Source organism: Hemiscyllium ocellatum, chromosome 14 (genome assembly GCF_020745735.1).
Source record: "Hemiscyllium ocellatum isolate sHemOce1 chromosome 14, sHemOce1.pat.X.cur, whole genome shotgun sequence".
In the NCBI taxonomy this organism is placed as follows: Eukaryota; Metazoa; Chordata; class Chondrichthyes; order Orectolobiformes; family Hemiscylliidae; genus Hemiscyllium; species Hemiscyllium ocellatum.
This window is the reverse complement of record NC_083414.1, coordinates 19,902,475-19,954,655: the sequence shown is the minus strand read 5'-3', so window position 1 is coordinate 19,954,655 and position 52,181 is coordinate 19,902,475. Positions and strand designations below refer to the sequence as shown.

The following is a 52,181-nucleotide window of genomic DNA, read 5'->3' as shown; positions in this document are numbered from 1 at the left end:
ATATTTACCCATGTAAACAAAAAGTTCTCGAGTTAGATACAATCTGGAATCTACTTGTCTCCCTTCTTCTGACTAATGGTAACCCATTTCTTCCCTGGTTGCTCTTCGTTCAGCTGCCGGGTGACCACATCTCAGCAAAACAACCCGTGTGAATATTTAACAGTTTTTAGACCTTGCTGACCCAGTTGCTCAAGGAAGGGAGTCTTAATTTCCCCTGGGTTTCCATCAGTTACACAACACGGGTTCAAGTCCCACCTGCTCCAGAATTGTGTAATAACATCTCTGAACAGGTTGATTAAAAATATCCAGACCGCTGTGTTTAATGATGGAACTGCTCAGCGGGAAGACCGGAGACTCCCCTGGTTTATCTGCTGTCTGAGATGCAGAGCTCCCGTCGCCTCGCTGGAATTTGCATTTGCTCTGAAGGAGCTGGGACACCCTTGGTCTTTCGAAAGTGAATCTGATTTAAATGAAACAGGACACTGAAAACAACATCTGCAGTAATTTGCTCCTACTAAATGAAACAGGCAGGCAGCTGGGTGAATCAGGGGAAATTGTTTTTTTGTTGATGTAAGGATTTCAAGGGGGTTTAACCTCTCGACAGGAAGTCCTGTTAGTAGTTTAAGATGGTGCTAAGTTAATTACAGTCAGTCAGTGTGTAAGACCTGTTTCATTTCAGACCTTTTTAGTTTGAATGAAATGTTGCAATTTGCAGCCGGACGCCCCCTGTTGGAATATGCGGTGCATTACCGGGTGAGACTGAGTCTCCCTGAGAGCTGCATTTACTGGGACTGCAGCCACCAGGCTCATCCCTCAGGGCATGGACTCACTCCTCTGCCTGTCCTTTACTTTTGTCATTACACGCTTCACTTTAGTGAACTGCGGCCTTTGTTCTTTTTTAAAAAAAACACCATTTCTGGTTCTAATTAACGGGGGAGTCAGCAAAATGATGTTTGAAGTGAATGTCAGGCGAGATTTCCAGATAATCAGTGGCAGCGCGGTCGGTTCAGGGGCTAGCGAGTACGCGGACTGGCAAAAATCCGAAAGTAAAAAAGTTACTAATTCAGAATTGACTTTATATAAACACTTACAGAGTTTCTGCATATGGCGGCTCGTTGGTCTAGGGGTATGATTCTCGCTTTGGGTGCGAGAGGTCCCGGGTTCAAATCCCGGACGAGCCCTGTTTTAGTTTCCTGTGATTGGCCCTATTCTCAATGGTGTGGGGGGAGGGGAGAGACTTTTAATATTTTTGCTGTTCTTTCGCGTAAATTCGGCTGAGATATGAGAATGAGTGTTCAGAATCTTCGCGTCACTGCTAACATCCGCACTGATAGAAGGAAAAGAAAGTATGTCTGAACTAAATTTCCCAGATATACGGGAAAAAAGAGCAGGGCTCGTCCGGGATTTGAACCCGGGACCTCTCGCACCCAAAGCGAGAATCATACCCCTAGACCAACGAGCCACTCTGACGGCAGTTGTGCAAAAGTATTATTTTATATGAAGTCAATTTCACGATTTGGGAAAGGATTCGCTTTCTTCTAGCTCCTGTGGTCTTTGAGGGTGATTTCCCGATCCCTCTATTCTGGCTGGGACACAGTTACCGACATTCCTGTATTTTCCCCAGAATAAAAATAGGGCTCGTCCGGGATTTGAACCCGGGACCTCTCGCACCCAAAGCGAGAATCATACCCCTAGACCAACGAGCCGTTCCTGATTACGTTTTGGAGAAATGGGATGATCTGTATGGAGGTTGCAAATGTTTTTTCAATATTCTATTTTGTTTTTTATTCTTATTTCACTACACTGCTGCCATCCCCCAACTGCATTTTAATGACAACAGTCTCAAGATTTATTGAAGCATAGAGAATGCCAACGATAATTTTTTTTCTAGCTCCCTATTCTCAACTGTGGATGAATGATGCAAAAATAAGGGAGTAAAGGAATAATTAAAAATTAAATACTCCTGGAATAAATATTATCATAGAATGGCTGCAGCACATAAGGAGACCATTCAGTCTATATGTTAGTGCTTGCATGCATGATGCAAGAACACCTGTCTTTTCCTGCAGACTTCTTCACCAATATTATTTTTCTCTTCAGGTAATGGTCCAAGCCTCTTTTGAAGGCTTCCACAAAATCTTCCTTCAACACATTCTTCGGCAGTGTGCTTCATATTGTATCGAGTTGCTGTGCAGATGGTAGTGAGCTTTTTGAGCAATCTTCAGATCAGCCAAGCAGAGTACCCCATCACACTTCCAACCTATGTCTCATAGATGGTTTGATAGGTAATAGGGAGTCATAAGCTGTGTTACTTGCTGCAGAATTCCCAGCCTCTGACTTGATCTTGTAGCCACAGTATTTATATTAGTGGTCCAGTACAGTTTCTGGTACTGTAAATGATGACCCTAGAGTGTTGACAATGAGGTACTTTGTAATGAGAATACCGTTAGATTGGAGTAAAAAGTGAGGTCTGCAGATGCTGGAGATCAGAGTTGAAAATGTGTTGCTGGTTAAAGCGCAGCAGGTCAGGCAGCATCCAAGGAACAGGAAATTCGACGTTTTGGGCAAAAGCCCTTCATCAGGAGGGCTTTTGCCCGAAACGTCAAATTTCCTGTTCCTTGGATGCTGCCTGACCTGCTGCGCTTTAACCAGCAACACATTTTCAGTACCGTTAGATTGGATTGGATTTAGATTTATTGTCATGCATATGTAGAAATACTGTGAAAAGTGGTTCTTTGCATGTTATACACAAAGCATCACCATGCTTTTGTGCCATCTTAAAGTACTGAATATGAACCAAAATTTTACAGCAATTGAGTTCATCTTTCTCTCTTATTCATCCTGCACTTCTCCTCTGGTCGCTGCTGACATTGGCTGGGGTCTGTGAACCGGGCTGTGGGTTCTCGGTTATGGACATCTGCTACCCCAACTCCTGTGATCTCAGTGTCCGAACTGAAGCCATGAGCCTGGGGACGCATATGCCCCCTCCAACCCGTCTAATGCTCCTCCTGCCAGTCCACCGTCTGTCCCTATCGCCAAGGCTTCTGCTCCTTCAGATACCCGGGTGCACATTTGGACCTGGAGCCTTGGATCAGCCTGCGAGTCTGAGCCAAGGGAATCAGCCTGGGACCTGCTCTTCGCTCAGTGGAGAGCCCGGGCTGTGGGGTAGCCATGTCTGGCTCATCCTGGTGTTGTGCTGCCAGACGCCGCCTCCTCCTCCAGGCTTTAAAGAAAACAAAGAAAAAAGGAACAAAAGAGAAAAAATGTCATTACATATCAAAGGGAGGCAGTTAGATTCTACAGATCCAGATCCATCTAGGCCTGTATCCTTGTTGAACCTAAAACATGCAAATGTAAGGAGTTATCCTGTATACACAAGTTATTGGATGAAAATGTGAGGATTGCAGATGCTGGAGATCAGAGTCGGTAGTGTAATGAAGGGCTTATGCCCGAAACACCGATTCTCCTGCTTCTCAGATGCTGCCTGACCTGCCATGCTTTTCCAGCACTACACTCTCGACTACACAAATTATTTTCCAAATCTGCCTTTACATTATTACAATCCTATTCTATACTAAGACAATTTAAATCCAAAATTACAACTACTCCAATTTTTTCTGCAATTCTATTCCCCTATATCTCTCCCACTAACTGGTGGCTGTTGGAATACATACAGCAAAGTAATATAATGTCAATTATTTCTTAGCATTAATCAAATAAGGAGACTTATTCTCAAAGGAACATGGATAATAAAGACTAATGTCCATTTAATTTGTCTTTCACCACCCCAGTAAAATCCTCATCAGTTGTTCACTAATCATAGCATCTCTAACAATTAGCTCACAACAGAACCAGAAATTACAAATAAAATATGGTGGTGGAATTTTCTAGGGGGCTGTAAGTCCAAGGAAAAAATTCTTTCTCCTTTGGTGCTGCAATTTGCACATCTTGATAAAGATAGCTTATAATTTACATCCCACAGGGTAGTTTCCTGAAAATAGTTGATCTAATTTGTATGTAAGAGTGGTGATACAGCTTAGCGTGCTGAAAATGATTATCATCCTTGTTTAGAGCCAAATAGCAAAACTTGCACACAATTACTGCCAAGTTAGTATACAAAGATCTTTAATATCAATGCACTACTCACTGGAGTGAGCTACCAGGGCTTCCACTACATCCAGAACAATGCCACTGCCCAAAACAACATGATTTCATGTGCCTTTTAGCATTCTGTTTCCTCCATCTCATCCAGCTTCTCTCTTGAATAAATCCCAAAACACACTCTCCTACTTATACACCTTGCGTGCAAGCCCAACAGATAAAAGACATACTCTTTTATCTTTTTCCCTTCTCACCATCTAACACTTCAAACATTCCTTCCAGTCAAAAATTAATTGTACTTTCTGCAAATTTGCTTACTTAACACACTGGGGACACCAAAGTCAAGTCAGGTGGTCACTTTGAGGAACACCACAATTCAACCCATAAGTTTGACCCCAAGTTTCCCGCCACTTGTCACTTTAAATGTCTACATCACTCTCTGGCTGACCTCTAACTCTACACTCTTCCCATATAAGCTCAAGGAACAGCATCCCAACTATCAATAAGTTACTTCATAATTCCAAACTTGATATTGAGTTCAACAGTTAAGGATTATCACCATAGACCACTATACATCCAGGCAACACCTGCTGTTGCCATTTACACATTTTGATTTATTACATGTCCCATTACCATCTTTTTGTTGCCTTGCACCATTATTGCTTTTCATATCAGCTTGCATCCCTACGTTTCTTCTTCACTTTCCTTTTGACTTCCCATGTACTTGCTTAGAACCTGCCATATCTCTAAGATTTTTTCCAGTACTAACGATACGTCATAAGTCTGAAACACTAACTTTGTCTCTCCAAAAAACGCTGCCTGACCAGCTATCTCCACTATTTTCTGTTTCCTTTCCACACTTTTCTCGTTCCCATCTGAGTTACTGTACTGTTGGACCAAGTACAGCAACTGCTCGGCTACTGGAGCTTTATCACATGACATTGCTGATGGTGTTGTCCTCAGTAATGAACAGTCTTTGGGGATCAATTCAGCAACTATAACTTGAAACTCTTGTCCCAAGCACATTTCGGTTTGACAGAGGAAGGTGGGATTGAATCTGTATACAGGATATTTTTAATCAATACATTACATATTACATTTAAAGTCATAATGAAGGATGGGAGAGCATGAGGTTAGTGGTGTATGTTATTAAAATTCTGATTGGAGTTCTTGGATTATGTGCTATGTAGAAGATTTAGTGAATCCCTTGTGACATTGATATTTGTACTAGGAGACTTGGGGTTCAAAACTAAAATAGAATTTAGCCTTTTTCCATTCTAAGTGATGTGGCTGAGTTGAAAGTCTTCCTGCAGCACAGGTGATTTCTAATGTGGGTGTAGGAGTTCCTAAATTCAAAACCTAGAAATGGCTTTAAATCAAATTTAACTAATCAGAATGGCAGAGCCTTCCCTTTGTAAAGTGCATTGTAATAGTAGGGCTGGACTATTAATCCAGAAACCCAGATATTGATCAAGCAGGGGGGCGGGGGTCTAGGTTGGAATTCAACATTGGCAGATGGTGAAATTTGAATTCAATAAAAATTTGGAATTAAGAGACTGAGGATGACGATGAAATAATTGTCATTAAAAAAAGTACCTGCTTCATTAATGCACTTTAGGGAAGCAAATGTTGTCCTTACCAGGTCTGGCCTACATGTGACTCCAGACCCACAATGGTTTACTCTTAATTGTCCCATTGGTCAATTAGGGATGGGAAAAAATGCTGGCCTACTTCTTCTAAAATAAAAAAACATTTGATTGCCTATTTAAAGCATACTTTACACTGAGAAAGTAATCAAGTCGACATTTATTGAAAATTCATTACAGGAGCAGCTAATCATCAGTACACTATTGAGGAATAAATGTCACAAATGATACAATTTACACTTGTTTCACCTTTACTCCATAAATTAGCATGAGTAGAGCTGATGTAGAGACATGCATGTGAGTGGGGGTTCAGAACTAGATGATTCCCATTCTGATTTATCGCTGTTTAGGTCTGGAGAGTGTATCTACTGAAGATTGGGAGAGGAGATCTGAGCTCTAATATTGTAATATGCAACTGAAATTATCAAAAGGATCTTCAATCATAGCCAAGCTGCAAAAGGATAACCTAAAACAACGTGAAAAAAACTTGGTGAGTCTAGGAGTGTAATTCTTTTTGTTCTTTTCACTTTACATTTAAAACAGTAGATATCAATACAGTAAAGTGAATGAATTTTTCATGTTAATTTTTCCTCCCCACCCAAAACTTCTTTATTTCTTTTGTATAGATAACGATTCATGCTGTGGTATGATTCAATGGGCATTTGCAGTCCACTGTTACCTTCTCCAGGTAAAAATGTTTCACTCATGAGTCCAGATCATGGATTTTATTAGATTTATTTTTAATCGCCCTGCTCAGATGTATTATGACACATCTCTGAAGCAGGTAGGATTGAATTCGGTCCTCCCGTCTCAAGAGGTTGTGACGCTGCCATTGTGCTGCAAAAACCCTTTCTCTTTTTATCACTATTTAGCAAAGGAGTAGAGACATTGCAGCTGACAATATCTTCATTCACTAACTGGGAGGGAAAATGGCTATCACTGTTTTGAACCTGAACCTAACCCCTACTACCCACTTTTCAGTTAATCTCCCAAAGGCCGGTGGATATAGCAGAGCAGAGGAGCACATAATCAGACAGTTCCCCTTAGTATGAACAAAGGAACTGTGGAATGGTCATACCACACAAAATGAAAACAAATGGAAAAAATGCATTTAATGATCATGGAAGACATCTAAGTTTGTCAGGTGACACCAACTGCATAGAAAAATCTCTCGTTGATACCTGCATTACCAGCTGGGACAATCAACTCAAATAAGCATTGTTACCATTGCTAAACTGAACGACCAGCAAACACTGGAGTATTCGCCTGCAGTCATCTGGATCTCTGAACCTACAAGCCTACAGAGTATTTACCCAATGGTGAACAACAAAACATCTGGAACTTCTGTAACTGGCATGATCCCTTAAGGTCAGTGACATAAACCGTACCTTCTACCCCACAATTGTATAAATCTGAAATGGATTTTCTCTTCTGTAAAAAGGATTTCTTTTGATTAAAAGTTTATTTTGGCATCAGGAATTGGCAGTATTTTAATACTTCTTCACATTGTATCATATGGCCCAGAGGCAAGTACAGAAAGATTTGAAATGAGATTAAACAGCAATTTGGCATGGCTGGACTGGGAATAAGAAGAACAAGAGTAGTACAGGAGAACAGGGAAAAAATAGACTACAGGTACCCCCACATTTATTTCTAAAAAATATTGTTGGGGTGGGGATGAAAGTGAAGAAAAATCTTTCTGGAAAGCTATAAAGTGTCACTTTTAACATCACATTTAGGAGGACTGGCAATGGCACAGCTGCCCAGGAATGCTACACTCTATCTGAACACTTGGCCAAAACACATTACTCTCACATACAGCAAAAACCCAAACTAGCAAAGCACAACATCCAGATTTCTGAAAGACAGACTTCCACCTTTTACAAACAAGATTAATTGGCTGTAACAGAGACAGCCTGCTGGAATGCAATGTCACCAGTTCAAAACAGGCAGGGTTCAATATTACTCCTTTTGTCAGTTCAGAAGCACACCGCTCAGGAAAAGATGAACATTAAGCCAATTTTTCAAAAGTAACAATGTCCAGTGTGTTTGCGTGGTTGAGTTTAACTGTCCAACAGCTTTAGGATGCTCTCTCTCTCCTTCAGTGCCTTCCACGCTTGATCCTTTTCTTTCTTTGTAGGTGTGCGTTTCTTCTGACGTGCTGCCATGATCTTTCGGAAAGCATCCATTACTTCATTGTCCGCTATTCTCACTCGCTGCCGTAGCTCCTGTTTTTTTAACTCCTCTTTGGCAAGCCTGTATTTTTTTTTTAAAAGTCAGTCAGTAAGATTAGAAAGAAAGCTGAGGATGTATGGATCAATACGCATGACTGCTTCTCTCATAACATGAGTTTAGTTATTTTCTAGGGGTGGGAGGAGGTGAAGGAGAATATTACCCTAGGCCTTCCACTGGCACCACTGCTCCCTGACTCAGTGAAGAACACAACAGCTAATAGTTAAGCAGGCATGAAATATTCAATCAAACCAAAATACTGTGGATGCTGTAAATCTAAACTAATAACAAAAATCAAAATCCAGGGAATACTAAGCAAATCAAACTGCATTTGTGAAGAGAGAAAGAAATTGTGTTCTTATTTCAGGTCAATAAGCTTACACCAAAAGGTTCTGATTAAACTAAAAATCAACGTGTGAGATGGTAACTCGGTTTCTTTCTCTATGTGTGTAGCTTGATCTGCTGAATATTTATACCATTTTCTCTTTTATTATGGAATACTTAATGACAGATGTGATGGAAGGAGATGTTAGATGTGTTAAATAAGTGCCTGGTTCTGTCCTAGATATCCCACAGTCCATGTCAGCGTTTACATTCCACCTGAGCGTCCTCTCACTTATTCTAATCTAATTCTATCATCAAAACACACTATTCTTTTCTCCCTTATATGCAAAGAATATTGTTTCTTTTTATTTTTAGTAGAGGGGATTGGCTCTAGAGTGGCAGCACCTTTAAATGCTTTTCTGTATCTCCGTAGCAGAAGTGCAGGTAATGTGTGCTTTCAGCCAATCAGAATCCATGCACTCAAATTCTCATCTTAAACCTCTCCATCTCACAACCTCCTTTTCCTCTTTCAAAATCTTTCTTAAACTCTCTTTGACCGATCTGTTATTAAATTCTTCTATCTCCTTCTTTATCCAGAGTCCACGTTTTTAACCCTCATGTTTCTATATGTGACGATTATTGATGTTGAAGGAACAATATGAATGCAACTTGTTGAAGGCTGCAGCAGCAACAGGAAATCAGTTTTCTTACAAAACCAACGTTCTTTAATCAAACTGATTCACCTGAAAGAGTAGTGTCTAAATAAAGAACCCATCACGTTAGATTGAAGGAACTGCCACCAGCCGGTTCTTTGAAGCAGATTTTCTTTTTCAATATTTCAACCCACTTGCATTCCAAATCAGAACCAGTGCATTCACCCCACCTGAGAAGTTCCTGTTTCTTTGCTCGATTGTGTGTACTGATGGCTTTCAACTCAGCCTGCCGCTTGCGGAGTTCTGCCAGAACTTCATCTTCAGAGTCTTCAGTAGGTCGGTCCTCAGAGTCTAGCAGACCTTGAGCAATTAGTTCCTCCTTAATTCGTGCTTCTAGAGACTTTGTGTGAGGTACACTGCAGCAGACACATTGAATATTTAATCCACCTTATTTAATAGATTATCAGAACAGGTGAACAATACATAGAAAGGACAAAACTGAAAATCTACATCAAGAAATTGGACAATTGGAATGATATTAAGCTCAAAGGAACAATCTCAGCTGAACAGCCAGCATACAACATAACTGCCTGTCTGAAATTCTTTCATTTAGCAGCAAGATCTGCTGAGGATCAAACCCTTATGATTAGAGTAGATTATCAGTTAAAAGTAGAAGTAAAAAAGTTGACAGAACTAAATGTTTCAGTGATATTTCTCCCTCCAAATGATTTTGTAGGTGAGTGAAATGAGTCTTGTGGCACGACAAGAGGTCAGAAGTGGATTGCTTGCCGATGCTTGAACAATGATCAGCATCGTTTTCGACTCCTCAGGTACTAAAACAGTCTGTGCCCATGTGCACTAAGATCTGGAAAAGATTCAGTTTAGGATAGATAAGTAGCAAATAGCATTCACATCTTACCAAGCCAGCCAATGACCATCTCCAATGAGAGAGAATCTAACTATCATTCCATTGACATTCAATAGCAGTAACATTGCTTAATATATGACTCTCAAAATCCGAAGTGTTACAATTGACTGGAAAATGATTTGGACCGGCCATATGAACACTATGACTGCAAGAGTAGGTAAGAAGCTAAGGACTCTGTGGTGAATGGCTCATCTCTTGACTCCCAAAGCCTGTCCACCATCTACAAGGCATAAGCGTGATAGAGCATTCTCCACTTGCCTAGAAGAGTAAAGCTCCAACATGCTTTGAGAAGCTCAACACTTTGTAGAGCAAAGCAGTCACTTGATTGGCACCACCTTAGCAGTCACTTCCTCCACACAGTGGCAGCAGAATGTGCTTTTCACATGATGCATTACAGCAACTCCCCAATGTTCCTTTGACAGCACCTTCCAAACATACCACCTCTACTGCCTAGAAGGGAAAGGTCTGCAGATGCATTGGGATGCTACCACTTGCAAACCACACAACTTCCTGACACGGAGTGGAGTCAAAATCCTAGAACACGCTTCCAAACAGCACTGTGGATGCAGCTACATCAAACAGATTATATGTGATTCAAGAAGTTAACTCACTAGCACAATTAGTCCTGGCCAGCGATGTGTTGATCTTGTGAATGAATACATTTTAAAAAGCTACAAATAGGGAATCTGTCTTTATCCTCAATTGTTCATTACATTACAGTTAAATAGTGACTAGCTTCCTATAATGAATTATTTTATACGACATAATATAATGTGAATGATATTTGTTTCTCCCAACCTGTAATATTTCCTCCCATGGCATCAAAGAGCAAAGAATGCATTTCTGTAGATATTCTTAAATAGTTAAGAGCAACATTACTGTCCATAGAGCTCACCTGAAGGCCTTATTCTGACTTCGAGGGGAGGTGCTCGCTCCATCAGTACCAACATCTTTCCCAGTCATCTCTGGTATGGGAGAATCTTCCATTGGTGAAATGATGTTCTCCTGAGAAAGAAGAAAAAGCAGAATAGGTCAGAAATGAAGATGATATAGGTCATGAAATTAATCCCTGAGGAAGTCAGAAGTCCTTTAAAAATAGTGGAACAAAATCAAAGAAAATCCTTTCACCTTGTATTACATTTGAAAATTCACAAATTAAGAACATGAGGGTGACACAAATCATGAAGGATCAATTTCTTATAATAAAATATCACTATGGTACAGCTTTCTCATTTCTTCAATGTTAAAACCAGGAAGAAGATTAAAAAGATTCAAATTATAACTTAGCCACTAGATGGTAGGGATGTTATAATTGACCTGAGCACTTCAAAGTTGACAAGATCTAAATTAGGCCTTTGGGTGCTGCAGGTTTGGATTTGACAGTGATTCTCTGCATTCTCAGTTGAATATTTCACCAAGAATTATCTTTTTGTTTATATTTGATTACTTTTATGAGACATTAGGAGGAAATTTACCATCTTTTGAACTTTACTCCAACAAAAAAAACAATATTTTCAGAACAGAATGGAGGACAAAAAATTGGTTGATAAAAAGAAATAAAAAGCAAATCTTTCTAACTCCAACTGAGGTCTTTGTCCCTCTTCACCACACCAGGATCAGTTCTGACAAAGGGTTGCAGAAGATACATTAATTAACATTGCTTTTGTCAATTGCTGAACAACCTGCAGTGTGTTGCTAGCATAACTTCTTTGGCTATTTTAAAAATAAGTCATGCTTCTAATGATCTTTTGTCTAGTCCTGAGAGTGTATTGTTTAATCAACCACATTTCACACTGCAGAGCTAGCACAGCATGACCCCTACTCAAAAAATGGTTTTACTTTTGGATTCATAACCAATTCTTCAGTCTCATGGGGTGTGGACAGCTCTCCTTCTACCTCAGTGGACTCTCAAACAACTCAAGACCAATGAAGCAAAAGTAACAAACCACACCAAACCTTGAACTACTCTAGCCGTTCAGTAGGTGAAAGTAGTGTGGAACTGAGGTGTGAAAAATTTAAGTTCAGTCATAGGTGGGGCAGGATGCATCTTAAATGAATCGTTGCAAATTTACTTTTCTTCAACAGGAAAGATTTTTCAGATTCTAAATAAATCCATATTAAAGCCACTACAAATGCCGGAGGAAACATCAGAGAAGCACTTCACAGGAGGCTCCCAAGCACTGAGGATGTCACCTAGAAAGGGGACAAAACCTTTGCAACAAAAACTCCCAGCTCGGCGAACAGAACCACAACAACGAGCACCCGAGATACAAATCTTCTCCCAAACTTTGAAATCCATATTTGCTGAACCACATCTCACCTCCACCAAAGCCTGGAGTAATCTCTGAGTGAGGGGCCCAAAAGGCGATCCATCTTCAGGCTGATCGTGCTGCTCTTTCTTCAGCAAAGCATCCACATCTAACAGCAGTGATAACAAACAAAAAACATGATCTCTGTTACAACAAAAGTCAGCATTTATGGAGTAGCTTTAAAGTTAAGAAACCATGCACAGAGTCTTCCTCAAAGAGGTGCAAAGTAACAGATAGTAAGAGATTAAAAGGGGAGGGCAATGTTCTAGAGGTATTATCACTGGATTGTTCATCCAGAGACCCAGATAATGGTCGGGGAACCCAGTTCAAATTTGAATTTGAATTCAATTCTTAAAAATCTGGAATTAATGGTCTAATGATTATCATGAATCAAAATCAGAAAAAAATCAGCAGGTCTGGCAGCCCTGCAGACAGAAATCAGAGTTAACTTTTCAGATCCAGAGGCCCTTCTTCAGAACTATTGTTAGCTAAGACAAGTACCTCATTTTCCCCTGGAGAATTCTAGTATTTTGGACTCGATATAGATTTCAACGATTTTAGGGTTTTAGGCACCTTCTCCCATGTCCTTACCCCAAGCCCCAAACACCAGGCCTTATCTGCTATTACACACAATTCATTGTTAGCCACAAATAGTTCCCATTAAGTTCAAATAGCTCTATGAAATTCTTGGTGCCTGGCAGACAGCTGCACGTTTATTTCTTTGAAAAACTTATTTATCAAGATACTACCAAATTAAATCATATCCACACTTGGACATGAGAGATTACATAACACTGGCTCGGTCAGCAGCAGTCTTGTGTCTCAAATGGAAGATAATTTGTGCAGGGTCTGATCATAAAACACAAAACACTGTCATTCCACTGTACTACTGAGGCAAATCTGAGGTTCTGCCATTCAGATAAGGTATTAAATATAGTCCCATCTGTCCTCTGGACATAAAAGACTTTATAAAAACATAAAAGACTGCAGATGCTTTAAATAAGAAACAAAACCAGAAATTCCTGGCAAAGCTCAGCAGGTCTGGTGGCACCTGTGAAAAGAAATCAGAGTTAAGTGGGTTTGGGTTTGGTGGAAGGGTCACATTAACTCAAATGTCTCTTCATAGGTGGTGCCAGACCTGCTGAGCTTTTCCAGCAACTTCTGTTTTTGGGTATAAAAGAACTCTATGGCAACTAATTCAAAGAACAGCTGTAGAATTAATCCAGCCTCCTGGCTAACGTTTATCCTTCAAACAGCGTCATAAAAAGGTTTCCCAGTCAATGTTTGTGGGTCTTTACTGTCTGCAAACGGGCAGACTACACCAGTACAGTGCATCCTACACTACAACAATGACCGGTTGTTAACACTGACCATAGCGTGTTTCAGGATGTCTGGGAGTTATGAAAGAGAATATGTAAATACAAGGGCCACATATCAAGAGCAGGGAAGGAGAGATTCAATTGGATAGCTCTTTTTTGGTCAGGACAGACACACTGACTCTTCTTCAGTCCATTAAGATTTCTGACTTCTATGCTGAAAACCTCCATCAAATCTTCACTGCTCCCTGGAAACCTAGGAAAATCTCTTCCATACCTTTTCTGAAACTTTCCTTCCCTTCTAATGTGTAGGTCCCAGACTAGATTTAATACTCCAACATGTGCCAATTAATGTTTTATATAAATTTAGAAAATTTCCAGACTTTTGTACCAAGTACCTCGACCTATAAACCCATGCTTTATTAGATGCTTTGTCACCCTCAATGATTTGTGCACAACCAACCCCCAATAGCTGCAAAGTTGCCACAGAAGGATAGGGGTGGTGAGGTTATAAAAGAATTTTTAGATGCGAGCAAGAAATTAACTATTGGAGTTAAGGGACTCAGTGCAGATTCATAACAATGGGAGATGATGGGTGAATGGGACACATTGCAGGACAGGATATGATTAGAATTTTAATCCAACTGTCCAGATACGTCGTGACTCATAAAGCGGATGGAACTTTGTAGTTTTAGAAACGTAGCATTGAGTCAGCAATAACTAGATGTTATGTGTTTTATTAAACTGTTTTCTCATCAGGAAGTCAGGGGAAAGCAGAAGGAACCATAGATAGCAAGCTTTGAAGGTTGAGCCTGATTGCCAGGAATTGGGATGGGAATTATGTCAATCCCTGCTCAGCCTGATGCAGATCAGATGCAGATCTTGTTCACAGGCTTGACGCAGCAATTTTCCAAAAGGCCAGGAGCTTGCTCACAAAACGAAACAAGATAGAAGAGACATTTAACATCATCAACAACACCCTCACAGGCATAAAGTTCACCAAGGAGGAAGAAACCGACAATAAACTCGCATTCCTGGACATCACAGTCGAAAGAAAGGACAACGGAGAACTACAAACCCGCATACACAGAAAACCGACAAACACTGACCAAATACTTAACCACACCAGCAACCATCCCAACACACACAAACAAAGCTGTATCAGAACACTATTCCAATGAGCCACCACACACTGCAGCACAGACAAACTTTGGAAAACAGAGGAGAACCACCTACACAATGTATTCAAGAAGAATGGATACTCAAAAAAAAACAGTGCGCAGATTCCTCAAGAACAAACCACGACAATCAGACCAAACACAGCCAGAAACCCTAACCACCTTACCATACATCAAAGAAGTTTCAGAAATGACAGCCAGACTACTAAGACCCCTCGGAATCCTAGCAGCACACAAACCCAACAACACTCTCAAACAAAAACTAACAAACTTAAAAGACCCAGTACAACCCATGGACAAAACCAAAGTAATTTACAAAATTCCATGCAAGGACTGCCACAAACACTACGTAGGACAAACAGGAAGAAAGTTAGCCACCACGATACACGAATACCAGCTAGCCACAAAAAGACACGACCCTCTCTCCCTCGAAGCCCTACGCACGGATGAAAACAACACCATTTTGACTGGGCCAACACATCTATCCTGGGACAGGCTAAGCAAAGACATGCCAGAGAATTCCTAGAGGCCTGGCACTCCAACCACAACGCCATAAACAAACACATAGATCTAGATGCCATCTATCAACCCCTAAGAAAACGAACAGGAAATGACATCACCACAAACCCCAGGAACCCCATCCAGGAGAAAGATATAAATAGAAAGCAGGAGACTACAGCTTCGCTTCACTTGGAGGTCGCCACTGATGATGTTACCTAGCCAGGTAATGAAACATCTGGATATCAAACCTACAGCTCAGTGAGCAAACCTACACCCTAAACCCAGAGCCTTTTAAATGTTGTAATTGTATCGGCCTCCACCACTTCCTCTGACAGCTCATTCTATACACGCACCACCCTTTGCGTGAAAACGCACCCCTTAAATTTTACATCTTTCCCTCTCACCTTAAACATATGCCCTCTAGTTTTGAACTCCCCTACCTGGGAAAAAGACTTGGCTATTCACCTTAGCCGTGTCCCACATGGTTTTACAAATTGGCACAGTGGTTAGCACTGCTGCCTCACAGCGCCTGTAGACCCGGGTTCAATTCCCGACTCAGGCGACTGTGTGGAGTTTGCACGTTCTCCCCGTGTCTGCGTGGGTTTCCTCCGGGTGCTCCGGTTTCCTCCCACAGTCACAAAGATGTGCGGGTCAGGTGAATTGGCCAAGCTAAATTGCCCGTAGTGTTAGGTAAGGGGTAAATGTAGGGGTATGGGTGGGTTGCGCTTCGGCGGGTCGGTGTGGACTTGTTAGGCCGAAGGGCCTGTTTCCACACTGTAAGTCTAATCTAATCTAGATTATGGAATTACACTCCAATGGAATGTGCACAGAGTTGAATTGTTCCTCCTCAATCAATGTCATTCGCCTACGGTCTTGTTAGGAGGTATAGTTGTGTTAGGAGGAATGGTAATGTTAGGAGAGCTGGGTGATTTGATCATTGCACTTTATTTTTAAAAAAAGAGCAGGGTTCTTCCCTCATGGGGGGTTAGCTTCTGGACAGAGAGAAGGTGCAGAAAGGGAAGGTGGAAACTGGTGTTTGAGCTAAACAATAGATGTACAATAAAGCCCTTGAAGATCTCTGAAAATCTTTTGCTGCCTAATCTGCAACATGGATGTTGGTTTATTAAACAGACAGTAGCTCATTGCAAGTTCACTTCACCTTTTGAGTCAAGTTCAGTCAAAGCTCCGAGCATGCCTTTCTTCTTCTCTGCTGCAGCTGCAGCACGGGCACCTTCCTTCTGCTCCTCTAGAAGGTCCTCCTGTGCCCAACGCTGGGAATAATGTTTCCCCAGAGGGGGGATCTGTGCAAACAGGAATGCAAGGCAAAACGTTAAGAGTTTAATATAAAGTAGTTATAGAGTTGTACAGCACAGAAACAGATTCTGTGGGCCAACTCATCCATGCTGACCAGATATCCTAAGGTAATCTAGTCCCATTTGCCATCATTTGGTCCATATACCTCAAAATCCATCTTATTCATGTATCTATCCAGATGCCTTGTAAATGTTGTAATTGTATCAGCCCCCACCACTTCCTCTGACAGCTCATTCATACACGCACCACCCTCTGCGTGAAAATGTGCCACTTAAATTTTATATCTTTTCCCTCTTGCCTTAAATCTATGCCCTCTAGTTTTGAACTCCCCTATCCTGGTAAAAAGCCTTGGCTATTCACCCTATTCATGCCCCACATGATTTTACAAATCTCTACAGGTACAGAATTACACCTCTATAGAAAGTGCAGAGTTGAACCGTTCCTCCTCAATCAGTGTCATTCGTCTATTGATCAGAGCTGTTAATATATAACATTCACAAGCTCATACTCCTGAACATATGTTGTGTGTTCAGCTGTGTTGCTTCACTATTCCTGTTTTTCTAATGAGTACTCAATTGCCTCATTTCCTGTCCTGCTTTGGCAAACGTAACTGAAAAATCATTCAAATTCACCTTTCAGCTCATTGTACATAATAGATTCAAGAAGGCCTGTCAGCAGGATCCCAGCCTGCACACTCAGTTGGGAATAGTGTCCGAAAGAGAGACAGATATCTCATTAAAGTACTTCATATGTGGTTTTGATGGGAGCTGATAACTGGGAACACCACTGGTTGCGAAGGATATCAAACCACATTACTAATGAATACTAAATTCAGTTCCCTTATTTTTTGAGCTGATTATTGATTACACAATCAGCAAACAAAACAAAAAGAAAGAAATGGAAATGAAAGAAAGAATCGCAATATTGATTTGTAATCACTTTTAAGCCAAGTCAGGATTTGTTGGTAAAACCTTTACATCTGGAATATCCTAATTCCTATTATGGAATGCTTGAAAACATTACTAATCCCCTGTCTAGGAACAGTTATCCCCACATGAATAATAAAGTATACAAACACACCATACTCCCTCAAACAATATCTTTAAAGCTCCCCTCAAAATATTTCATCACCTTCAATCTGTTTCTGAAAATTTCTTTCAGTAGTGCTTTGGCCAACAACCCACTCTTTCCTGACTCTCTCTGTCTCTCTCACTTCATCTATATTGGTCTTTCACCTTGTAATACTCTGCCTCATCTTCAGGGGGTTTCAGTAGATCCTCAAGGACACGGATCTCCTCATTGGTGATGTCAGCGCAGTATGGTTCCACTGATGCCCAGAACCTGCAGAAGGTATGAGAAGATGTGAAGTTACTCATTATTACCACAGAAAACTCATTGCTGGCATCCAGTAAATGTGAAGCTGTTGTCAACAAAGTTACTCAAAAATCAGTTTGCAGCAACTCATGTCTTTAGATTCTGAACAAAAGGAGCTATAGAGTTTTGTCACTCTTCAATATATCTATGTTTACTTGATAAAAGGTATCAAAAAACAGTGTCAAGAACAGAGAGAGAGAGACAGAGCACAGAGGCTCGTGGAATTTAATTAATTCCCGTTAAAGTAAAACAAATTGTGATGGTGCATGTGTGTGAGTGCGAGAGAGAAACAATTTCAGACTTTTACTTTTCCTTGCATTAATTTCTCTCCCTACAGGTAACTTGGAAAATAGTTTGCGGAGAGAGCGAGAGAGACAGAACACAAGCAGGAAATAATGTGAAGATGGGCAGACGTACCAGTGCCTATTCCTGCAACTTGTTCCTAAAGGAAATTAAATTCAAACAGGTCATACCTAGCCTGCAGTTCCAATCTGACAAAGATACAGAATGGAATATGTGTTAAGTTCTGAGAGATCCTACCTGTTGGGGGCATCATTCTTTGGAATTCTGGGAACATCCAAGGGATCATCTGTAAATTCATATTCTTGAATTTTAGGCTGTAGGTTTTTTGACTTCGGGCGTCCAGGACCAGGTCCAGTTCCATGACTGCCTTTTCCATCGATTTTCTGCTTTTTGGGTTTTCCGTGTTTCTGTGGTGTTCCATGCTCATGTTCCTTCCCAAATTTTAACAACCTCTTATCTCCTTTCTTATCTTGCCAGTCTGTGAGGATCTAAAATCAACAGTTTAAATGCTTTTTGAAAGAGTGAAAACCATGTAACAGCTGGTGACATGGATTCAAATGAATTACCAATTTATCTACCTCAGTCAGAGATCACAAGTGGGTGGAAACTACAACAATCACAGTAGTACATTTAAGGATCTTTTTCTAAAACTGGCGACAGGGCAAGTGATAATACCAACTTCAAAAGGTGAATGAGGGACAGACATAGACCATTTAGCCCTTTAAACCTTCAGTAACATCATGGTTTCCGTTTCAAATTCCACATTCCCATCTAAACCCAATAATTTTTGGTTGCCTTGGCTCATAAGAATCTATTGACCTCTACCTTAAAAACAATTAATGAACCCACCTCCATCCCTAATTTTACAATAGTGTCCCCTAGTTCTGGATTCACCAATGAGAGGAAACATCCTTGTCAAGACCATTCAGCATCTTATAAACTTCAGGCAAATTGGCTCTCACTCTTCCAAACTCCAGTGGAAATAAACCCAACCTGTCCGATTTTTCCTTATAGGACAATGAATTTATTTGAGATATCAGCCTCCTCTGAACCATCTTTAGTGCAATCACATCCTTTCTTAAATAAAGGGACCAACTGCTCACAATATTCAAGTTGCAGCCTCACCTTGTATAATTGAAGTATAATATTCTTACTTTTATGTTCAATTGCTCTCATATGGAAGGATGGCATTCCTTCAGTCTTCTTAATCACTTGCTGTACCAGCATTCTAATTTTCTGTGACTTATGCACAGGACCATCTAGAATACCCACTAGGGAGGCTGTGGCATTCTGGTGATGTAATTGGATTAGTAATCCAAAGTCCAGGCAAATGAACATGAACTCAATTCGCACCATGGCAGATGTTGAAATTTTAATTCGAAACAAAGCTAACCTAATGGCAACCAGTGTCGATTGCTGTAAAACCCATCTGGTTCACAAGTGTCTTTCCGGAAAGAAATTCTGCCATCCTTACCCAGTCTGGCCTACACCTGACTCCAGACACACTAATGTAATTGTTTCTTAACTGTCCTCTGGGCAATAAATGACAGCCAAGGCAGTGGGGCCTATGTCCCATGGATAAGTAGAAAGAAAAGATCCTCTGCACTTTGGAATTCTGTGGTTGTTTTCCCTTTAAATAATACATGTTTCATTCTTCTTGTCAAATTGTTATATTTTCCAACATTATACTCCATCTGCCATATTTTTGAGTATTCACTTAACTTGTATTCTTCATTCTTTTACTTCATTCTTGTTATGTCATCTTTACATCATACATTGCTACCTTTGAGTTATCTGAAAATTTAGCCTTTGGTCTCCAAATCTAATAAATCTAATCTAATCTAATAAAGTATAAAAGGCTGAGGGCCCAACACATTGTGGGACCCCATTCACCACATTCTGCTAATCAAAAAAAAGACCCATTTATGTGCATTATCTGTTTTCTGTTAGCCAGCCAATTTTCTATTCACACCAGTATCTAACAGTCTACATTATAAGCTCCTACATTTACACGTTAACTGTTAGTGTGACACCTTGTCAAATGCTTTCTGGATATCCAAGCATAGTACATGAACAGGCTCCCCTTTATCCACAGCACATGTTCATCCTCCAAAGAATTCCAATGAATTGGTTACACGAGATTTCCCTTCCACTAAAATGTACTGGCTTTGCACAGTAAACTTGAGTTTTTCCAAGTGCCCAGTTATAATGTCCTTACCAGTCAATTTTAAAATGATACCCCAGACAGAAATTATGCTAACTGGCCTATAGTTTCCGATTTTCTCTCTCCCTCTCTTCTTGACATGATGTTTTGTTTTGCTTTTGTTCAGTTTGCTGGAAGTTTTCTAGATCTAATTATTTTTGGAAACTACTACTTTTAAGACCTTAGGATGAAGTCCATCAGGACCCAGAGACTTATCAACCTGCAGCTCCATCCATTTGCTCAGTACTGCATTCTTAGCATTGTATTTCCATCAAAGTACTCACTTACTTCAACCTTGTGATTTACTGGGGTATGCTTTTGTGTCCTCTACAGAGAAGACAGAAACAAAACAATTATTCATTACATCTGATATTTCTTTCTTATCAACCATTAACTGCAAATTCTCACCCTCTAGAAAAGTAACGCTTACTTTACTTTCTTTTTGTTTTCAATAGCTAGTGAAACTCCTGCTGTCTGTTTTACATGTCTAGCTAGCTTCTTCTTATATTCTAATTTATTTGTCCCGATTAACCTCTGACTGTTTTAATATTCTGACCTGCTACTCATTTCATATACCTTTTCCTTATGTTTGAGGGCTTTCCTTAACTTTTTATTTAACCCCAAATGTTGGGTCTTCCCATTACAACTTTTCTTTACAGTAGAAATACTCTGAGTATTCGTAAATACTCTTACGTTTTTGCCATTGCTTCTTGACTGATTTATCCCCAACCTAAATCCCAGTTCACTTCCACAATCTCAGATGTTCATGCCTTAATGACTCCATGCCTTCGAGACTTAGAGGAAAGTAGTGAATATACTGAAGATAAGTTGCAGATGGCACATTAATACTCGAAAAGTTGTGAGGAGGATACAAATACTTTACAGCGAGAAATTGATAGGTTATGCATGTGGCAAAAAGTTAGCAAATGGAGTATAATGTAGGAAAATGTGAAGTTATTCTTTTTGGAAGGAAGAATAAAAGAACAGAGTATAATTTAAGTAAGACCATAAGAGGAAAACTGCAAAAAGCTGAAACACAAAAGGACTTGGCAGTACTTATGGACAAAACACAACATGTTAGCACACAGATGCAGCAAGTAATCAGGAATGCTAATGGAATGATGGCCCTTATTTTAAGGGCTTAGAGTAAGGAAGCCTTACTGCAACTGTGCAAGGTACTGGTGAAAGCACTTATGGATTACTGTGAACTGTTTTGGTCCTCTTATTTAAGGAAAAATATTATTTCATTGGAAGCAGCTGAGAGAGGGTTCAACAGCATGTTCCTTAGTATTTAGGGTCTGTCTTTTGATCAAAGGTTAAACAGGTTGGGACTCTATTCACTAGAGTTTGGAAGAATGAGTGTGATTTCATTGAGACATGTAGGACTCTTAAAGGGCTTGACAGGGTCAATGTTGAGAAGCCACTTCCCTTTATGGGTGATTCTAGGATCAGAGGGCAGGATCTCAGAGTGAAGGGGCACCAGTTTAAGATTGAGATGAGGAGGAACTTCTTCCCTCAGAGGGTTATAAGTCTTTGGAACACTTTCTCACAGACTGCTGTGGAGGCAGAGTCCTTGTACATATTTAAGGCTGAGAAAGATAGATTGTCGATCAGTGGGAGACTCAAGGATTACAGGAAAAGGACAAAAAAAAGAGAATTGTCATATAATCCTATTGAATGGCAGCGCAGGCTCAAGTAGCTGAACAGCTTATTTCTGTTCCTTTTTTTAATGGTCTTATACCGAAACGATTGCCCTTACTTAGGTTTTAAATACGAGCCTTAAATCCATTCTTCTCTCTTTCATATTGGATGTGATATTCAATCATATTTGATCACTGCTGCCCATAGGAGCCATTATTCACATTACACAATACCCATTCTTGATGAAGGGCTCTTGCCCGAAACGTCGATTCTCCTGCTCCTCAGATGCTGCCTGACCTGCTGTGCTTTTCCAGCACCACACTCTCGACTCTGATCTCCAGAATCTGCAGTCCTCACTTTCTCCTTACAGAATATCCAGTCTGGTATATTTGGCTCTCTTAGTTGGTTCCAAAACATGCTGCTCTCAAAAGTATTCTATGAACTCATCATTGAGGGGGTACTATTGTCAATACCTTTTTCCAGATTATATGTAGATTAAAATTACTCAATTATCGTTGTCCCTTTTTCACAAGGTGCCAACATTTTTTCTGGTATATTTTGTTCTACATCAAAATTAATGGGTTTTTTTGGTGGGGGTTGTTTTGGATTATTCCCACTAGTGATTTATTCCCCTTTACTGTTCCTCCATTAGAAGAACTATGGTGAGTTACCACTCCAGTCAATGCAGCCAAATAGCTTCATGCATCATTCTTACCTGTGTTTCTGCCTCTAGTATGCGCAGTCGCCGACTCGCTGAGCTCAAGAGTGTTTCCAGCTCCAGCTGTAATGTGTCCAGCTCCTCGATTCCAATTCCATCATCCTCAGAGCGTGAGAGCACAGCTGCATAGCGGGGACACATCTTCACGTGATCTACTGGCTTAAAATCATGGAACTGCAGTGGGCAGTCTTTTAGTTCACTCATCTTGAGCACGTAGAAAGTTTGTCTAATATCTGTAAAGAAAACTAACCTGATTCAAATTGTACATAGTATTTCTGATTAATAAGTAACATAGCAAGTGCAAGGCTTATTACATGGGTGCAAGAAATGAAGACTGTGGAAACTTCTCTAGTCTATCAGCAGACTGATGGCTTTCAAACAGATTTAAAAAGCAAGGACTATAATAGAAGCATCTATAATTCAAAATCATCCAGAAAAATCAGAGGGTCAACAAGTATCCCTTGGCGCAGGGCCACGATTTTTTTAAGTGATAGCATCATTAATGTGAAGTGCCATTAAAATTGTATTCAATATACCACTAATTTGTTTTTGTTTATTCCAGTGACACCATTTATTTCCTGAGCATTTTGTCACTTCTTCCAGCTGAGTTTTCTAGTCTATGAGTCACTTGAAATTATAAATACTAAACCAGTTTAACCATTTTTCTTTATTGACTCAAGATCTGCCGCTTGTTACCTCAGGTTGGTAGTGGCTGCAGATTCAGCTGCTTTCTGTTTATAAACCAACTTGGAGAACTGCTCCAGTTTCTTCGATCTAACCAACCATTATTTCAACTTTGGTATGTATAGTAAAATGCCTTTTATACAGAGCCACAAAATTGTTACCATTTAGGAGGCTGCCATTTGGCTCAGCATGTCTGTACTAGGTCTTCAAATTGAGCACCTCACTTAGTGCCCTTCTACTGTCTTTTTTCCAAACTCCTGCACATTCATCCTTTTCAAATAACCATCTAATTCCATTTTTTAATGCTTTAATTGAATCTTCTCCAAAACACTCACAGGTAGTGTTTTCTAGACCCTAAACACTCACTGTGTGAAAAATGACTTCCTCATATCACATTTGTTTTTTTAAATTAATGATTTTTTACCTGTACCCTTTCATTCTTGATCCGTTCACAAGTGGAAACATTCCTCCCTATTTACTTTTTCCAAGTCTCAAATGATTTTGAATATTTCAATCTGATCTCCTTTTACTCCTCTCTTCTCCAAGAACTGCTCCAGTTTCTTCGATCTAACTTTCAAACTGAATGTGCTCATCGTCCTCATTCCCAAAAACATTCTTTTTTGCAATCTCCCCTATAAGACAATCATTTCCATTTTTGTTGTTTGATCTTTTTTGTGCTCATCAGGGTAAAGGATGTAAACTGGAGCACTTTTTAATTATAATGAGAGACTTGAAGTGTCACTCCCTTATATATACAGTTTCAGAGTAACACAGTCAATAACAGAACCAAGATCCCCTTACTCTAACACTATGTTCTACTCTGAATTCACACGTACAGTTTATGAACTCTGCTCAACAAGTGCAATTTTGTATTTCTGCTACAGTATTAAGAATTGGGATTGGCCAATTAATTTCATATTATGTCCTTACAGTTAGCTTTTAATTCATTGTTCTTGGCTTGGATTTCAAACAGGTGGAAGGATAGTGACTTCACACCCAAGAGTACCTATTATTTAAAAATTAGCAGAACAATGTAAACGTCCGCAGAACAATGTAAACGTCTGAAACTCTCATAAAAGCATTTGATCAAAAAAAAAGTGTTAATCGTTAATATGAAAGCGGACTTTTCAGGCGATAGTATCAAATTGCGCATATGGTGTAACGCAAATAATTTGGAAACAAGACTACACTGTAACAAAGAGCAATGATGAGATTGTTGGATGATAATTGTATCATGGACTAAAATGACATTCGGTTTTCATCTTCTGTCATCTACTGAGAGCAGTAAGAAACTATTTTCTCTGTCCCACTATCTATCTGCCTGACTTGCTATCAGGCACAGGAAGGCCAGGGCATTAGTGAAGATGTAAGATCAGTTTGTGTCAAGACCACAATTTGCAAGTCTAGCTGCCAGTTCACCTTTTGCTAGTCTTGAAGTCAGCAATGGACCTGCTCCTCTTGCTTTAACCACTAGATTCCAACTGTGAAATAAAAGGTCTTTTTTTTTGTTCAGGTGCCCAGTGACCAAGACACAAACTACCTGTGTTTTCAGTCTACAATGCAATAAGGAGTAGTGCCTGTAGGTAGTTACGGTAACAATCATTTGTTGCTAGATGCCAGCTCCCTTATATTTTCATCAGGACTTTGTTACATTTTACCTGGGAACAGGCTCCATCTGCGGCTTTGCCACTACTGGGAAGGAGGGGATGTCGAACATACAGTTGGTCACTCTTGTCGCATATACCCGAACAATCGTTTCAATCTCACATCATCTAAATTACCATATGAATTACGGAGCAAAGGGACAGCTACAGCATGCACATTCTCCACAGTAGTGCCATCTTTTGCCGTTAATCAACCCCAACTCTCCCCACACTTTCTGTTACAGTGGCTCAGCCCACGTCCTTTTCCGGCGCTTTTGGACCAGACCAATGCCACAAGCAGAGGAGGGGGGGAAGGATATATAATACAACATTCGTTATGTGCTTCTGCTGGGAAAGACCAGCTGTTTTGATCAATAATGTTTCAAATATTTCATTTTATTTGTTTTGCAGCTGCATGTAAATAATATGAAAATAAAGTTCATGCTTACGGCAAAGTAAATGTTAAAAGTTCACCTATTCCAGGGTGTGAGAAGTTGATACGACTTTGGGGTGTGTGAAATTAACAACTATGTTCATTTGGGCTGCTTCAAAAGCTTAAGGAACAGAAAATAAAGTTTTATTTGGTTAAACAAAGTTGAGCAACTTCTGTCAATGATATCTGGTTGCAACTGCAACAAAGAAACGACGATGAAATATTAGAGCGAGCCCCTATCGCCTCCTCCTCCACTTCGCAGTGTGGTACATCCTGCAGCGGGGTGAGCAGAGGCACGGCTGCGCATGCGCCGAGAACGTTTCCGCCTTCCGGGGAGACGATGGTAAGTGAATGGGGGGTCAGCGCGGAGAGGGTCCCTGAATGGGATGCGGGCAGACAAGGGCGGTGGGCTCACTCCGGCTGGGAGTGCGGACAGGGGTGGCGGGGTTCGGGGTAAATAATTGGGAGCTCCGGAGTTAGCCGGAGTAACGGCTTCAAGCGGTACTGAGGCCCCACCCGTTCCCCGAGGACAGGGGAGAGCTCCACACCCAGCGCTTCCTGTCACTGGGCCAGGGCTGGGTCGGCTGCTGCACCGCGCTCTCTCTACTGAATAGTCAACTGTGGTACTCTTCCTCTGCATTCCGTTAGGCATGCCTTACATTCGGCATTCATTGACCCAGTCGCGTTCCCGCATCCTCCTCAGTGGAGATGAGGAAGGGAAGACATTGATTGTGGGCCTCTTTCTCGTTTTTGCTACCTGCCAAGTTGCTGATTCCTGATTGCAGCCAGTGTTTCTTATCCGAGAACTTTTCAGTTGGCTACCTTATTCCATATTCTGACTTACGGCTGTCAGTGGGGCTGCATACCTGGTCAAGGTTGTTTGCGGTTTAGTGTTTGACTCTGCTTCTTTTACAGGACTGTATATGGATGTAAAGTCTGTACTTTCCATGAAACTTGTACGAGGTTGGGGGAGCACACAAAATAGAAGTAGCATGTTCTGTGACTTTTCAGTTATTACTGTATTCACATAACATGATGCTGCTTTTGGCAAAAATATCCTATTAAAGTTGAATTATAATGAGTTAATTTTCTATTTCAAGTTTTAGGTGTGAATTTGAGTAATCAGACATGTTTCCCATGTGAAGTGCATACTTCACTTGTGTGGTAGCATGTTCAATTACTAGTGTAGCAATTAGAAGCCATGGCGGGGGAAAAAGTTCCTTTAAATTTTGTTATAGAAGTTTGAGAAGTTGAATTTGATTTTCTTTTAAAAAATGGTAATAATGTTTATACTGATTTAAAAAATACTGACTCCATTAGTTCATTAAAGGCCTTTGGGGAAGAAAACCTGTCACCCAAATTAACATAAAGGAGTTAAAATCCTATATGGTCAACAAATGGTAGGATTCAATTTACTTTTGGGTTTTCTTCCATGGTGCTCAGTGTATACCACCATACATGTGTTGACTCTTGCTGGTCAGTGCTTTGTGACAGATGAGTTTAAAGTGGAGTGGGTGTGGTATATTTTGCAATTGTGTCTGAGCCTAGTTTACAAATAGGTGCTTGCTGTAGATTAACTAGAGCTACTAAAACCACTATTATTTATTTTTCTGTGCTTTAACTATGATTAGCTGGCTGTCCAGTATTGCTGTCTAGTTTGGTTTACTTAATTTTATTTTTGTTCACCACCTACTGATAGTATATACTGAGTATGGTGCTGGAAAAGCACAGCCAGTCAGGCAGCATCCGAGGAGCAGGAGAATTGATGTTTCAGGCATAAGCCCTTCATCAGGAGTGGCCTTAATGAATGGCTTATGCCCAAAATGCCAATTTTTCCTTCAGATGCTGCCTGACTGGCTATACTTTTCCAGCACCACACTCTGACTCTGATCTCCAGCATCTACAGTTCTCACTTTCTCCTGATAGTAGACATTATCCATTAGTTAAAGGGAGATAATAAAATGATATAGTCCACTATCCTGAGAGCTGTCATCCATGACACTATACTTGTCCTAACAAGTGTATTGTAATGAAATAAATTTTAATGTACAATTTAAAATGGGATATTTCCAACATGGATGTCAACCTTGCAGTTGCCCAGATGGTCTTCTAAGCTTTATTACTTTATTTCTCTTTTCAATAGGCAACACTCCGTCCGTACCTGAATGCAGTCCGTGCCACACTTCAAGCTGCACTCTGCTTGGAAAACTTCTCATCACAAGTTGTGGAGCGCCATAATAAACCTGAAGTGGAAGTGAGGTAGGGCATACTTGGTAGCTAAATATTTGGGTTAATTTTCAGTTTTCACGAAGCACCATCTGGGGAGTTGAGGGGGGGGGCAAAAAAAAATTCGGTATAATTTTCTGTTTCTAGGGATAAATTTGAATATGTTTAGTTTTGGACTTTCTGTGGAAAGTGCAACAGAAAGCATATAATCTGTATATAACTTTTAAGATGATTGCTAGCAATGCACTTATACGCAAAACAAATTTAGTGCTGGGGCACTAAATAATTGAAAAGCCCTCTAAGTATGGGATAGTAATGCATGTTTTCTTGACCCATGATAGGAGCAGTAAAGAGCTGCTGTTGCAGCCCTTGATCATCAGCAGGAATGAGAAGGAGAAAGTCCTCATTGAGGGTTCAATAAATTCTGTACGAGTCAGCATTGCAATCAAACAGGTCAGTATCTCATTTGGCTTTTAGACTGTACTTGTTACTAAGATTTGGAATTGGGTATGGGGAAAAGGGAGGAGTATGGTAGATGCTCAGCTAATGATCCAGTGCAGGTACAATGGACTGATTGGCCCCCTTCTGCAACATAACACCTAATCAGTGGAATAACATTTTCCATTCATTTCCTGGAGCAGAATTTTACGTCAGCTCGTTAGATTAACACAGATGGGGTACTGGCAAGTAATTCAGAAGAGTGGGTGGGAGTTAAGGTGGAATTATAAATTTAAAACAGAGCTTGGAAAGCAGAGGAAACATAGGTTTGTTAAGAAAGAAATTAGTCCAGCAAGGCCAAATGGAATATATTATTAATGTTAGGATTCTTGGAAGTACAGAAGATCTGCGGGATCTTGGTGTGCAATTCTACAGATCCCTGAAGGTAGTAGGGCTGGTGGATAAGGCAGTCAAGAAGGCATATGCAATACTTTTTAATTAGTGAAGGGATAGAATACAAGTGCAGGGAAATTATGCTAGAACTCTTTAAAAAATGCTGGTTAGGCTACAACTAGAGTATGGTGTACAGTTCTGGTGATTAAATTACAGAAAGATATGATTGCACTAAAGATATCACGGAAGAGATTTACTAGGATGCTCAGTTTTAGCAATAAGGAAAGATTAAACAGACTAGAATTGGTTTCCTTTTGGAGCAGCAAAGGTTGAAATGGGACCTGAGAAACACAAGATTAAGGGTTGATAGGAAGGCACTTTATTAGTAGATTGGTCAATAACCACAGGAATGTAGATTTTAAGACAAGAGGATGAGAATGTACAAGTTATGGTTAGTAATTTGCAGGTGGCACTAAAATAAGCAGTATTATGGACAATGAGGAGGGTTATTGGAAACTGCGGCAGAACCAAAATCAGCTGGGGAAGTAGGCCAAGAAATGGCAAATGGAATTTACTATTGATAAGTGTGCGCTCTTGCATTTTGGAAAATCAAATCAAGGTAGGAGTTTCATGGTGAATGGCAGGGCTTTAAGGAGTGTAGTTGAACAGAGAGACCTTGGAGTTCAGGTGCATGGTTCTTTGAAAATGGAGTCACAGGTAGACAGGACAATGAACAAGGCTTTTAGCACATTGGCCTTCATCAGTCAGGGCATCAAGTATAGAAGTTGGGAGGATATGTTGCAGTTGTACAGGATGTTGAGCCTGCACTTGGAGGATTGTGTTCAGTTTTGATCACTTTGCTATGAGAAAAATGTTATTAAACTGCAGTGAGTGCAGAAGAAATTTACAAGGATGTAGTTATAGGGAGGTTGGACAAACTAAGCTTTTTTTTCTTTGAGTGCAGGAGACTGAGGTGGAATCTTTTAAAAGTGTATAAGATCATGAAAGGCATCAATAGGGTGAATGCAGTTAGTCTTTTTCCCAGGGTTGAGGATTCAAGGACTAGAGGGGAACGAATAGAAGGGAACCTGAGCGGCAAATTTGTTTTTACAGAGGTGGTACACATATGGAATGAGCTGTCAGCAGAAGTGGTTAAGGTGGGTACATGAACAAGGAATTTGTACAAATACATGGATAGGAAAGCTTGAGAAGGATATGGACCAAGTGCAGGGAAATTGGGTGAGTGTAAGTGGACACTTTGGATGGCATTGACCAGTTTGGGCCAAAAGCCTATCTCCATGCTGTAGGACACTAACTGAGGCAGAATGCTGAGAGGAGAGTTCAGGTTAACGTTTTTTTCATTCAGAACTGTTTCAGGAATCTAAAACTTACTGCCTAAAATAACATGGAGTCAGAACCTTTCAATATTTTTAGTAGTTAGATACTCTCTCTTGCATTGCCATTACCTCTAGGGCTGTGAGGCAAAAGATGGAAAATGGGTTTGGTGTAGTCAGATCTTTGGTGTGTACACAATGGGCCAAATGGCATCCTGTTATGGTTAACATCTGAGCTGTGGTGTTCAGCGAAAATTGACTTAATGGAGACAAGGTGTTAATTTTCCAGCCTTTTACGAATGCTTCCTTTTATTTTTTTGGAGCAAAATATGTCTTTATAAACATGTGGCATATTATTCCTATTTATTTTAATGTATCAGATTTGAACTAGAATTTTGTCCCTTCTGCAGCATCCTACAAAACGTTTTCAGTGGGTATTTTGGCACTACCCTCAAAAACATCACTACTTTAAAAGTGTACCTTTTGGCGAAAGAAAGGTTAGAAATTGTACCTGTTCAAGTTTTATTTTCATTTACAGGCAGATGAGATTGAAAAGATCCTTTGTCATAAGTTCATGAGATTTATGATGATGAGAGCAGAGAATTTCTTCATTCTCCGGAGGAAAGCTGTTGAGGTAATACCAATATATAGTTAAATGCAATTAATTGTTTTAAGACTGACTTTTGCTGTACTTGTCTTTGATAGTGTTGAGGACCTGAGGGCACTTGGAGTCCACTGGTCTATAGATACCCTGTGTTTGTCTTGTTCTCCATCTGTTCTCAGTGCCTCCCCTGTAGAATATAGTAATATTTTGGGTTGTAAGTTTGCTTGCTGAGCTGGTAGATTTGTTCTCAAATGTTTTGTCACCATGCTAGGTAACATCATCAGTGAGCCTCTGATGAAGTGCTGGCATTCTGACCCACTTGTTGTTTATTTGTCTTGGTCTGTTGTGGTGAGTGATATCGCTTCCAATTCTTTTTGAGAGGTTGGTAAATGGGGTCCAAATCTATGTTTGTTAATGGAGTTCCAGTTTGAATGCCGGGCCTCTAGAAATTCCTGTGTGTGTCTTTGTTTAGCCTGTCCCAGGATGGATGTATTGTCCCTGTCAAACTGGTCTCCCTGTTCATCTGTGCGTATGGATACTAATGATAGTTGGTCATGTCTTTTAGTGGCTAGTTGGTGCTCATGTATCCCGGTGGCTAATTTCCTGTCCATTTGTCCAAAGTAATGTTTCTTGCCATCTTTGCAGGGTATTTTTGATTATGACATTTGTTTTGCTGGTTGTTGGTATGAGGGTCCTTTAAATTCATCAGGAGCCGTTTACATGGTGATAGGTTTGTGTGGGCTACCATGATGCCGAGGAGCTGGAGTAGTCTGGTCATCATCTCTGAGACATCTTTAATGTATGGCAGGGTGGCTAGAGACTCTGGGTGTGTTGTCGTCTTGTTTAATCTGTTGTGAAGGAATGAGCGGACTCCGCTCATCAGGTACCTGTTGTTCCTGAATACTTTTGTATAAGTGTTTTTCCTCAGCTTCTCATAATCCCCGGGTGCTGCAATGTGTTGGCCCTCATTTACCAACCTCTCAGAAAAAGAACCGGAAGCGATATCACCCACCACAACAGACCGAGACAAATTAATAGCAAGTAGGACAGAACATGAGTGCTTCATTGGAGGCTTGCTGATGATGTTACCTAGCATGGTGACAATGTCAGAGAACAAATCTACCAGCTTAGCAAGCAAACTTAGAACCTAACTACAAATCTTCACCAAAATCTTTTCCATGCTTCATTTGGGAGGTCCATGCATGCATCATACTATTTTACTCCATTTAGCATGATTATTTGGTCAAAAATCTAAACTCTAGTTTAATCAAAACATTGTGTGTATTATTGCGAGCAGATCCTCTTTCTTTCAGCCCCTGTTTGAAACTTAAAGAAATTCTATTGTCTTCCCTTGGACAATCCAGGACCCCATCGGTGATGTGTTAAGGTACTGAGAGAAAGGGTGGGCAGGTATGTTTCAACAGATTTCAACCAGTCCGCTGGTTTGAGACAGACTTGGGCACCATTCTCTGCCTAGCTCATGTCCAATACACTGTCAAAGCTTATAATTGGGACATTAAACTTCAATACTTTTATGTTAGATTGTGAATGTTGCTGACAAGTGACATTTATAGCCCATGCCTAACTAACCTCAAAGGTGATGAACAGTGTTCTGCTGCTACGTTGCAGGTCCTGAAGGTAGGTACACCTTTTATCATATCTAAGGAGTTCATGGATTTTATGTAATGTATTTCCAAGTCACTGTGACTTAGACAAGAACTTGTGGCTAGTAGTGTACCCTTGCACCTGCTATCCATGGTTATGCATGAATGGGTTTGTGAATGCTCTTGATGGCCATGATAAGTTACCATGTTACATCTTGTAGACAATGTCACGTGCAACTGCAGCACATCGTTTGTGGAGGTAACAAATATTTGAGGTAAAAGTCTGCTTTGTCCTGGCCCGTGTTGAGTTTGACTATATCTGAAGCTGTGCAGACAGTGAGTAGAAAGTATTCTGTCATTTTCCTGAGTTGTGCCTTGTAAATGGTGAAAGGACTTGAGTCAGAATACAAGTAACTCACCTTAGAATTTAGCAGAAGTGCTGAACTTTTAAATTACTTGTGGGATTGGCTGGATCTCTGTAGCATACTGCCTTCAATTTAATATTCATTAGTCCTGTGTTGTAGTTTCACCATTATATTTAGGTGTATGTAATGCTCCTGTCAAGCTCCCTTAGACTACTTATTGAACTATCATTGGTTTTTTGTCTTCATTTTATTGGTTGAGCAAAAGATCTGCAAGGCTACAAGGTGACTGATTTTTTTTAGTGGAATTCTGCTGATGGCACCTCATGGATACCCTTGAAATTCAAAATCTGATCAACACAGCAGAATTGATGCTTGGAATAGTGATTCTGTGCTGGGAAAAGGAACATACTATGGGGATTTAACTGTGCCTGACCACTATTCTAGCAAGTTGTATAATTAGGGCAGTAGCTTTAAACGAAACAGTGCGGGTAAGGAATCAGGTGATGAAAGATGTGATAAAGAGAAAGGGCAAGGAGCAAGATAGCAATAAGGGACTTAATATATATGGTAGTATATAGTCGGTGCCTTTCAAACAAAGTGCACCAGCAGATAAATTTATGCTCCATTCTTAGAGTCATAGAGATGTACAGCATAGAAACAGACCCTTCAGTCCAACCCGTCCATGCCGACCAGATATCCTGACACAATCTAGTCCCACCTGCCAGCACCCAGCCCATATCCCCTCAAACCCTTCCTATTCACATACCCATCCAAATGCCTCTTAAATGTTGCAATTGTACCAGCCTCCACGGGTCTTTTTTTTATATATATCTTTCCCCTCTCATCCTAAACCTATGCCCTCTAGTTTTGGACTCCCCAATCCCAGGGAAAAGACTTTGCCTATTTATCCTATCCATGCCCCTCATAGTTTTGTAAACCGCTATAGGGTCATCCCTCAGGTTCCAACGCAAAACAGCCCCAGCCTGTTCAGCCTCTCCCTAAGCTCAAATCCTCCAACCCTGGTAACATCCTTGTAAATCTTTTCTGAACTCTTTCAAATTTCACTATATTTCCGATAGGAAGGAAACCAGAATTTCCCGCAATATTCCAACAGTGGCCTAACCAAGGTCCTGTACAGCCGCAACATGACCTCCCAACTCCTGTACTCAGTACTCCGACCAATAAAGGAAAGCATAGCAAACGCCTTCTTCACTATCCTATCTACCTGCAACTCCACTTTCAAGGAGCTATGAACCTGCACTCCAAGGTCTCTTTGTTCAGCAACACATCCGAGGACCTTACCATTAAGTGCATAAGCCCTGCTAAGATTTGCTTTCCCAAAATACAGCACTTCCATTTATCTGAAATAAACTCCATCTGCCACTTCTCAGCCCATTGGCCCATCTGGTCCAGATCCTGTTGTAATCTTAGGTAACCCTCTTCGCTGTCCACAACACCTCCAAGTTTGGTGTCATCCGCAAACTTACTAACTGCACCTCTTATGCTCTCATCCGAATCATTTATGTAAATGACAAAAGTAGAGGACCCAGCACTGATCCTTTGGCACTCCACTGGTCATAGGCCTCCAGTCTGAAAAACAACCGTCCGCCACTACGCTCTGTTTTCTACCTTTGAGCCAGTTCTGTATCCAAATGGCTATTTCTCCCTGTATTCCATGAGATCTAACCTTGCTAATCGGTCTCCCACGGGCAACCTTGTTGAATGCCTTACTGAAGTCCATATAGATCACATCGACTGCTCTGCCCTCATCAATCCTCTTTGTTACTTCAAAAAACTCAATCAAGTTTGTGAGACATAATTTCCCATGCACAAAGCCTGATCTTAGAGTAGGATAAAAGTCTGGCACAACATCAAGGGCTGAAGGGCCTGTGCTGTGATGTACTGGACTGTTCTACATTTATAAACGATAGAGTTAAACATTATCTTAATGCACACAACATTCATTGTATGGTAGATGAATTAATAGTACAAACAGGTATGATCCCTCCTTTCTACTTTAAATATAGTACTGGGCAATGACAAAAGGTTAACTAATCTTATAAAGAAGCTTCTGGGGAAGAGTGGCTATCGCCTGACAATTTTATGTTGAGTTCAAAAGTAGTACAGTTCAATCTGAAACTAGAGTCTTGGTGAGGAAAGCTATGAGGGACAATAGATTGTTTTCACTCCTTTTAATATAGTTTCCCAATGATGGGAATCAACCAGCATTTAGGAATTAATAGAGTTGACTACAAATATACATTCTTTTTGAGATGCAGAAAAACTCAGCAGCAAAAGTGATCCAACCATGGCTGACAAGTTAAAGATTTTATTAAATCAAAGGAAGGGACATACAATTTTTTTTTTGGAAACTTTAAGCCTGAAGATTCAGAGCATTTTTAGATATTAACAAAGGAGGTCCTAGGAACTAAAGTAGAAAATAGAATATGAAAGTAAACTAGCAAGAAATAAAAATTGGCTATAATATCTTCTGTAGGTATGTAAAAAAAGTTTAGCAAAGACTTCGGTGCGACCATTATAGGGCAGAAACAAAGTTTGTAATGGTGGAGAAGCAAAACAACGTCATCATGGAGGAAGATACAAAAAACTTCATGGAAATACTAGAGAAGCAGGAAGCAAGCTACGAGTGAGATTGGGGAACTGACAAGTTAATGTCGGTATATTTTAAAAACAAAAGGTACTACAAGAAAGTGGGACTGAAATTTGATTAATCCCCTTGATCTGATGTGCTGCATCCCAATGTGTTGAATGAAGTTGCTGTAGAAGTGGTGGATATGTTGGTCATCTTGCAATATTCTGCAAATTGGAAAGTAGCAAACATAGGAAGTGGGCAGGAGAAGAGAAAACTAGGATCAATGGACCTGTTAGTCTGACATCAGTAGTAAGGCTAGAATCTATTACAAGGATGTGATAACTAGGCACTTAAACCAAAAATAAAAGGTCAGACTGGACAAAATCAATATGGATATGTGTTGGGAGTTTTTGAGGATGTAACTGAAGAATGGGTAATGTGAAACCAGTGTATGGGGTGTACTTTTTATTTTCAAGGCTTTCAATGACTTACCATACTAGAGGTTAAGCAAAATAAACCAAATGATTTATTAAAATGAGTCATTTTTAGCTTAGCAGACTATGACTTGCAGCATACTGCAATAATGAATGCTTAGGCTCAAGCTCTTTACAATCCATATCAGTGATTTGAATGTGGGGAACAAATGTAATATTTCTAGTTCATTTGTGTTTTTAAAAAAAAATCAAGATGAAAATGTAAATTGAGGATTCAAGAGTTTAGACAAATTGAGTGAGCAAGACCTAGCAAATGGAATATAACGTGGATAAGTGGTAAGTGCAGAACATTTCTGCAGTGGTGAGAGATTGGAAAATATATCCAGAGACTTGGCTCGTGAGTTACAGAGCTGATATACAAATACAGTAAGCAATTAGGAAAGTATTTTGGCCTCTTAATACAAATTAATTTGAGCATAAGAATAGAGATATGTTGCTGTAGTTATGTAGTACCTGGTTGAGACTGCACCTGGTCTATAGTATAGATTTATCTTGTGTTTTTGTCTCCTTACCTAATGAAGGACCTATTTTCCATTGAACTGTGACACTTTCACCAATTGAGATCCTAGGATGGTGGGATTATCTAGTAATGATCGTTTGTAGAGTCTGTGCCTGCATTGTCTAGAATTTAGATGGATGAGGGATGATCTCAAAGGCTGTAGCAGTGCTTGACAAGGTAACTGCAGGATGCATGTTTCTCTTGGTTGGGGGGGGTGGGGGGGGGGGGGGGGGGGGGGGGGGGGCGGTGTGGGAATGGAATTTGCAGGTTCAAGAACTGTGGTGCAGTCTCAGAATAAAAGCTAGGCTATTTAGGCCTGAGCTGGGAAGTAAATTATTCCTTTGGTGGTGAAGCTTGGGAATTCTCTAACCATAGAGGTGTGGGAGCTCAGTCACTGAGTATGTTCAAGGCAGTGATTGATAAATTTCCAAATATTAAATCCATTCAGGGAAATAGACATACTACGGGGAAAATGGCTTACAGATAGAAGATAAGCCAGGATTTAGGTGAATAATATAGCAAACTATTTCAGTCCTATTTCATATGATCCCATCCTCCAGGTGAAGGCAGGTTTTTTTGACTCCACAAAGGTTGTACAGTAGTCACTCGTGGACAGATGTCTCTAAAATAGTCAAGGTCACTTCCCTAAGGCTCAGTTATATCCTTTGAAGAAACAAGTTCACTCAGTTGTCGCAAAGCTATTCTTCATGATGGACATTGAAGTTCCCCACCCAGAATATATTCTGTGCTCTTGTTACTGTCTCGTGTTTCTTTCAAGTAGCATTCAACATTATGCCTATGATGTACTGCTCCTCTAACAATGGCAGACATCTAAGGAGACATTCAATTCCTCCCAACTAAACTACATTCTACTGAGGGGACAAGATTGTAAGGGAGGAAAAAAAACATCCAGGGCTAAGCAAGGAAGTTAATCATAGTGTAAAGGTAAAAACTAAGGTATACCATATCTGCAAGCATCAGTGACAGGCTGGAGGATTGGGAAACTTTTAAAGGCCAACAAAAGGTTGCTAAAAGAAACTAATGAAAAGAGCACAGGTTAATTATGAAAGAAGGCTAGCACAAAGTATAAAATTAAAATATAATAGCAAAAGCTTCTGTAAGTATATAAAAAAAGAGTGGCTAAAATGAATGTTGGTTCCTTGGAGGGTGAGGCTGGGAAGTTCAAAATTGGAAATATAGAAACAGAGACACAATTGATATTTTGCCTTACTTTTCATGCTGGAGGATGCTGAAATAATTTCACTAGTGACGGGTAATGCAGAGTTTATATAAAAGGGGGAATACAAAATACACCACCGGGGGGAAAAAATACTGAATAAGCCTGATGGTCTAAGTTTCCTAGGCTCTAAGGATGTACAGCATGTATTTTGGATGCATTGGTTTATAATATAAAATTTTTTGGAAAGGTTTCACTGGATTGAATAAATGCTAATATTTACTTATTCAATGGGAGGGAAGCAGAAAGTAGGAAACTATAGACCAAATTGTTTAATGTATATCATTTGGGAAATTGGTAAAATCAACGAGGATGTAGTAATGGGACACTTGAAAAGCCAAAATGCAATTCTGCCAAGTCAGCATATTTTTTGTGAAGGGTACACATTTTGCTAATTTGTTGGAGTTCGAAGAATTACCAAACAAAGTGGATAATGGGGTTCCTACAGGCGTAGCATATATAGATTTCTAGAATGCATTTGATAAAGTACCAAACCAGGCTTAATACACAAAGTAAGATCTGAGGGTTGGGGTAATATATTATCTTGGATAGAAGATTGGCTCATCAGTAGAAAGCAGAGAGTTGGCATAAATAAGGAATCTATAATTCTATGAAATGGGTCTTTTTCTGGCTATAAATGACTTCAGTGATATAATGTATTCTACTCAAGTTTACAGTTGACACTAAAATAGGTGAAACGTAAGTTGCAATGAAGAAGTAAAACTTAACAAATGGATATATTAGAATGGACCAAAATTTGGCATGAGAGATTTAATGTGGATAAGTGTGAGGTTAAACGTTTTGGTCAGAATAAAAAGGCAACTTGCTATCTAAATTGAGAACAACTGCAAAATGCAGAGGGATTGAAGTGTGCTCGTGCAAAAAGTTCATGCAGATACAGCTGGGCAAATGGAATTTGGCATTTATTGTTAAAGGAACAGAGTATAAAAGCAGGGAAATGTTGTTGCAATTGTACAAGGCATTGGTGAGACAACATCCAGAGTTTGGAGAGAAGGACCAGTTCCAATACCATAAGCCCAGATGGCCTCCTCCTTCAAGGACCGCAGATTCCCCCCAGATATGATCGACGATGCCCTCCACCGCATCTCCTCCACTTCCCGCTCCTCCGCCCTTGAGCCCCGCTCCTCCAACCGCCACCAAGACAGAACCCCACTGGTTCTCACCTACCACCCCACCAACCTCCGCATACAGCGTATCATCCGCCGTCATTTCCGCCACCTCCAAACAGACCCCACCACCAGGGATATATTTCCCTCCCCTCCCCTATCAGCGTTCCGCAAAGACCACTCCCTTCGTGACTCCCTCGTCAGGTCCACTCCTGACACCTTCCCCTGCAACCGCAGGAAATGTAAAACTTGCGCCCACACCTCCTCCCTCACTTCCCTCCAAGGCCCCAAGAGATCCTTCCATATCCGCCACAAGTTCACCTGCACCTCCACACACATCATCTATTGCATCCGCTGCACCCGATGTGGCCTCCTCTACATTGGGGAGACGGGCCGCCTACTTGCGGAACGCTTCAGAGAACACCTCCGGGATGCCCGGACCAACCAACCCAACCACCCCGTGGCTCAACAATTTAACTCTCCCTCCCACTCCACCGAGGATATGCAGGTCCTTGGACTCCTCCATCGGCAGAGCATAACAACACGACGGCTGGAGGAGGAGCGCCTCATCTTCCGCCTGGGAACCCTCCAACCACAAGGAATGAACTCAGATTTCTCCAGTTTCCTCATTTCCCCTCCCCCCACCTTGTCTCAGTCGGTTCCCTCAACTCAGCACCGCCCTCCTAACCTGCAATCTTCTTCCTGACCTCTCCGCCCCCACCCCACTCCAACCTATCACCCTCACCTTGACCTCCTTCCACCTATCACATCTCCATCGCCCCTCCCCCAAGTCCGTCCTCCCTACCTTTTATTTTAGCCTGCCTGGCACATTCTCCTCATTCCTGATGAAGGGCTCTGGCCCGAAACGTCGAATTTCCTGTTCCTTGGATGCTGCCTAACCTGCTGTGCTTTAACCAGCAACACATTTTCAGCTCTGATCTCCAGCATCTGCAGACCTCACTTTTTACTCATAGTTCAGGTCTATACTTGAGTTTAGAAAGATGAGGGGAAATCTAATTGAGCTATGTAGGATGGTAAAGGAATTGACAACGTCACTGTAGAGCAGATATTTCCCCTTGAGGAGCAGTCTAGAACAAGAGTTAATTTTAGGCTAAGGAGTGGCAGATTTAAAATGGAAACGAGGAAAGGATCACAAATATGTGGACCTTGCTATCCTTGAGTACAGCAGATGTTGGGACGTCAAGTAAATTTTATTTAAGGTGGCGATAAACAGATTCTTAATTAGTAATGGGCTAAAGGATTATGTTGAGCTGGCAGGAAAGTGGAGTTGAGATTAAGAGGAGATCAGCCATGATCATATTAAATGGCAGAGCAATTTTAAGAGGCTGAATTGCCTACTCCTGCTCCAAGTTCTTATGTTCTTAATTGACGGAGGAAGTCAGGAGTTTTGCTTGCCTATTTTTCATGACATGTCATTTGATTTCATTAGGTCTCTTGTCAGTGTTGAGCTTGAAACACTTCACTATCTTAATGGGATAGTAGAATGTGGTCTTTACACATGCCACAATTGTGTGTAACAAATACTGAAGATTAATTTGTCTTTTTTAGCACGTAGAGCTGAATGTTTCTTATTGAATATATGGGTGATGCAACTGGATTGTGCTACAAGTTCTCATCTTTTGAATGTGGTTTTGAACTCGGCCTCTGTGAAATGAAGTCTCCTCTTGATCAGAATGAGATTCACCAAAGGCTTTGCAAGATTAATGGCAGAAATGTATCAAGATAGGAAATATCTGGAGCCCAGCTTAAATTTAATGTTTAAATTGTGTGAAAATTGTGTAAAGTCACCAATTTTTTGTTTTGAAACCATCCTGTCCCCTTTGAATTGCTGGAGAGAGTTGAGTATGTCACTATCTTTAAATACTGTCTCTGTCTGTTCTATCTTCCCTGACAGGGCTATGACATCAGTTTCCTGATCACCAATTTCCATACTGAACAAATGTACAAACACAAACTGGTTGACTTTGTCATTCATTTCATGGAGGAGATTGACAAGGAAGTCAGCGAAATGAAACTGTCATTAAATGCCAGAGCTCGCATTGTTGCAGAAGAGTTCCTAAAAAATGTAAGTCGTTCCTGTCTTTCCCCATCTAAACCAGCAAATTTTATAGGATAGTATTTGCCTGCTTTCTATGGTTGTGTTACACAAATTACAAAAGCTGGAAAACTGTGACTTAATTGCTCCCTAGTGTGTAGTTGCTAGGTCTGTCAACATTGCATAAGTTATCTCGATTCAGTAGTTTTTGCAAAGGCCTTATTTTGCAGTTGGTGGTTTTTGTTTCTCGGTAAATGAGTTCCTTAAATGTGTTTGACTTCTCGTTTTAGATGAACATTTTTTTAAGCATCACTACTTTTATTCTGTGCGGTGACTTCATTAAAAGGGAAGTGTGCTGAATTAGCCCAATGACTCCAGCTTTTATTTTTTCTGGATATGGACATCACAGGACATATTCATTACCTTTCACAAGTTACTGAAAATGGACCCTTTGTGCCAGTCAAGTTCTGTGGTTCTCCCAGAACAATGTTAGGTGGGGAGCTCTGGTTCAATTCAATCAACATTCAATTTTTTGCATTGGACCTAAGAATGAATCTATTGGCCTTGAAGATGCTGAAGCAAAGATTCACCAGAATGAAAGTGGGGGAGAAAAGGACTGAAATGAGGACGACATATGAACTAAGTTTGTTCTCCTATGGGTGATATAATTGAGGTGCTTAAAGATAGTTTTAAAAATTTTGATAGATTGGATAAAAACTGCTTCTGGTGGGGGAAAAAAGGGCAATATAACACTAAAATTAAAGCCAGGTCATTTAGGGGTGATGCTAGGAAGTACTTCACAATGAAAATATGAAACAAAATTCTCAAAAAGCTGTTGAAGCTAGGACAGTTATTGTACAAACAGAATTAGGAGCAGGAATAGGGCACTTAGTCTCTTGAGCCTGCTCTGCATTCAACAGGTATTGGATGTTTTGGCAAGGGTACTGAGAGATTAGGAATCAAATCAGGAAATGGAGTTTCAGGATAGATTTGCCAAGATTTAATTAAGTAGATTAGGCTTAAGTTGAATCGCCGCCTCCTATTCCCAACTCAGAACAGTGAGAGATTTGAAGATGGTATTCTAACTTCACTACTGGCATTGTCTTTTTGCTTGTCACCTGTGGTGAAAGTGTTGAATATTGACATGTTCATAGGATTATTAATTTTGGCAAACCATTTTGGGTGGCTTCAAGCAGTTTGATGTTGCAACTGAACCCATTCAAGCAAATGACGTACATTTTCATATACTTCCAACTTTGATATCACACTTGATGTAGTCATAACAAATGATTCATAGACTGCAAATTTATATAGCTGACTTACACACCTTTTAGATTTTCAATTTCAAATAACTAGCACACTTTAGTCTTAAAAATAGAAGTTGCTTCATTACCCAACGATTGACAGCTACTCAGCTATTGAAATGAGACTTACTTGCAAAAACAAGGATTTAAAGTAAGTATGAATAGAAGATGCTTTTAAAAATGAAAGTTAATAAATCTATTATTACAGACTTGTAATATGCTTGTAAATTATTTTTCAAAGGTGAAAGAGTTTGCAAGCATTGAGTCCTGACTAACTTTTCAATTAGTTTTGTAGTTGAATAGCTGGAGATTTTGCCCACATATCAGAGTTTCTGGGATGAAGATTTCTTGTTTCATTTTTATAGCACTGCAGGTTCAGTGCAGCAGTCGTTCAGTTAGGTTTCCTTTCCCTGATTCTCTGAGAACACGACTTCTCTCTCTCTCTCCCTCTCTCTCTCTGTACTATTTGGAGTTATATTTAAAATGGTGTCTCAAAGCCCGTCTTATAGCAATGATCTTGAAGTTTAATGTATATTAACTTTTTATATTTCACTTTTCCAAACAGCAGAAAGGATTATGGTGGAATTTCCCATGGATATTCTTCCAGTTTCCTGTATTCTTCAGGATCTTTGAATCTTAAACCTTTTAAGAGCTCATTTGTGTCATTCAGGGGTTAAACAAATCCTAAATGTCTTCCTTTTGTAGCTGATACTGAGAGAACACGAGCTTCTCTGTTTTAACTGGCTGTAGTGAATTAACAAGACAGCAGTGTGATTTTTGTTCAGCTTAAAAATCCAAGCTAATTCCAAGGCATGGTATAAATAGTATCAGAAAAAATGCTGCTTCTGGAAATAGGTGACAAGCACAAAGCATATGTTGAATGCAAGACCTGCTTTTAGCATATCTCAGATAATGAAAAATCTTGTGGCCTGTAATCATTGTGTTGACCTGTGTGTCTTTTACTTGGTCTGTCAATTTCAGTCGCCTTTCGAATTTAATTTGATTCTGTGTTGCTTAATATTATTTCAGTCCTGTTGCTGTCATTTCGCTTTGAGTTTGCATTTCTTATTTTCTGGCAATCACTTCCAATAATAAAGAATGGTTTTTTTGGTAAGGGTTCCAGACAGGGCTGTGAGGACGTTTCAGGCTGCTAGTCCAAGAATGCATATGACCGGGACTTTGATAGCTGCTTGAAGCATATGGTGATCCAAACAGCTCTGTCCCATCTTTCTCCACAATCTGTTTATTTCACATCCATTGTTTTCACTGGTTCATCTGCTCCAAAAACCTACTCTTCCTTGACCTATCTCCATTTTCAGTTACGTTTATGTATTGCACCTTTGTACTCTTGTGATATCCTTTCCAATGCTGTATTCCAATTTACGATCAGTCCTCTACTTGTCCATCTCCCATCAATTCTGTTCACCTTTTGCCAAAATTTCTCCTTGGCCATTTCTCCTGTCCTTCTCTATTCCTCTTCCTCTTGTCTTTTTCTCATCCGCTCCCTCAATCCTTTCTCTATCATTCTTCCCACCTTGGTTTCCCTTGCTCCTGACTATAATTCTGTGTTCCTTTTCCTTTCTCCATACCTTGGAGCCTCCATTTCCAGTACTTTTATCTCACTTTCTCTTTCCCTGTTGTTTTCCATTTTTCTCCCTAATTTGCTGCATGCTCTATGCTTAAGATCCAATGGAAATAAAATTGTTTCAAGGAGAAAGGTATTCAAAATTATAGGATGCCAGGAAATTGTGGAATCCAACTTGTAGCTAATTCCTGTTTGCAGCAGTGCCTTTTGAGGAAAGATAGGTATCCTTTCTAATCGTTGAAGATTAAGTTCTGCAAAAGTCTTGGTTCACACATCAATTACATATAGTTTGTTGCCTTCAACCTGATCTGAAATACTAAGTTTCCTTCTTTTCATGGTTCTGGTGAGTAGGAAATATGTTATAAAGCAGATATGTGACAAAAAAGTGGCAGTACCTGGTACTGAAAGTATTCTCCACTAAGCACATTTCCTTGGTCATAAGAAGTATTCTGAATGTAATAACTTATTTTTGTTTTTGCAGTTCTGATACTGGGTCATTTGCTGTCATCTAACAAAACCAAGGTTACGCGAAACTGCACTGCTGGAAGGAAGCTTGGGGCGGGGGTGGGTGTAATCATCTGCTGAAAGGGGACACATACAATAAACTGACCAGCCTGCTGGTAAAGGTTTGTACAATAACTCAACCAGACTGCTGGCTTTAGTATTATTGGATCATTTTTCAACTGATACTGTATTTACACAGCAATTCCTGCTGTCATTAGGCCTTTCATAAATTGAAGGGGCTAAGTTAATGCATTTGTATTTTGAAAAATAAAACAAAATTTCATTCGTAGTCTGTGTCAAAGCCTTTGACTTTACTCCTTAATCCACATCTTTAAAATGACGGTACACTTATAGGTTTAAGGCAGTAAATGGATGCAATAAACCCTGTCAATGACCATCCAGAATTCCTTTTAATACTGGAAAGCGTGAAACAAAAAGCAAAATATTGCAGATGCTGGAAATCTGAAGTAGCAAGTGCTGGAAACACTCAGCCAGTCAGTAACTGTAGGAAGAGAGATGAGATTAACCGATCTGGATAATGACAAAACTAACAAATGATCACTGACCTCAAACATTTGACCTTACCTTCTCCATGAAGATTGACTGACCAGCCAAGTGTTTCCAGTGTTTTTCTGGACTCTACTGGTGCTTGCTTTCTTTCCCTAATTATTCTCTAGTTTAAAACAATAGTGCTGAAATAATTCATTTGTATGCTTCCACTGTAGTGTCAATTAGGCAGGAAAGTCTTGCGTTCTGTTTTTATTCCATTAATTGTATACTAATGTTTTTAATTGAATTAAAATTATTGTAACTTTGGGATCACATTATGGATTTTGTTATAACATAAATGGATAGAGGTTTTGTTGCTTCTGTGACTTTTTATTGCAGTAGTTGATGGACAGTCACTGGCACAGGTTTCATTGTAATTATGAAAAGGCATTTCAAACTTATATTGATCCAGGACTGAACTTTGGCATTGAATGGTCACATTGCCATCTGTACTACTGCTCTTTACATTGCTCAACAGGGTGCTTTTAAAAACACAAATGTACTAGGGCAGCACATTTAAGTAGGATGGAGGCTATCCCATATACTTGGTAAGTTCCCTGTTTCAACTGAGTTATTTAAAAAATTGAATGGGAATAATTAAACCTACATATGTTAATCTTATTGCTGTAATGCCACTAATATGTAATGCCTTATGCTTTTCAATATTAAAAACTTTTTGCAGTTCATCTGCCTAGTTGTCATCTCCTATGGATTGTTCTGACTTCGTATTTCTTTGCTTTAAATAGATTTGTTTACCATGCAATTTTAAATCCTCAACCTTGCATGAATTTTGATGAGTTCAATAGTTTTGTTTGTTACTTCTGTGATATGCTTTGGGATAGTTTTCCAAAAGGAGCTTTATGATAACTTGCATTTGTAAATTGTGAACAGCGGTGGACCCAGCACTAATTCCTTGAGTACAGTTTTGCCCACTTTTGTCTGATTAGCATTTAGCTTTTGAATAGTACTTTTTTTTGTGACTTGGTCAATTGTCCATTTTTTTCAACCCCAAAAGTGTTCATTTTGGAATAAGGTTGTTTTGAGTCTTATGTCCTTTTACTAGTTGTAACTATGCTGTTGAGTTTCATTTAAAATTGAAATAATATTTTACTTTGAATATTTTGTTAAATCAGATTAGCTTTGAAGCATTTCAATTATTTCCTTTTGATTTCCTGTAAACTGTATTTGTGCAGCAATTAATCATCTAACAAATATTGAAGTCCTCCAGTTTTTTTCACTGATCATTCTGATCATTGACTAATTTTAGGTAATTGCTAGCTCACCAGTAATGAACTAATGTATATTAAAAGATAAGACAAGGCAGTACAAGAAGAAAGAAATAGAAGATGAGCATAGAGTTGCAGTAAGTACTGGAATAGATCAGGCTGTAACAAGGTGGTATCTGTGCCAAGTGGTTTGCAATTAACTTATTTGTAAAATTGCAGTATTGAATCTAATCATTCCTGCACACAAGTTTCATATCAAGTAAAAATCACATGCAAGCTTTTAATTTTAAATAAGTTAGTTGCACAGGTAAACCAGTCTTGGCCACAGATTTTAATTAATCTGCAGAAGTGTTGCTAAAACTGTACAGCAGATGGTATTTGAGCCCAGACCTCTAGTACACAGTATCATTACGCCACAAGATTCTCGTCACAAATGGTATATAGGTATTAAAGTGACCTCATGAATTAGGAAGGATGAAGTTAGGGGTTTGCACTATTTCACTGACCCATGCTGGAAGTGTGCATGCATATCAAAGATGCAAATTAGATTACATTCTCATGGTGAAAGCGAGGACTGCAGATGCTGGAGATCAGATCTGAAAATGTGTTGCTGGAAAAGCGCAGCAGGTCAGGCATCATCCAAGGAGCAGGAGAATCGACATTTTGGGCATGAGCCCTTCTTCAGGAATCCTGAAGAAGGGCTCTTGCCCGAAACGTCAATTCTCCTGCTCCTTGGATGATGCCTGACCTGCTGCGCTTTTCCAGCAACACATTTTCAGCTACATTGACACTGACACTGGTCTAGAACCATGAGAATGATACCACGTGTAAAACTGAACTGACCATATAAATACTGTGACCCTGTGAAGCAAGTCAGAAACATGGGATTCTATGATCAGTAACTCTCCCTCTGTTCCTCATTCCTGTTCACCACTCTATCTGGTACAGGTCAGGAATACAATGGAGTACTCTTCACTAACCTGGATGGGTGTAGCTCTAACAATATGCAAGAAGCTTAACATCAAGATCCAAGTGGTGCACTTGATTAGAACTCCATTTGCCACTTTGCATCGGTAATGAATGTTGAAAGTGGCAGCAGGACTTTATCATCAACATGCACTACAGTGCTTAGCAAATCTTCAACAGTACTTTCCAAACCTGTGACATGTACCACCAGAAGTACTGAGCAGCAAATACACAAAAGCACTACCATCACACCCTGGAAGCTCTTCTCGAATTGAATTGAATTTATTGTCATGTGTACTAAGGCACAGTGAAAAGCTTTGTCTTGTGAGCAATACAGGCAGATCAAAGTTAAGTATCATAAATAAATAATAGGTAAACAGCGGCAAAGCCAAAAACACAGGTACAGACAAATGTTAAGAGTTTGAGTCTCCATTCAGTACTCTTAACAACAGTAGGATAGAAACAGTTTCAAAACAGGTTGCTGCATGTATTCAGGCTTCTGTACCTTCTCACCGATGGTGGAGGTTGCAGAAAAACATTGCCAGGCTCGGATGAATCTTTGAGAATGCTGGCAGCCTTTCCTTGACAGCGGGCCTCGTAGATGGATTCTATAGATGGGAGGTTGGCCTTTGTGATTGTCCAGGCAGAATTCACCACTCTGTAACCATCTCTCATTTTGAATGTTACAGTTGTCGTACCAGGTGGTGATATGTCCAGCCAATGCGCTCAATGGTGCACCTATAATAGTTGGCAAGGGTAGTTGCCGTCATGCCAAATTTCCTCGGCTGCCAGAGGAAGAAGAGATGTTGGGCCTTTGTAACCAGTGCGTCCATATGAGTCCAAGAGAGCTTGTTGTAGATGACCACTCCAAGGAGCTTGACACTCTCCACTCGTTCCACCTCTGTGGTGTTAATGTGTGGGGGGCATGAATAACATCCTGCTGAAAGTCAATAATGAGTTCCTTGGTTTGGCTGGCATTGAGAGCTAGGTTGTTTTCTGCAACATTTTTCCAGGTCTTCCACCTGCCGTCTGTAGTCTGTTTCATCGCCATCTCAGATTTGATCGACTACAGTGGTGCCATCAGCAAACTTGTAAATAGTATTTGGTGACGCAGTCATGAGTGTACAGTGAGTAGGGGGCTGAGTACGCACTCCTGGGGGGTTCCAGTGTTGATTGTTAGTGAGGATAAAATATTGTTTCCAATCTTCACTCATTGTGGTCTGTGGGTCAGGAAACTGAGGATCCAGTTGCAGAGTGGGGCTTAGTGAGCTTAGACTAAGTTTAGTAATCAGTCTCGAGGGGATAATAGTGTTGACTACAGTTCAGCCTTCAATGAGTAGGATTCTTACGTAGCTGTTCTTGGTATCAAGATGTTCTGAGGAAGAGTGAAGGGCAAGTGATATGGCATCTGATGTGGATCTGTTGGTCTGGCAGGCAAATTGGAGTGGGTCAAAAGTAGTGGGAAGGCTGGAATTGATTAATGCCATGACCAGCCTTTAAAAGCACTCCGTGACCATCAAGGTTAAGGTCACTGGGCGGTAGTCATTGAGATATGCTATATGAGCCTTCTTTGGCACAGAAATGATGTTGGCCCTCTTGAAACAGGGATAATGGCTTGTTGCAGGGAGAGGTTGAAGATGTCCGAGAAGACCTCTGCCAGTTGATCTGCATATGCTCTGAATGCATGACCTGGTACTCCGTCTGGTCCCATCACTTGGATTCACACGAAGAAAAATTGATCTGACCTCTGATGCAGTGAATGTTGTGATAGGTTTGTCGGGACTTGTCGAAATAGGTGTTACCTCTCTGCCAAACTTCTGCTCGAAGCGAGCATTGAAGGCGTTGAGATGATCTGGGAAGGATGTATCATCATCTGCTACCTTGCACTGTCTCTGTTTAGAATCTGCGATGTCATTCAGACCTTGTCATAGACCCTTGGCGACTATCTAGAGTTTCTAGTTTGGATCTGTATTGGTTCTTGGCAAAGATAATTCCTGTCTTTACTCTTAACACAAAGTATCATCTTAAACTCCCTCATTCCTATCTCCTCCATATTCAACTTCAATAATATTAGGAAATCATGTACTGCTTTGCTAATAAGATTGAGACAATGTGATCAGCAGCCTCATCCCTTCTTTGCGCTAGCCTACAAGGCCAAGGTTTCTTTAAGGTTGTACCTTTTGTAACTGTGACCATGTATCTTCCTTTAGTTTCTCTCCGATCTTCTCTCATGCGCTGAGGTTTGAGCTTGATTTGTTCATGAGACCAATTGCCTGTTCACTCAATCCTATCAACACTAAACTACTGGCCGCTCAACTCCCTTTCTTGCTTTCACTAGCTGAAGTTGACAATTCTGTCTCCTCAGGCACTGTACCCCCATCTCAATCAAATTGATGATACCACTCATTTGATTAAAGAAAAATCCTTGAATCATCCATCCTGCCAAGATATTGTCCCATTTCCTTTTAAATACTTGAATAAACCATTCAGCTCCCAAGTCCTTACACATTCTCAAAACTACAATCAGGATTTTGACTCAGTACTAAAGTGCCCTTTTTAAAGCACAGATTATATTTACATGCCTATAACAATATAAACAATCCTTCCTTGTACTACTTGATCTGTCTGCAATATTTTACATGGTTGACCATACCATTTCTCCAATGCCTCTCCACTGACATCCAACTGGTACACATTCTATTTGGTTCCAACATATTTAACTATAACCAAAGATTCACCCCCCCCAGTAGCATGATTTCTCATAACTGCACTGTTCTATCTTGTGCTTCCATCCACCTCTATTCACACTTACATGATTTCGCTTGGCAATGTCTTGTAAAACAATATCAGTTTCCACACGTATGTGGATGATGCCTAGTTCCACCTCTCTGCCAACTCTTAATTCTTATACTGTTTCTAACTTGTCAGTTCCCTGTCTGATAGCCAATACTTGATGAAACACCATTTCTTTCATCTGAAGTATTCAAGAAGGCATTGTGACAAATTCCACTCCTTAACTTCTGAGTCATAGCGATATATAGCACGGAAACAGACCCTTCAGTCCAACTCATTCATGCCGACAAGATATGCTAATCTAATTTAGTTGCATTTGCCAGCACTTGGCCCATATCCCTCTAAACACTTCCTTTTTGTATACCCATCCAGATGCCTTTTAAATGCTGTAATTGTACCAGCCTTCACCACTTCCTTTGGCAGCTTATTCCATTCACATTTCACACTCTGTGTGAAAATGTTGCTCCTTAGGTCTCTTTCATATCTTTCCCCTCTCACCCTAAACTTACGCACTCTAGTCTGGACTTCCCCACCCCAAGGAAAAGACCTTGTCTATTTATCCTGTCCATGCCCCACATGATTTTATAAACCTCTATAAGGTCACCCCTCAGCATCCAACGCTCCAGGGAAAACAGCCCCAGCCTATTCAGCCTCTCCCGATAGCTCAAATCCTCCAACGCTGGCAACATCCTTGTACATTTTTTTCTGAGCCCTTTCAAGTTTCACAATATCCTTCCAATAGGCAGGAGACCAGAATTGCACGCAATATTCCAAAAGTGGCCTAACTGGTGTCCTGTACAGCCACAACATGACCTTTCAACTCCTATACTCAATGCTGTAACCAATACAGGAAAGCATACCAAACCCTTCCTATCCAATCCCTTCCTGTGCAATTGTCTTGAGATTAAGCCAGTTTGCAATCTTGCTGTCCTTATTTGATCTCAAGATGAGACTTCTTAAAAAATGGCTGTGTAATCACCAAGAATAATATTTCCACTTCTGTAATGTTGCCCAAACCTTCCTACCTCAACTTATCTGCTATTGGAACCCCTTACATTTCATTGTAACAAATGGATATAACTATTAAATTACACACTTGGACAGTTCTTAATGTTGCCAAGAACTCACCATAACTCTCATTAAATCCTGTTCACTCATTATTTCACTATTTACTGACCTACATTGATTCCAGATTAAGCAAAGCCTCAAATTGAAAGTTCTCATCACCATAGCCTCTCCATCTCCAAATGGGAGCAGAGCTATTTTTTTTTTCTCTTTTCAGGTTTCTTTCTCTTTTTACCTAACATCCTTGGGCAGCATCTGCAATGTCTGGGTGAAAGCCAGCGTGGACTTGAACTCCTGGCCTCAGCATGGATTTGACTCACGGCCTCATGGTGAAGGCCAGCGCAATCTAGGTTGGGAGGACTGTTAATCTGAAGTTTTATTTCTCAATTTTTCTAATTTATTGGTGAATGTTTTAAACTTTTTTCTTCCCTTTAGAATTTGTACTCCAGAATCTGCACATAAACACCTTTGGTACCTTAAGTGGGGACTTGTAAACTTTTCACGGTACTAAAGTGAGTACATGTATCAGTGAATGCTTAAAAATGTACTTTTTATGGTTTATCTATTAATTGGTTTTTAGAAAAAGACTACAGCAGAGAGGTATCAGAAAGTATTTTAACTCAAACCTATACAAAGTAATAAAATAACTAACTAAGCAGAGATGGCTGGGCAGGTGATGTGCTGTAGCTGTATGATGTGGGAGCTGGCTGATCCCATTGTGAATGGCAGTAACCACATCTGCAGCAAGTGTTGGTTGCTGGAAGAACTCCGGATCAGAGTTGATGATCTGCAATCTGAGCTTCAAACACTGCGGCACATCCGGGAGGGGGAGAGTTACCTGGACGCTTTGTTTCAGGAGGCAGTCACACCTGGGAGATTAAGTAATTCACATTCAGTTAGTGATCAGGCACATCAGAGTGTGACTGTAAGTGAAGCAGGTAGGGGGAACTTACTTCAGGAATGCAGGAGCCTCAGCCCTTGACCTTGTCCAACAGGTATGAGATTCTTGCTCCCTGTACGGATGAGGAAAAGGGCTCTGGACAGGATGAGCCAGCTGACCATGGTACTATGGTGCAGAACGCCATTCAAGAGGGGGGAACAAAAAGACAAGTAGTTGTTATAGGGGATTCTATAATTAGGGGGACAGATAGTATCCTATGCAAGTCGGATCAGGAATCTCGCATGATGTGTTGCCTGCCCAGTGCGAGGGTGTGGGACATCTCCGACCGGCTTGAAAGGATATTGGAGCAGGAGGGGGAGGATCCAGTTGTTGTGGTCCACGTAGGGACTAACAACATAGGAAAAGCTAGGGTGGAGGACCTGTTTGGGGATTATCAAGCACTAGGAAGGAAATTGAAGTACAGGTCCTCAAGGGTCATAATCTCCAGACTACTGCCCGAGCTACGTGCCTATTGGCATAGGGATAAGAAAATTAGGGAAGTAAACATGTGGCTAAGGGATTGGTGTGGGAAAGAGGGATTCCATTTCATGCGGCATTGGCATCAGTTTTGGAACCAGGGTGATCTGTACCGTTGGGACGGTCTTCACCTGAACCGATCTGGTACCAATGTTCTAGCGAAGAGGATAAATAGAGTGGTCAGTAGGACTTTAAACTTCTGAGTTGGGGGGAAGGGAAAGTGAAAGTGACAGGGAGTATGGCGTTAAATGGAAAGATAAGCAGGAGGATAGCATGTATGCAGATCGATTTAACCTTGAGG

At 40.3% G+C, this 52,181-nt stretch overlaps 2 protein-coding genes and 3 non-coding genes across 7 annotated transcripts; 2 read left to right on the top strand and 3 right to left on the bottom strand.

Moving 5' to 3' along the window:
• The first annotated feature begins 1,109 nt into the window (after positions 1 to 1,109).
• Positions 1,110 to 1,181, top strand: trnap-ugg (transfer RNA proline (anticodon UGG)). The gene has a single exon. It is a non-coding gene; the product is annotated as a tRNA-Pro (tRNA).
• Positions 1,182 to 1,390: 209 nt separating this feature from the next.
• trnap-ugg (transfer RNA proline (anticodon UGG)) lies at positions 1,391 to 1,462 on the bottom strand. The gene has a single exon. It is a non-coding gene; the product is annotated as a tRNA-Pro (tRNA).
• A 172-nt stretch (positions 1,463 to 1,634) lies between these two features.
• Positions 1,635 to 1,706, bottom strand: trnap-ugg (transfer RNA proline (anticodon UGG)). Its single transcript has one exon. It is a non-coding gene; the product is annotated as a tRNA-Pro (tRNA).
• Positions 1,707 to 5,889: 4,183 nt separating this feature from the next.
• tada3l (transcriptional adaptor 3 (NGG1 homolog, yeast)-like) lies at positions 5,890 to 25,326 on the bottom strand. Of its 3 annotated transcripts, none has more exons than XM_060835458.1 (9): positions 25,084 to 25,326; positions 22,739 to 22,974; positions 18,417 to 18,667; positions 17,738 to 17,843; positions 16,348 to 16,489; positions 12,205 to 12,302; positions 10,780 to 10,889; positions 9,187 to 9,372; positions 5,890 to 8,003 (listed from the first exon to the last, which is right to left on the bottom strand). In XM_060835458.1, exons 2-9 carry the CDS (start codon positions 22,943 to 22,945, stop codon positions 7,811 to 7,813), a joined length of 1,293 nt encoding a protein of 430 aa, XP_060691441.1. In that variant the 5' UTR covers positions 22,946 to 22,974; positions 25,084 to 25,326; the 3' UTR covers positions 5,890 to 7,810. The 3 variants fall into 3 exon arrangements, with proteins under 3 accessions (XP_060691441.1, XP_060691440.1, XP_060691442.1); XM_060835457.1 differs by lacking the exon at positions 25,084 to 25,326 and adding an exon at positions 24,845 to 25,077; XM_060835459.1 differs by lacking the exon at positions 25,084 to 25,326 and adding an exon at positions 23,850 to 23,900.
• A 376-nt stretch (positions 25,327 to 25,702) lies between these two features.
• On the top strand, positions 25,703 to 44,153 carry LOC132822282 (actin-related protein 2/3 complex subunit 4). Its single transcript, XM_060835456.1, has 6 exons — positions 25,703 to 25,844; positions 27,645 to 27,760; positions 28,069 to 28,180; positions 30,431 to 30,526; positions 40,331 to 40,501; positions 43,842 to 44,153. Exons 1-6 carry the CDS (start codon positions 25,842 to 25,844, stop codon positions 43,845 to 43,847), a joined length of 504 nt encoding a protein of 167 aa, XP_060691439.1. The 5' UTR covers positions 25,703 to 25,841; the 3' UTR covers positions 43,848 to 44,153.
• The last annotated feature ends 8,028 nt before the right edge of the window (positions 44,154 to 52,181 follow it).

What these genes read in the sequence shown, in the direction of transcription:
- tada3l (XM_060835457.1), bottom strand. Translation starts at nt 25,028, where the DNA reads ATGATTGTTACCGTAACTACCTACAGGCACTACTCCTTATTGCATTGT. An exon ending in TACTAGAGGCAGAAACACAG is followed by an intron (nt 18,668 to 22,738) that starts GTAAGAATGATG and finishes TGTTGATTTTAG; the next exon opens with ATCCTCACAGACTGGCAAGA. An exon ending in AAGAAACAGGAACTTCTCAG is followed by an intron (nt 8,004 to 9,186) that starts GTGGGGTGAATG and finishes AAAAAAATACAG; the next exon opens with GCTTGCCAAAGAGGAGTTAA.
- LOC132822282 (XM_060835456.1), top strand. An exon ending in AAACCTGAAGTGGAAGTGAG is followed by an intron (nt 27,761 to 28,068) that starts GTAGGGCATACT and finishes GACCCATGATAG; the next exon opens with GAGCAGTAAAGAGCTGCTGT. An exon ending in TCAGCATTGCAATCAAACAG is followed by an intron (nt 28,181 to 30,430) that starts GTCAGTATCTCA and finishes TTTCATTTACAG; the next exon opens with GCAGATGAGATTGAAAAGAT.